The sequence below is a fragment of the Lynx rufus genome, unplaced genomic scaffold (genome assembly GCF_022079265.1).
Source record: "Lynx rufus isolate CCGP_SWC_20201006 ecotype Redwood Valley unplaced genomic scaffold, mLynRuf1.p SCAF_1, whole genome shotgun sequence".
Classification (NCBI taxonomy): domain Eukaryota; kingdom Metazoa; phylum Chordata; class Mammalia; order Carnivora; family Felidae; genus Lynx; species Lynx rufus.
In genome coordinates, this window is record NW_025814823.1 from 201,163,386 (window position 1) to 201,235,474 (window position 72,089).

A 72,089-nucleotide genomic window follows, 5' to 3' on the forward strand; every position below is an offset into this window, starting at 1 on the left:
CCTGCTCATGCTCTGTCTCTCTCTGTCTCAAAAATAAAAACATTGAAAAAATTTAAAAAAAAATAAAGTTACCTAACTTAAGTTGGAAAATATCAAAAAAAAGATAATACTAAATTCTTATGTCCTTAGCTTGCATTACTAAACACAAAGGAACCAAAATTGCCAATGCTACTTGTAAGACAAATAACGTCTGGAAATTCAAAAAGAGTAATTTAACTCTGTCCATGAGAAGCTGTGGATTTTTTAGGTGGAAGAGAAGACTTTACTAATAGAGTCCGAAATGGGATTTATTCCATTAAAGGGCTCCCGTCCTGGAGTTTTGTTGCAAGGTTGTTTATTTACTAATTGAGCAAAAGAAGTACTTCACGACTGAAAAGTCATTACAGGTCCCCTCGAAACAATCTCTCTGGTCTGCTGCTTAAAACAAGGTGACTTCTGTGAGTTACCTAGTAGTGTATTTAAAAAAAAATCATCCATACTTTAGTGACTTAAAACTTCTAACGTGTGTCGCTTGTGGATCTACAGGATGACTGGTTGGGTGATGGTGCTGATGTGGGTTGAACTAAGCTCGTCTCAGCTGGGCTTTGCCACATGTCTCCCGTCTGCTGGCGGCTCAGCTAGTACTCGGATAGACTAAGATGGGTTTGCTGACACATGTCTGGAAGCAGTCCAGCTGTTGGCTGGGGCGACGGGGGTAAATGGGCCATGTATCTCTCATGACCCAGCAGGCTAGCCAGAACTCGTGCAGCAGCAGGGTTTGAAGAGCAAAAGCAAAGGTCCCAAGGGACAAGTGCTTTTCAAACCTCTGTTTGCTTAGCTAATCCCTTTGGCCAGAACAAGTCTCACAGCTAATCCAGATTCAGGGAATAGGAGATAGATTTTGTTTCCTTATGGAAGTGGGGAGAATTATGGATATTTTCATAATCGACAATAACACCAAAGCGACACCTCTGTCAAATGGCTCCATCTACCTGCAGCTGCCTTTTATATTTTGAAGCAGGAAGGTTATGGAGTAATTGATTGCAATTCCATTTCTCATCAGCAGCTGCAATCCCTCTGTTTGGCCAGGACGCCGTTTTCGTAGGCTGTGTAGATGCAAGGTTAACCAAATAAGAATTTCAATTTTTATAATTGTTTTATGTTAACAGCAGATTATTTGCTTCACAAATATAAGTCTAAAATTACTTTGATTAAATGTAAAGCTCCTTTTTTTTTTTTCCAGAACAAAGAAGTCATTCTTCAATAGGGAGAAATTATTTAGGTTCACTTACTTGGCAGATATTTTTGCCTATATGGGAGAGACCCATTTTAAGACCTTACGACCCTATCATTAACATCATCGACATGACTGATGAGCTACAAGCTATTTTGGAAAAGCTTCTTCGCTTGGCCTTTTTTTGTAGAATAAGGTATTTCTGATATAAGTAAAGCACTATCCATTTATTGGCAAGCAGAAATGTCATATAAGTAGAAACACCACAAAATTTTGAAATTTACTTCTGCTCAACCTTAACATTGAATCTTGAATTCGAATTCTGTGTCCTATGATGTGTCAGTGTAGTAGAATGTATCCGTGATTTTTGTCACTAACCTGAGGCAAAGGAAGTATTTAATTCAGAGTTTTGAAGAAATACGATACTTGACGTGTGGTGTTGGATGGAAGCAGACATTCTTCATTTTGTAGATTCTATATCCCTTACTTATTGGAACTGCCCCAACCCTAGGAGGCTAAGATTAGATGATTTGCCTTTAGTAGCACAGAGGTAGGGACTTCTCGCACTTCCTAGTAAGGGTACTGCTTCCTCTTGGAGATACTCATCATCATATAATTCAAGGGGCGGGGGGAGGGAATAAAGCATAAAAGCTAGAAAAATATAGCATAACCTCCATTGCTTACAGGATGCAAAAATATTTGTTGAGCTTGAACGTTAAAACAAAAGAAAATATCATATTGGTCATTACCAATATAGGTACTTACACTTCCGGTCATCAAATAGAAGCATGACTAAAATTAATGGCGAACATAAAAATATAAAACATTCTTGAAACAAATTAGAGAATACCATAACAAGTCTTAAAATAAAAGTAACTACAAAAAATGCTAAGAAGTTACTGAAATTCCAGTAAATGCCAAAAAATTCACACACACAAAAGTAGCTAACGAACATATGAAAAATGTTTAGCTTGATATTAATGAACAAATGTTACTTGAAAATGAAATTCTTCCCTCTGTTTATCAAGCCAGAAAAAGCCAAATCAATTCTGTACAATATAAAGAAGATAAAATCAGATGGGCAAAAGATTGAAGGTATTAACACCACTTTTCTGTAAAGCAGAGAAGTGTTGGTACTGTTTGTACTCTTCAGTAATTTTATTTCAAAAATCTAAGCTAAGGTAAAAAAAAAAAAACTTAGGGGAAAGTTAGAGTTGGCATAATGATGTTTCTTATAGCAATACTTCTCTTGAAAAAAACATAATGGTCAACATTAGGTGACTGATAAGGTAAATTATAGTGTCTGTATGATAGGATATTATAAGCCTTAAATGTACATTTAAAGAAGTAAATATTGAACTGAAAAATTAATAAATATTTAATGTTTTCTGAGTCCTTAGTTCCAGCTCTAACAAAGTGTCATTCAGGGTGCAAGTGATAATCTGTCGATGTTAGTTGGTTGAGCTTCGACCATTGCCTCACCTTCTTCCATTTCTTGATAAGCTATCACTTGGAATAGCATCCAATTGGCTTTTGTTCCCTTGATCATGTTCTTAAAAACCAAACATTACAAAAGCACCCAACATAAACCCCTTCTCTGTTGCTCTTGATACTACCTTGAAAGGAAAGAAAAACCAGGAGTTGCAGACAGAGCTCAATCAGAATAAATAATTCACTCAAAAAGGATACTATGTTATGCACCGAATGTCACTCTAAATATAGGTAACTGGGCAAGCAGTATAGTCTATGACAGTAGAAAATATACTACATTGCTTCCAAATGGGTGGTAACCATGCTCTCTAGTAAAATAAATATCTGTGGCAAATGACACATACCTATTTAATGACACTTTGAGTTCACGTGAAGTTTGGCAGTGTAATAAAAGTCTTATCTCTTGCTTTCACTGTTATTGCACAGATTTAAACTGCTGTCTCAGAGGCAGTTTTACTATCTTTTTCAATCTACCCCATAAAAGTGAGACTTGATTTGCTTAGCATGAGAACAGATCAATAAAAGCTAAGTTATACAGCGGATTAGATCACTAACTTGGAGATCAAAGATGTTAAATACAACTTGTATAGAAAAAGTAGATCAAAAGTTGAGCTCAGACACACGGTACATATTTGTGGAACTCAAAATAGCCTTTGTACCAACAATTTCCCTCAAGTTTTGTCATGGTCATTTCATGTTGCAGTAGTTTGCACACAGCTGACATTTTAAATATACATAATATACGCGTGTTTGAAAGTATTATTTTACACTACATTTCTGAATTATTCCTCTAAAACAAAAGGTGGAAGAAAATGGTGTTCATCAAAAGCTCATTTTATAAATAACTTACTAATGCTATTAACTTTTTAAGATTTTATTATGGAAAACAAATAGCATGTTATAGAAATGTGAGTCATGACTATTATTCTTATCTTCTAATTTTTATTTTGTAGTAAGTCTATACCAAATTTTTTTTCTGAAAATTAAGAAGCGTGGCCTGTAGTTTGTAGTTGTGATTTTGTCGAATTGCTCTATCAAATACATATTTAAATAATTTAAGAAATTAAAAATTGTATTTCACCTTGCCATTCTTTCCCCATCACATTTGACCCCATTAAGAATATGTATAAATTCACGTGTGATACATTCCTGTACAGGCCTTTTACCACATGGGGGGAAACAGATAAATAATATCAATAAAACAGGACGAAAGAATCATATGACCACCACAACAAAATCCTCAAGTGATAGCCTTCTAATGTGAAAGTATAATGTTATTAAAAATTTCCACCATGGCATATTATTCGTAGTCCTTTAGACCAAGCCTGTTTCATAATGTCATTTGCATAAAACCTCATAGTTTATCTCAAGGGAACCTGTTCACGACTGCTGCTTTTGTACTAAATATGTTGCCCAGGTCTTTCTTCTCTTCAGCATCATCTGCAACTTACATCCTGCAGTTCATGGGCGAAAGAGGCCCGATTGCCCCAGAAAGTTCACTTCTCATCCACATGTTCTCAAATTCCCCATTGCCTTTGAGACACTCAGCCTTCTGATGTGCTGTGTTCAGTGTTCCTCCAAGATCTGTTCTCGAAATGCAAGAAACATTTTATAAAAAAAGGAAAGAAGAAAATAAGTATTTTCCATAATCACATGGCCCCCAAATAATGATTTTTAACATATTAGTAAATACCTATTTGTACTTTGTTTTTGTGCATATTTTATTTTCAAAATAACAGTGCAGCTTTTTTTTTCACATTTAACTGAAATGACAAGATATTTAACATGGATCGTATATACTACATACATCTATAAAAAGTTGTTTACACATGTTAAACATATGGGTATTTTAGCACTGCCAAATGTATACTGTTCTTTTAAAAAAATAATTATAAAGAAAAATAGCTGGTAAATCACCACAAATATTCATTACTCACCCAAACGCCTTTTTGTTTGCAAAAATTGCCAAATTATGTGCAAGAATATTTAGGACCATGATAATTTCTACCTAAATGATGATTAATAAAGAAAATTATTCTCCTTTTGAAATGTGCAAACTTTAATTATACAGTGGTTTCAGGAAAAATGTGGGAATGACAATATTTTAAAAATAAATTAAAAGTGAAACTTTTAATTGCAATGAGTCAATTGAGTTGTAACCCTTTAATCCTATGTGGCCTTTGGAGGTTGGAAATCTGATAGGGTTGATCATATTCATCTAGGAGACAATATAATAAAAAAAATCTGATACCAGTAGATTAGGATTTGATTATTTTCACTTCATGTATTAAGCCAACTATCAGTTGTTTGCACTAGCATTAACTTTTTAAAAAGTACTTTAGGTATTTATATATATATTGTGTAGGTGTTTTTATGTAAATCATAATCTAACTTGTGTTGTTGACTTTTGCACATAGATATCATAAAGTTCTTAGAAAAGGTCATCCAGAAATGTGAGGAAATTATTATTGTGATGATTATTAAAAATAAAAGAACTCTATATTTTTGTTTAGTTCTCTCTTGAAGAAATTTGATCTTAAAATTATCATCAGATGGTTTTAGTTGTTTGGAGTATATACATTTAGACTTTTAATGCTTGCATTAAAATCTGAGGTGCACCAAATACTCATTGTTTCAGTAAAGTCAATCTACTTTACTGAGGAGGAGATCCATCTTTAAGAAAAGGAAACACAACACCAGGAGGAAGAAACACCCAAGATTAATCTTTTTTTCCCTTATGTGAACCAGGTGTAAGTGGCTGCTCTTGGAATAGACTCTGACAAGCGGTGGTCATGATGCCAAGTTGTGGTTGTTTCACACAAAATGTTATAGTAAATGTTACTGTAGAGATGGCGTGTGAAATTCTAAGAATTGTTAGTTATTTTTACATTAAAAAAATCACAAACCACCTTCTCATGGAGCAAACACTGTTAACTTATGTGATCAAAATCCCTTTCCATCCTCAATTTCTTTTGTATTTTTTCCTCTTTATTACAACGTAATTTGGTTTGTTATTGTCCATAAAAGAGTCAATTTGATGATATAACTCATTTCCCTCCTTCTATGCTTATTAATAATCCCTGACTTTATTTATTTAGTATTTTGGGAGGAAAATCCCTATAACCAAATACATACATAGATGTATTATGTTATGAAAAAAAGCTTTATTTGTATGAGTCAGAGATGTTAGCCCTTTCTTTGTACTAATGATTGGCATGGACGTGACGAATATATTTCCTGGGCACAATCTATCATTCTGAATCTAAAGATGTTTCAGAGTGGTATAGAGGGTGGTCATCCTGATGTGATTGCAGAAGGGAGCCAGTTTGACAAAAGGACTGATTGTTAAGAATGAAGACCTCAGGAACAAAGGCAATATGCAGAGGTTGCCGAAGACATTGCATTATCAGAAAAATCAGAGTTAAATTCTGGTTTTGACTCTGCGAACTATGCATGCCAAGTAATTTTGAAAATTCCTTTCAGTTTGGAATTGGAGTAAGACAAATGACATAAATTTCCATCATATTAGGAATATTTTAATATTTACTTTAAGGACAAGTGAAAGATGGGAGTTAAACAGCTAAAGCTGTTCAGGAGGAAGAACATCTTTGCTTTAATTATCTGAGTGTTTCATTACATCATCTGGATTTTTATTATATTTTCTTTGTCTTTTGTCATATTTTGATCTAATTTTAGTTACATATTAATTTTAGTTATTATGGTGTTGTAGAGTGAGGAATGCAAGAGTGTATACGGTTTCTTCCTCTGGACACTTTCATTCTTAGCCCTGAAAGAAAACTTTCCTATGTTCTTTACACTTAAACAGATTGGATAAGGATACTATGCAATCTGAAGTTGAAGGACTCATATTTAAAATCCTTACATGGGGTGCCTGGGCGGCTCAGTCGATTAAGTGCCAGACTCTTGATTTCAGCTCAGGTCATGATCTCACAGTTTGTGGGTTTGAGCCTCGCGTCTGGCTCTGCACTGACAGTGTGGAGCCTGCTTGAGATTCACACGCTCTCTCTCTTTCTCTGTCCCTCTCCCATTCTCTCTGTCTCTCTTTCTCAAAATAAATAAACTTAAAATAAAAAAATTAAGTTAAATCCTTAAATAAAATTTACTATGTGATTTACAAGCTATGCATTACAATACATGTTGCAGATCTTATCCATTCTTAATTGTATCTCTACACGAAATGTAGGATAAGCATACCTTTGCTGTTTTAGATAGATAAATGACAGAGAATCAGAGATGGAAAACTTAATTACATTTTTAATTTTTAAAGTTCAGGATAAGTAGAAATAGTGTTTCCAGGTCACAAAGCAAGATCATAGCCACAAAGATTAATCTGGCTTTGCTTTGTTTTGTTTTTTGACACAGCTTGCTATTTCATACTTAGGATAAAGTCAGTTATTTCTATGTTATCTTTGTTCACAATTGGCCAATAGAACATTCTACCATATTTTATTCTGATAGCTTTGACTTCTGGATACAAACATAGTGTTAGGTAAAAATTTCCTGCTCTGATTTTAAAGGTATAGCCACATTTGGTGGGTGATTCCTAACATGAAAGACATAAAGAAAATGTCAAATGAATACTCATTAACATTTTATTAATTGTTCATAATTTTATAAGAAAAATCCCTAATGAGCATGTAATCTATCTTAAAATATGACAATTATTTTTTGACAAATAATTTTTGTAATAAAAAAACACCCATGAGGGGCAACTGGGTGGCTCAGTCAGTTGAGCCTCTGACTTCAGCTCAGGTCATGATCTCACGGGTCATGAGTTTGAGCCCCACATTGGGCTCACTACTATCAGCAAAGAGCCCTCTTTGGATCCTCTGTCACTCTCTCTCTCTCTCTGACTCTCCCCTGCTCATGCTCTCTCAAAAGTAAATAAACATTAAAAAAAACACCCATGAAATAATTAAAAAAAAGCATGAGCATATTAATTTAGCATGTCTGGATTTAGAATAAATATTTACTTAGTCTATAATCATTAACAAGCCAGACATCGTGTGCTCTGGCAGATACCAACACATTAGAACCCATCCCCATATATGTTTTTATTCTTTAATCATTTTCAGAATTATGAGGGTTAAGAATCTATAGCCTAAGTCTAGAGCTTAAGAAGACAAATCGTAGGTAAAGCAAGGATCCTTGGAATGCATAAAGAAGGATGGAGGAAAGAATGTCTGGACTTCCAATATGCACTCTGTAGGAAGTAACGGGGGCACAGAGTCCTAATAGGCAAAGTTAAAGCCATGAGTTTGATGAAATGGGCTTCAGAAATGAAGACTACCCATGATTGGGTCTTACCCTCCCACTCCATCTCAAACACTCAAGTTATCTGCATTCTAGGAACCTGGGGAGAACTGGGAATCAAGACAAGCAGGAAGAAACAGGTCAGATAAAATTAGAAAGACACTGCTCATTTTTACAGGGAACCATACAGAAAAAAGAGGAGGTGGGGGGGAAGTGAATAACCATCCTAACAGTATTAACTAAAATAAAACCAACACGTCCGTAGGGTCTTGTTGAAGCATGGAATTGAAGATCCTAAAGAGGAAACAGAGATGAAGATAGCACTGCACTGCTTAGTCCTAATATCAGATTCGCAAATATACTGGTCGCATGCTTCAAGTGTGACTTTATATATGTGAACATAAAAAATATGGCTTGGGGCGCCTGGGTGGCGCAGTCGGTTGGGCGTCCGACTTCAGCCAGGTCACGATCTCGCGGTCCGTGAGTTCGAGCCCCGCGTCGGGCTCTGGGCGGATGGCTCAGAGCCTGGAGCCTGTTTCCGATTCTGTGTCTCCCTCTCTCTCTGCTCCTCCCCCGTTCATGCTCTGTCTCTCTCTGTCGCAAAAATAAATAAACGTTGAAAAAAAAAAATTTAAAAAAAAAAATATGGCTTAAATTTTCTTCCTCCTCTACTTCCATAGCTCTATTTTTCTCATGATGTCATAAGTTTTTAACCACAACTTGTTTTACTACTAAGTGTATGTGGGAGACTAAGGAAGGAAAGGGATGACAGGACCCAGGTGGGTAACAATAAACGATGTTTTCACTGTAATCTAAACGTAAGTGTACCCAATTATGCCAGGCTCTGTAGTGTTTGTATACAGTTGTTAGGAAAAGTAAGAAAAGGAAGGTGCATGGAATTTGCATGTTTTCTTTTACGTGAGATCCTTAAATGTATAACGTTTACAGTGAATTTTAGCTTTTCGCATCATCTCCAAGGCACTATCTGCAAGAGTCTTCCAAGAGACTGCATACGTTACTTGGTTATGTCTTTATAGTTCCACATTCTGTGGTGGTTATTTTAGGTCTCTGTTTTGTTTTGTTTTTTGCTTTTCTGTGCAGTTGCTTCATTTAACCTTGGGGGTGCAACCCTCACTCTGTATGGTCTGTTACTGGTTGGTCTTTGCAAAATTTTTCCATCAGATTTGCTACTGTAACTCAGGACAGGCTGACTGCTATGATAAATAACCCAAATCTCACACTTAAATGAAGCTAGATTTCTCACTCCTGTCACAGTCAGTGCAGGTTAGTGGGAGAGGGGCAGGGAGTTCATTTTTCACATCAGGAAGTCCTGCAGAAACTCATGTCTTGCCATCTGGTGCCTCTGCCGTCTCCTGCACTGTCAAGGCTGTTCTCTGAATCTTCTGCATCAGGAAGAACTTGAGAACAAGGAGAATTGATTTTAACCATCTCAGGCAGGAAGTGATACAAATCATTGCCCTCCTAACCCATTCATGAGAACTAGTCACTTGGCTCCTCTTGGATGCCAGGGAGTCTGGGAAATGTAGTCTGGCCCCAGGCCCAGAGAAGTGGTCGATGCAGAATCTGCTGAAGTGATCACCTTGATGTTTTATTTTTTCTGTGGCCTTTGAATATTCCTTAATATATGCATCATATATTGTGAAACTGTCCAACTTATGTGCCTTTGGGAAACTATAAATAAATACAATTGCTGAAGTGTATTAAAGCTTTAATCTTCATATTCTATATAGATTCTCATGATACCCCTCTAGCCATAATCATTAAAATTAAGATTCCATTCAAGTTGTAATGTTTTCCCCCAAATCCATGGGGTTTTGTTTTTGTTTTTGTTTTGTTTTCTTTTTTTTTTTTTTTTTTTTTTTTTTTGCTACAAGCAATATTATCCAGAGACTTACTTTTTCAGTAACAATTTCATCCCTCAAATTTTGTATATGTATTACATGATGTTTTATTCTTTTTTGAAAAAGAGCATGAATCACAAAATTACTATATTTGGCTTTTGGTAGAGAGAATGTCCTTGGGACTCTTAATTATATCTTTAAAAAGAGTCAAGATGTTCTCCTTAATCTCGTTTGTCTTTTCATAAGGAAAACAAAATCACTTTGAAATTGGAAAGTGATTTCTTTTTTTCCCTATGCTGATGATAACATCCAAAGATCAAAAAAGAGGAGAAAGCTTTTCTGCATTTCCTAATATGGGTTGCTTTTAACCTAATGTAGCTCTTGCACATTTAGACCTAGAATGTGGGCTATAACCTCATGACACAAAAGGCCAAATTAAACTAGAGGAAAGAATGAATACCTAAGAGGAGTATGTGGGTCCAGATAAGAGGAGAAAGTAGGAGATCATGTTAAACAGAAATCAGAATAGGTAGACAGAAATGTGTGCTCTGTAATGATGTTGGGAAAATCTCACGAGGTTTCCTGGAAAAAAAAAAAGGAAGCGATTTTTATAAGATTTTTGATTACATGATAAAGATCAAAATGACAAACCTAATCAATTTTATTTATTTTTAAAACAGTCATATAGCAAAAGATTATTTTGAGTAAACCATAGATTGACCGAGAAGGGTAAAGAAAAGTAACATCATAGTGTGTGTGGAAAATAAAACGTGAGGGAAACAAATACAAAACCAAGTTTTCATGAGTGAATCCACAAATGTAGCCATGGGATACCAAACTAACGGCTGTCAGTGTTAAGTTCATACTAAATGTGATATTTTCCAAATGTAGGAAATTTAGTTATTTAATTAGGAATGACAGCTAGAGACTGAACTAATTAAGCAGCAACTCAGTACGCAATTTACTTCATTAAAGGTTTGCAGTTTTATATCTGCAACAAAATTATTCAGTACCTATTTTAAATAATAAAGGATGAAAATCAAGTCTAATTGGCATTTTAATAGAAAGCATATCAATTAAAATTATCTACAAAGAAAGACTCCTCCTAAAACAATTACTGTTTGAAGTCGAACAGATCTATTTGTTGTCAACTTGAAAGAACAAAATGGAACTGAGTTTGATAGCAACATAAGGTGTGGGAAATTCAACATAGGCACTCAATCTTTATCAGCTAATTACATAGCACATTTGTATTAATTAACTGGTAGTGTTATCAATGTTATGACTAATTTATTTCATTAATTTTATAAGCTAGTGCTTTTGCCATGTACCGTGTTATTCCCCAACCCTTTTCTGTTGGCTCATTCCATGAAATGAGAAAATGCATTATATATGGAATTAAATAATCTAGTTCAAAATCATGGTCCTCCTTATTAGTTGTGTGACTTTAAGAACTTGTTCATCTGATCCTCAGTTGTGCTGATATGTAAAGCAAGGCTATTAATAGCTTTTATAGTTTTATGAAAATTCAAAGGGATACTGTATTTGGAAGCTTTTACATAGCATTCGACCCACAGTAAGTTATGTGTAAAGGTAAGCTATTGCAGCTTTTTTCTTTTTATTGTTATTATTACTACTATTATTGCTCTGGTCTCAGGTCCCTCTAGACGTTTGAAAGTATAAAGTTAGTATTCGAGATTAGTATTCAATTTAGTGTGCAACAAAGCCAGACTGTGAATGCAAAATAAAAACGAAAATGCTAAAGTAACAGTAGTTGTAAGCTAGAGCTGAAGTATTAGTTTCTGATCCCACCTTTCTGATTGATGTCTTCTTTTTTTAAGATGTATTTATTTTGAGAGAGAGAGAGAGAGAGCGCGCAAGCGATGAGCACGAGCAGGGGAGGGGCACAGAGAGAGGGAGAGAGAATCCCAAGCAGGCTCTGTGCATGGAGTCTGATGCGAGGCATGATCTCATGAGCCATGAGATTGGGACCTGAGCCAAAAACAAGCATCAAATGCTTAACCGACCGAGCTACCCAGGTGTCCCTCTGATTATTTTCATAATAGAACAAAACTCAGTTTCAATGTGTGGGCTCTCACTTAGGGCATGTATAAAAGATGCATTACAGAATCTTTCCTATCTTTAAGTAAAACATCTTTGCTACACCCAAGATATTGTCTTACCTCCACTGTTTTCTATTTCCCATGCCTTGAGTTGCCAAGACCCTGGTGAAAATTCACCTTTTATGATGAGTCTTGCTAAATTTCAATCATATCATTAACAGTGATCAGTTTTCATATTATTTATTTCCCTGGCTTGTGAATTTTTCTTTTCTTACTTTTTCATTTTGGCATAATTTGACAACAATTTAAAGGATGCTGTATTGCTGTGTAATCCAGTGTTGTATACACAGTGGTTCCTCCCCATATGTCAGAGACTGACAACCAGCTCCATGGTTTAAGTTGAAAGATTCGTCTACAGACTTAGTATAATATTGAAATCCAACTTTAGAGCTTCCACTACCAGATAATTCTGGGAGACTCCTCTCATATTTGCAGCTGAGAGAGGAAAACATCAATTTCTCATTACCTACTTCTATCTTTGCTCCAATTAGTTTAGAAGAAACTTTTAAAATGATATCTGGAGTTAAAAATCGTGTCATAGAGAATTGGTTGTACATACTTCTTGTGATGGCAATATACAGAAATGATAAATTCAAAATAGTAACTAGGGGTGGAGGTAGAATCAAAAAGCTTAGTTAGGTCACCTCATACTGTAAAGGAGAAATCATTTTCATCAGGCCATGGGATCATGTTTTAGCAATCATTGAGATTGTATCCTGTACACTCTTTTGTTGTTGCTGTTGTTTATTTATTTATTTTGAGAGAGAGAGAGAGAGAGACAGAGAGAGAATGATGGTGAGTGGAGGAGTGGCAGAGAGAGAGGGAGAGAGAATCCCACGCAGGCTCCGGGCTGTTGGGCAGAGCCCGACACGGGGCAGAAACTCACAAACCGTGAGATTACGACCTGCTGAGCCCAAACTGAGAGTTGGATGCTCAACCACTTGAGCCACCCAGGCACCCCCGTGTATTGTTAAATGTATCTTCCATTTTGATTATTTGGGAGCTCCTTGATAGAGAAAATATTTATTTATTTGTTAATTCTTCAAAGAGCTATTGAATGCATACCACATACCAGTTACAGTCTTTCAGCCTCCAACAAAGAGATCAGTGCAGTCTCTCAGGAGGTGTAGGGACAGTCATTTCCTGAAATATGTTTCAGTCAATGGAGGAAGCAAGGAATCTAGGGGGGGAAGTATCAAACACGGAGGTCTCTGTTTTAACTAAATCCACACAAGATATTTGTACCTTTGGGGAGGTGCCTGGGTGGCTCAGTCGGTGGAGCGTCCCACTTCAGCTCAGGTCACGATCTCACTGTCCGCGAGTTCGAGCCCCGCGTCGGGCTCTGGGCTGATGGCTCAGAGCCTGGAGCCTGCTTCAGATTCTGTGTCTCCCTCTCTCTCTGCCCCTCCCCCGTTCATGCTGTGTCTCTCTCTGTCTCAAAAATAAATAAACGTTAAAAAAATTTAAAAAAAAAAATAGAAATAAAGCCTACCTCACACAATAAATCTAAATACGATTATTAGTGATAATGGTTCGAGTAAGTACTTTGTGAATCCATACCAAAGAAGCTGAGAGTTCAGGAAGTACTAAAAAGCAATGTGTGCAGCATTCAGTAGATACCAATTCCACCAAAAGGCTCATTCTCCTCCATAAACCTCAGCGGATAGTAGGAAATTTTTCCTCATCTACAGCCACCATTTTTATCACCTGGAATTGGAGACTGTATTAGTTTGTTAAGGCTGTCATAACAAATAACACAGGTTGAGAGAGAACATATTTTCTCACGAATCTGGAGACTAGAAATCGGAAAACGAGGTGTCGGCAGGGTTGATTTTTTCTGAGGCCTCTCTCCTTGGCTTGTGGATAGCTATCTTCTGCCTCTATCTTCAAATCATCTTCCTTCTCTGTGTGTCCTCATCTCTTCTTATAAGGATACAATCATATTGGATTAGGGCCCACCTATATGACCCCATTTTAACTTAACCACCTCTTTAAAGGCCTTATCTCCAAATACAGTCACATTCTGAGGTCCTGGGGTTAGGGCTTCACCATATGAATTTGGAAGGATACAATTCAGGCCACAATAGGAAGAAAAATCATTGGATTTTTCTCTTATATATTTTTCAAATGTCTGAATGAAACATTTCTCTTGTCTCGAATCTTTTTACCTTTGTCTGCAGTATAAAATAATAAAGCACTAAAAACCAACCTTTAAAAAAATCTATATGTCATGCCCCTCTTCCTCAGTCATTGGGGGTGATTATTAGGTAATGTGGTAAGAGAGGTGACATATTACCCAGAGTTAGAAAGAGAGTTATTCCTTTCCTCATCTGGAGCAACCTAATTCTGTCAACGGAGCCATATACATTGGCAAAATATGAGAGTGCATGTGAATCAAATAAGAAAATCAATGCAATTTTTTTTTATCCTGAGTATGGCTTCGACTATTAATGTTTCAGAAATATATTATTTGCCTTTTCATCAATTCACACTTGTCTTTGTCCCTGAATAATTTATACATATAAAAGGATAAGAGTGTAGCTATTTTCCTAAAGCTGTGTTGTCCAAGTGTGTACCACAGGTACAAAATGTTTCCTTTTTTCTCCTCCTGTTGTTTCAACGCTACTTAATGACTAAAAACTGAATACCAAGGACAATCATGAGCACTTAAGGCCCAATTCATAAAAAAATGATGCAAGCCATTTATGCACAAATGTTGCTACTTTCATATGGAAACAAGGTACATAAAGAATTCTCTTTTGTGATTCATAAACCCTCTTTAAGGTAATTTTGTTGCTCAGTTTTGTACCTCAGGAGAGCAAAACTCCAAAAGAGAGAAGTAGGAAAGAAAAGAAAATCTACAGATACACTTATGGTCCTATTTGCATAAAAAACCACAGCAAGCCTTTTATGCAATATTAATTAAACATATATTAGACAGTGGTGTGTGAATTGTATAGTCATTACCCACTTTAGTCAAGAATATAAAATATCCTTGAACGTATCCAAGAATATAAAATAGAAAACATTTTAAAACATACACAAATACCTCTCTCTCTCTTTCTCTCTCTCTCTCTCTCTTTCTCATTCACACAGGCCCAGAACCTTTATCATTCTGGGTCAATTTGCCTACATACATCCCAAGAGGATAAAGTGGCGGTATAAATACTCAGAGTCCATGTCCGGTCTTTTCATTGTCTGCCCTGGAAAGTTAGAAGCAGAAAAAATTCCCCACAATTTGCTTAGAATATGTCTAAGTACAAAGGTTATTGAGTCTTTTGTTTGCTTTCTGTGCATTTTAACACTTTAGACGCGTTCAAGGAGATTAGAAACTGAAGTGATCTGACTAACAGAAAGGATTTTCCGTGTCGGACGTGAATACATTATTACCACCATGACTAGATTCAATATTATTAGTCAAGGGCCTGAAAAACAAGGTCAACATAATTCTAATCTCTTCCAATTTGAAATAAATGAGAACTTTTTGTGAGTCCATTCATTGTGGCCAGTGACACCAGTTACTGACCTTTCGACTCAACGTTCTTCACGGCTCTAGAATCACAAAATACACACCATGTCCTGTGGCAATTGTATAAATAAAATTTATGAGGAAAACTTGAAAACCATAGAGGAAATACAATACATTTTAGGCATCATGTGGCTATTATGCTTCTCCACCCGTGCTCCAACTACCCGCATACATACTCCCAGATCCATTCTCTGCCTGCTACACTCTTGTTCTGCTACACTCTTGTGCCCATGGAGGCGAACCTTGATGGTTAGCTTCCAGTTAGGTTCAGCCAGTGGGAAATACTGGTAAACAAGGAGGCACCAGAGGAAAAGGGGGATGGGATCTTTCTTCCCTACTTCCTCCCTGCTTCAGTACTGTGACTGGTCACTCAGTGAGAACAACTTGTGTTGGATGGTACTCCTTAATGGCTTCACTCTCACTGGGCTCTGGGAATCCCCCTTGTCTCCTTAGCCCTAGAGAGAGAGAGGTCAGCTTCTTTCTGCTGCCGACCTGGGAGTGCCTCCTTGTTGGCACATTTGTAGGTGCTCCTTTCTTAAATTTTTTTTTTTGTGGGAGTAAATTCTGGAATTCTGTTTCGTGGGAATTTAACTGATAGACATCCAGGATGTTGTATTTCTAATTGATTTCTGTTTCTGTATGACTAGTATATGATTGGTGTGTGCCATCGCCCTATTATTTTAATTTCATATGGCTTATCCTATCAGTTTCAGCTTGAACCTGTCAGAGGCTCTCATTCTGCAGCACTTCAGCCACAATGACATAGTACTTAAGTTAGAGTCCATCCATCTCTGAGGAAGCAATGAATAGAATTTGATTATGATGTTATGTAATATACTGTACTTGACGATGGATTAACCATCAATTTATTCAGTTAACAAAATCTTACTGATTGACTAATTTGTAAAGCATTTTTTGGGAGAGTGGGTGAATAAGATACTTAGAGATCTACTATCAGTACTATTAATAATAGTAATGATAACATCAACCACCACTATGGTAAGAACCAGAATGAACACCTAAAGAATGTTTTCTTTGTGCTGGGCACTTTGCTTTTATCTTGATAAACATAGCATATCCATACCAAGTAAGTAGTACAGTATTATTTTCACCCCTTTACAAATGAAGTAATTGGAACTGAAGGAAGTTGTAAAAGTTTCCCAAGGTCACTTAGCAGGTAACGAGTAAAATTGGTACTTGTTCCCACAATAGTTTTGATTCTAAAATCAAGCTCTTAACCACCATACCATTATGGCTCCACTTAAAACAAAAACAAAAACAAAAACAAAACAAAACAAAAAAAACCCTTAATCGTTTTTGAGAAATTCTTTGAATGTTATGTGTCTTATTTTCAATGAGGGTTTTTTCCTTAATAACTTCTAAGAGTGATATATATATATATATATATTTTTTTTAATTTTTTTCTTCAACGTTTATTTATTTTTGGGACAGAGACAGAGCATGAACGGGGGAGGGGCAGAGAGAGAGGGAGACACAGAATCGGAAACAGGCTCCAGGCTCTGAGCCATCAGCCCAGAGCCCGACGCGGGGCTCGAACTCACGGACCGCGAGATCGTGACCTGGCTGAAGTCGGACGCTTAACCGACTGCACCACCCAGGCGCCCCTAAGAGTGATATATTTTAAGGCTAGTAAGTCATTGCTATATCTATGGTAAATGTCAGTTCCAGGTTTTTTTGGTAATTATGTTATGAATTTTTTTTCATATGGGTATTTCCTTCTTTTGTGCCAGAAAATTTTTTACCTATTCAAAAATTCCTTAAATATTAACCTGTATTTCTATAGTTTGTATTTTTTCATTCGATTATTTTATTTCTGTGGAAATGATTTGCCTGTGTAGTAAAAGTAGATATTTAACTAGATTTTTTTTCCAAATTGTCAAAATTTCTAAACTTGCAATTAAATAACCATTCAGTTTCTTTTATAAAAGACCATTTTACTCTAAAGTGAATGTGTTATCCCCTGAAGACACTGTTCTCCTGAAGTGTGTTAAGTGATGAATGTTTTCTTCTCAAACATCTCAGGTGGTATACATATCCTTGATCCTTATTACTGCTTTCAGACATTCTCTTCTCCCCATAAAGTCTTCCAACCTGAATCTTATGTCATCAGTCTACTTCACCCATAATCCTTTCTTTTGCAAACACCTACAGAATTCTGATTTTCCAGAATTAACTGCTTGAAGGTTTAACACTGGCCTCGCTGTCGTTCTCTCCAGTACTACTCCTGTCATAATTCTTGCTGATTCTAGTAACCATATCATCTAACACTATAGCCCTCAGTTCCCTAATCTCTACTTGGCCATCAATTTTGCGCTCAATCCTGCTTCAGCTACCTATTCCCATGAAGTTTTCTAAAACTAATTGCCAATAATTGCAATTCCTGTATAATCTCAATTTTAAGGATCCTACTGTGCCATTATCAGCAACTATCTTGATAGCTCCTATCTTTAATTATTCTGCCTCCAAAACCACTATGACTCTAACAAAACCTACAGTCCATGGAACCCACTGCCCCACACCTCTCCCATGTCTCAACTCCATTCTAACGCAGTTCAAATAGCAAGGTTAATCTTTAAAATTATTTCCTTGCCCTCACCCTCAACTCTTGCCTGTTTTTTCCTTTTGTCCTTCCACTCAGCTAACCCACAGTTTTGTACTTGTTCCATTCACACTTGAATTCTCACACTCGAATATGGCTGGAGATAAAAAACACACAAACATGCTATTGGTTAGCTTAAACTCATGGTAACGAAACTGAAAGTAGCCATCATGCTGTGTGGAAATCAATCAATATTTCCCAGTCCATGCACACTCTCATGTGCCTAGCCAGTAATTTCTACCTGATCTTCCTTCTTTAAATCTCCAAAAACTTCTCCTCCATTCTCCTGCTCAGCTCTTTACCTTGCTTCTCAACTCATGTAACAAATGGAATTAATTAGAAGTTAATTTTTACCTGCTTCCATTACTATTTATCTGCTCACTTGTGTCTGTGCCTTCTTTTCTATTATCAAGGATGAATTTTCCATGAGCCTAGCAAAAGCCAAGCCGACCATTAAATCTTATCCTTTCTTGCTTCTTAAGGACCTTGCTCTAGAAATTTTCCCCTCTTTCTTGCATAATCATTTTCCTCTTTGTACTGAAAATTCGCACTCACACCTACAAAGTTGCTGTTGTTTATCTCATAATAAAAACAAAAAATAAAAAGTATCTTCTCATGACTCTATTTTCTTTCTCTAGTTACAGCCTATTCTTGCCTTTCCTCTATTTATTTTTTAAATATAATTTATGGTCAAGTTAGCTAACATACATTGTGTACAGTGTGCTCTTGGCTTTAAGAGTATATTCCCAGGATCCATCACTTACATACAACATCCAGTGCTCATCCCAACAAGTGCCCTTCTCAATGTCCATCACCCATTTTTCCCTCTCCCCCGTTCCCCCATCAACCCTCAATCGTTCTCTGTATTTAAGAGTTTCTTACAGTCTGCCTCCCTCTCTGTTTGAAACTATTTTTTCCCTTCCCTTCCCCTGTAGCCTTCTGTTAAGCTTCTCAAATTCCACATATGAGTGAAAACATAGGATATCTTTCTCTGACTGACTTGTTTCACTTAGCATAATAACCTCCAGTTCCATCCACATTGTTGCAAATGGCAAGATTTTGTTCTTTCTCATTGGCAAGTAGTATTCCATTGTATATATAAAGCACATCTTCTTTATCCATTCATCGGTTGATGGACATTTGGGTTCTTTGCACAATTTGTCTTGCCTTTTCTTTCAAACAAAATTTCTTTAAAAGAACATCTGTATTCATTCTTTTCAACTTATCTACCCCTATTCTTTTTTGAGCCTACTCCACTCATACTTTTCCCCCACCACAGTATTCCAGCAGCTTTTATCAATAACACTAATGATTGCTGCATTGCTAAAACCATGGAGATTTTTCTGTCCTTCCCTTCCTTGAATATCAAAGCACTTAATTCAGCAGACCACTCAGGGTGCTTCACACTCCTAGACATTCTCTTTTATGCCTTCATGTGCTCCTTTGCCGTTTCTTTCTCAACTTTTAGTCCTCTAAATATTAAGAGACCCTCAGATCTCAGTCTATTGATGCATTTTTTTCTTTCTCTAAATTTAGCTTTAAATGCCATCTCTACACTGATGTATTACAAATAAAATTTTGAGTCTGAGTATTTCTCTTAGACCCCAAGTCTGGATAGTTGCATCTCTAACTGCCTTCAAGACATCTCTATGTACATATCCAGTAATAACTCATCTTAAATACAGAATTTACATTCTTATCATTCCCCAATATAATTCCTCCAGAGGCTTCCCCGGTTGCTATTGTGTGCTAGTCCCTGACCAAAGTATTTTGGAAGTATTGACCAATTCAAATCTCATAACAGCTCTATGATATAAGTATGATTATGCCCCAGTTTTACAGATGAAGAAACTGAGGCATTAAGAAATAAATAATTTACCCAAGGCCATACTAGTGATTGAGCTAGAAATACAATTGCTGATAGTCTGCAGCTTAACCACTGGATGGTGAGCTTAACCACTGCCGGAGTTTCTGGCCTTTAAGCCTGGGAATCCTCTTTCACTCACTCTATCCCTTCATGTGAAACCTTTTCGCAAATATTGCTAGCTCTACTTTGAAATTTCTGCATATACCCAGAATCTGACCATTTTGTCAACACTTTCCCCCTTACTGACAAGGTAACATAATTACAGCCCTGCCTAAGCTTCATGTTGGACATGCTCCCCTCCCTCACTCTGGTCCACCTTCACCGGTCTTATTTTCTTTTTCAACACTCCAGACGTGTTTACATCTCAGGACTTTTGTTACATTCACCATTCTCAGATACCCTCGTGGCAAATTCTCTCAATACTTTTAGATGTTTCTCAAAATTCACCTTTTCCAAAGCTTTCTCTGGCAATGTATTCAACATCTCTGCCCCACACAATACTCGTCTTTCATTCCTGCTTTATTTTTCTCCATAGCTTACTAAATGGTGTCCTTTACTAAAAATCTTGTTTATAGGCTGTCTTCTTCCGCTAAAATGTAAACTACAAGAGAGCATTTTCAGCTTGGTTCAGTAGTGTATTCTGAGCTCTTATAAGGGTGCCTAGTACATAGTAGGTTCAACATCAGTATTTCTTGAAAATATGACACCTAGACTTTCCTATTGGTATTTTTTTCTTCTAGTATATTTTAAATTCTTTCGTGCAAGAGGGCATGTTTCAAGAAAAATTAGCGTCTTGGATAGTGACACAGAGTTTTAATTTGTAAATTTATAATGTAGTTCAATATATTGTAAGTCCTCTTCATGGTACTGAACATAACTAAGGCTTTCTCTTCTGAGACCCCAGATGCTACTGCTTTTATTGTGGTCGTAAATGCTCCATGACCTCCTGTCTTCAAAAATCTAGTCTCACAACATCTTTTAAATTCTACTATTTTAATTAATTCCCCATTAATTCTCCCAAGAATTCTCTACCCATTTTCACATGATTTGTTTACCCCAAACCATTTAAACTTGGTATTTATTCCTAGCATTCTACCAAGACTTCCCTTTTTAATAACTCTGAATGACTTCCAGGCTACCATTTGTAATGGACTGTTTTAATTTCTAATCTAACTTGATAATTCAGCAATATTCCTCAGAACTTGTCCCTGTCTTCGTTCTGAAACATTCTCAACTCTTAGCTTCTGGGAGGCCATTCATGTGTTTCTGGTTTTCCTCCTATCTCATTGGTTCTCCATTCTTGGGCTGTTTTTCTGGCTTTCTTTCTCTCTTCCCCATAGCACTGCTCAGGATTGGATAATTGGTGCTCTTTTCTTCTTAACTGCATTATACATGTAGGAGAAAAAGACTACTCCTGTGAATTCAAATATTAACTATTCTTATTAATTCTGAAGTTTATATTTCAGACTGAATTGCCAAAATTTATCTAATTGCTTACTCTACTCTCCAATTACATATTTCCGAATATCCCAAGAACAGCGCATCCAAAACTGAATTGATTTTTTTCACCTCTCAAAAATTTTCCTCCAATGCTCCTCATTTCATCCAGTGGAGCCACTCTCTCATAGTCAAGGCACAATAATGGGAGTCATTCTTATTAATTCCTTCTCTTTCACTAAGCAACTACGATTCCCAATTCCTATAGATTCTATTATCTAAATGTTTTTTAAATATCCACTTTTTTCAGTTTCCACTGCCAATCTCTAGTCGAAATCCCTGTCATTTTTCTCTTTAACAAATGGAAGAACATCCTAATTGATCTCTGCCTCCGGCTGTGTGCCTCTCAATGAATTCTTCATACAGCATTCAGAGTAGTCATTTTAAAAATTAAAAATCTGTCCATGCCATTTCTGTTTCAAATTCTTCAATGCGCCCCATTGCTTTATATTTGCTCTTTATGCTCTCTAGAATACTTGTGCTGCTACTGTAAGTATACATTTATAACTAACGTTTTAATTTTGTGATTTTCACACATGACTTCCATGTATTTCTTTTTAGAACCATATCTGTTTTGTTGCTTTCAAAATATAAGATTTTTCTCAAGAAATTTAAAAACAATATTACTGTTACAAAGGAAACCAATAAGATTATATTCATTTAATATTCAATCATTTTTCCAAATTTTAAAGGTATTTTTATTGATTTTATAGATTTCTTTATATATAATAATCTTATTTGGGGGCACAATTTAAAAAATTAATTAGTGACAAGTTTTGAATGCTTTGGTCTTTGAATACTTGTTTTTCAATGCAACATTCAAGTCAATATCACCTTTACAAAGCAAAAATGAGGAAAAGAGCAGAAAAGCAATTAATGTCAATTTAATAAATTCTTTTTTTTAATGTTTATTTCTTTTTGAAAGAGAAAAAGACAGCATGAGCGGGGGAGGGGAAGAGAGAGAGACACACGCAGCATCCAAAGCAGGTTCCATTTAAGTTGTCAGCACAGAGCCTGGCCCCGGGGTTCGAACACATGAGCCTTAAGATCATTACCTAGCTGAAGTCAGATGCTGAACCGACTGAGTCACCCAGGTGCTCCTCAATTTAACAAATTCTTAATCACAATTTAAAACTTTATTTTAATTAATTTTTTTTCTTTTAGAGAGAGAGAGAGAGAAAGAGAGAGAGAGAGAGCATGAATGGGAGAGAGGTGTAGAGGAGAGAGAGAGAGAGAGAGAGAGAGAGAGAGAATTTTTAGCACACACAGGGTTTGATCCCACCATAGTGAAATCATGACCTGAGCTGAAATCAAGAGTCTGACACTCAACCGACTGGGCCACCTAGCCCTTCCACCCCCACAATTTAAAACTTTAGGTAGTAGAATAGGAGTACACACAGACCAAACAAATACGTTTTGGTCTTTTAAATCTCACAGTTAATATTAATATGTGACTTTATATTTTGTCCACTGCTTGAGGCAGATACAGATACTAGAAACATTGAAAGGGATATATAGCCATCTAGCTAAGTCCTGAGTCCCCTGCATTCTTTCGTTTTTAATCCTCCTCCTTGTTTGCATCTTTTGGTTCAGATTATGGCATTGATTTTACCTTCCTGACAATATTAAATAATAATAATGATAAGTACTATTGTGGACCAATTATTTATCTCACTGTGACAGTTGAAGTGGATCAAAATAAAAACGACCTTCATTGTTTGTTTACAAAGATATTTTAAATATATACATGATTGTAGGGATTTTGCTTTGTTTTATTTTGTGTTTTAAAATCAGAGATGTCAATAAATTTATCAAATGCCTTCAGGCAGCTTGAGGTGATACTGCTTTTCTACTCTCTGCTTCAAATACTGTATTCTGGTAGTATGTTTCCTAGTATCACACTAGTTTTGAATTCCAGGGAAAGCACTGTTCGTCCTTGGTTTGTTGATTACATACTTTAGGTTTTGTATCTATTTACAAGTAAAATAGATCTTTAATTTTCTTTTTTTGGTATTTCTTGTACGTTTTAGCCCACGGATTTTAGTAACTTTATAAAGTGGATCATTATTTCTTTCCATATGTATTTGTGTTCTGAAATATAATACTAATTCAACAAATAAAGTCTGAGAACTCGCTATGTTTCTAACATATTCCGACATGTAGGCACTGATGAATATAGTGCGTGACTTAACAGAAGTAAGTATTTCTTTAAAAATTTTTTAAAATGCTCCAAAAAAACCTATCTGGGTGCAGAAACTGTTTTAAGTGTTTCCTTTTTCTTAGTACTGTATATATTTTTCAATGACTGTCATAGTTTCAGAGACTCCTAAAGCTTTCTGCAATTTCTAATTCAATGGTACAAACTTCAAGATTTCTTAAATACTTTTAAGGTAATTCAAATTTGTTCTATATAATATTGTTTAATAAATTTAATCACTTTCAAATATATTGTTACATCCTTTTGTGCTTTTATAATATTTTAAATTTATGTGTTCTCTCTAAATTAATTACTTTAATCTATTTAATTTAAAATGTAATTTGGTTTTTAATTAAATTTGCTGAAGTTTTGTCAATTTAAACTTCTTTAAATTACAAAATAAGTTTTGAATCAGCTCTTGAAAGTACGTAACAGTTCCACTGTTTTTCTGCGTTATGATCATTATTTGCTGTTTTCATTTGTACCATTTTCTTCCTTTTATTTTATCTAACTTTGATTCGTTTGTACAGAGAGAGATTGTAATAAAGGAATGAAGATTGATTCTCTGGATTATTTTTACAAAATTCACATCTTATAACTAAAGCATGACTGAATTAAAGATTTTTTTTTAAAAGCGTAAATACTTAGGAAAGTTAAAAAGCTAACTCAAACTATTAACTGCATTGTAATACGATTATAGTGTTATTTTGCCCCTAACGAAAGATTACCTAACATAGAACCTATGGACATAATGTAGAACATTTAGGTTAAAAAAATACAAATTTCTCAATGTGTAAAGTTCAAATTGTAGGTCCAATTGATATACTATCTGCTATATTTTCCAGCTCTGATATTTTCCATTCACACATTGAAGCCACACATGACAAATTAGAGGGGCAGCATTTAGTTCTGCGGTGCCAAAGCTTTGTGTATCTGAATTCTCTCCAACTGACGCTGAAGACTCAAAAGTAGAATTTTGTGCTAGTCACTGATATTGTGATGAATAGCCTGCATATTAGTTTTATTAACTATGAAAACTTTGACACTAGCAAATGGTAATGAATATAGCACATGTCTAATTGCTTCTCCACCAACCGTAGGAATCTTTTATTTAAAGCAATTAAGAAATTGTGCTTTGACAGGTTTCGGATTTCATCCATCTGCTTACATATGATTTTCTGGATGGATATATGAATATTAATAGCAACTCTGTAAACAGGTGCTACGACTCTTCTCTTTGTGAAACAATTTTGTCACAGGTGCATAGCCCTGGTCAGTAATGACCTAATTTTGTCGCTGTTTACAACCTAGTAGCTCAAATGGCAATGACATCATTTATCCTATGGGTGGCATCTGCTCCCCATGTCATTAATATGCACATCGATGTGTATGTATGTGTGTATATAAGAATATATATATATTCTTAGCAACCATTTTTGTGACAAACAGCAACTGGAGTCCAGGGTGGGGAAGTCAGAATCTGAGAAATGGTAATTATCTTTCTATTTGTGACACAGATATGATAAAACATATTTATATTTATATACATGTTACACATTGGTTTAATTATCACTATTTAATGAATTGTTTATTATAAACAGGCTTAGTGCTATTCTCCTTGACATATTAAAGGCACTTAGTCACAGATGAGACAGATTTCATAAACTTCATGCCTTCTAGTCTCAATAACAATTGGTAAAAATAAACTCTAATTGCTTAAATGGATAAATTTGACATTCCTGACCTACATTCTTTTTTCCTACGTTTATGTTTAACACAAAATATTTTTAAATGTTCGTTCAATCTTCATATCATTGTGAATTTAATCTATTTCATTTTCTATACCATTTGGAACTGTGTTCTAGCTATTTGCATGTGGTTTCTTAGGTCATTGTATATCATTTTGATTGGGCATAAGAGAGAATCTAAGAAGAAAACTGTTTTGTAACACACCTATAATACACTGACAGATTGCTGGACTACAAATAATATAGAAGAGTTTATTAGATGGAAGCTGAAATATGAATGAAGTCATAACTCACTTACACTGGCAGTAGAGCAGAGAAGTACTTGAATGATTCTGTTTCTACGTTAGGAACAGAATTCTTTAATGTGGAAAGTATTAATTTGCTCCAACCGGTATCCCTGACATCGTTTGACATTTAAGGAACTAAGTGACGCCACTAAACTGTGAGAAATTAAATACAAACATCATGAATAATAAACTCAAATGTCTTCAGAAGTAAGTGGAAATAAAGGAGATGCTTCATTGAACATGAAAGACTTATTCTTCCACTAGGTAGGATAATGACAAAATAGCCGGCATATTTAGGATTATGTTACAAAGAACATAAAATTCAGGTCCTTGCCTCTAGGAGGCTTGCACTCTATTCATTTGAAAACCCTAAGGAATTTATAGTAGGTAAATATAGATTTGTCATGAATAAATTCTTACAGAAATTACATCCTTAATTGTTTTAGCTCTGTATCCATATACATATAAAAATTTAATAGAAATAAAGTTGAGATTCAAGACGTCTTCATGAGTCACAAAATTTTAGGAGGTAGCATAAGCTTTATGTAGTACTTTGAAAAAGGTAGATAAAATATATCAGATTAAACTAAAACTAGTTTTCAGTGAAAAGTAAATAGTATTTGTCAAAGTATTAAGTGCCAAGTAGAAAAAAAAAAAGATTTTGAAGCAGTCTTAAAAAATTAAATTTGGAAATCATTTGAAAAACCTATGATTTCAACAATTACTTTCTAAAACTTGGAATATATATGACAATATCCATGGGAATCTATAAATTCTGAGCAAAGAGAAAGAAGGAAGTACAGATGTAGGATGATTGACAACTTTGGATCAATGTGATGATTGTATCAATTTCAGATTCTCTGCTAACAATAGGTGTCTGATTGGACACCACTGACTTTATTGGGAAAGGGATGGAATATAATATACCTTGCAGTGCATTAGTTGTTTGCGTTGATTGGATGAAAGACAAATTTCACATGGAGGAAAGTCTGAATCCCATCACTGCTGCAATTATATTGAACACCAGTGGAAAAATGCCGTTGCTCCTGCAGTCTGCTGCAAATTAGAATTTTTTTTCAAGCCACTGGCTTCCAGAATTCCACATGATTTCTTTTTCAATAAACTGAAACTTGCTTAGATATGTATACTTAATAGTAAGTTAAGTAATTGAGTCTGTAAAGCACTGCCTGTTTCCTAGTAGACATCTCTTTTTTTTCCCCTGCACTCTAAGTATTCAGCAGTGTGTATCCACTGACGGGCCTGCTGGCACTGAATACATGAATGGTACATTATTTTATGGCTTTTTTTCCTTGTATGTTAAGGGATAACATCAATGAAAATACGGCATGAAAACAAGGCATTAGTATTTCTTGTAGGGAGTAAAATGAAAACTTTGAAGCTGATGAGAGTTGTAGCCCATACCTTCTTTGTGACCAATTTATAGCATCTCTGCCCTAGTGTTCCCGGTAAGTGCTCTGAGAGTAAACTAAGTATACCATTTATTGGATTAATTTAGCAGAGTATGCAGCAAAAACACCTTGTAAACAAAACAAGACACGGATTTTTTTTAAGCTTTTATTTTGCTTATCAAGTTGGTGCCATCAAATGTTTACGTACTGGATGCTATTGGGATTCTGAAATAAAAGTTGGGGGTGGGGGAGAAATAATCTGATTGAAGCAGCTTTCTAAGTAACATATTTTTAACTATTTCTCAAACCTCTTTGCTCTGTTAGCCTTCACAAAATGACAAGGCTATTTTAGAGCCATAAACCTCAATGCCCCGTGCAGTTATGGCATGCAACCAAAGACGACTGGAGAGAAAATGAAGCCGTAATTGACTACAGCTGCTCAAGACTAACATTTCCCAACAGCATCCCAAGATTCTTAGATTGATGTTTCTTTCTACCTAAACACAGATCAATGTGAGCCTCCTGTGATTTATCCACCGGGTAAACTGAGGGAGCCCCAGGGTGGTCTCTGGGGTCTCTACACTGCCCAAGGTATGGATGGTTCTGACTCCAGAAGCCAATGATTGGTATGTGCTTGATTGCTACTCACTTGTTATGTTCAGTGCTCCGAATGAAAGTAAAATGACAGCAATTTTCTTTGTTCGTGTCTTGTTTTTAACTTGGTACAAGGCTTTGCCTTCAAATCTCAGGAAAGGATTCTGTGCTTTGGAGGTTGCTATTAAAATATAGACTGGAACCATTACATTTTATTGGCTTAGCCTTTCCCTGCACTGCCTATAAAAACAGACACTGCTTTAAAACCTCCCACTAATGTCCACTTTCTTGAGGGTGGAGCTGACCTCAAGCAGTTTACTACTTGTCTATTAGTTAAGACTAATTAACTTTGACTTTGTTGTTAGGGCTGCCTAATCTGGGGTTTCATCTTAAATAAATTGGAGAAATACTGAGTTCAACCCAGCACTGGACAGTGACTGTTTATGACTATATATTGAGACTTCTTTTATTTTTCTTTACTTCTCAAATCTTACTTAAAAGAACATTTTGTAAATGTACAATCAGCTCATCATCCTTTAATAATTAAATACTCTTTACTGCCAGATATTTTTTATGATGAGACTATGGTTGTGTCACTTGCTCCTTTTCAAATAAGATATGTAATTCAAATTAAAGAAACCATGAAATATAGGAAATAATGTCTTCATTGATTAATGTGTTGTCTTATAATTAAATCATTTGCACTGCCCTTTGGCTGAAATGATTTGTACACTTTGATTTTTTTAAAGTTTGTTTATTTATTTTTGAAAGAGAGAGAGAGAGCAAGCATAAGCAAAGGAGGGGCAGGGAGGGAGGAAGAGAGAGAATCCCAAGCAGACTCTGCATTGCCAGCACAGTGCCCTACATGGAACTCAATCTTAAGAAATCATGAGATCATGACCTGAGCCAAAATCAAGAGTCAGACGCTTAATCGACTGAGCCACCCAAGTGCTGCTACACATTGATTTCTAACTGTAATATCAGTCTATAGTCAGTGGTGGGAACTTCTGAAGAAATAGGTCACATAGTTTTTCAACTATGGAGAGAGAACTTGGGCTATATCTTATTTTTGTTTAACGTAATAATTCATATGCAAAATAAATACAAAGTAAATATTTTGTATAGTTTTATTAAAATTACCATAATGAGCAAAACATTTTCATATAAATCCAGCCTTCTTGAAATTTGAATAATAGCAGTGAAAGTGGTGTTTATGCAATATCTTACTTTAATATATCAAGTAGATCAAAAAGCTGGCTAGCATTTTAACTTAGGTTATGGTCAAGATAAAAGTTGTTATAAAGCCATGGTTTCTAAAATCTTATTTTTTCATTGTTTTTATTTAGATCTACTTGTATAAAGTATTTAACGTAGAATTTGTTTATAGTTTTCTTCCGCCTCCCAGAAATACATCTTTGATAAGAGAAACTGTTTTCTTCCCAACACGATAGATCACGAACCTGGCCTCTATTGATCGATGGCCAAATCAAAGTGTAGTGTTTGTAAAAACAGGGTCAGTGGTCTGAAAATAAAATAGCTTACATTTTTTAACAGAATCTTTGAGGCCAAGCATTGGGTGATTTTCGCAGATGCTGGCAGATGCTATAAAATCAACCCATCTGCCTTGGCCATGTCCTCTAAGTGTGCTATTATTGATGAATATTAATGACATCATAGCTTAGCAGGGTTGAAATAAACACTTGTATCACTCAAGGTTCTCTAGAGAAAGAATATATATGACTTATTTTATGAATTATAAAACAGATCTGTTACATGATTTATTTTAAGGAGTTGGCTCACCCACGTGTGGAGGCTGGCAAGTACAAATTGAGTTGGGCATCCGTCAGACTAGAAACACAGATAGAAGTTGATACTGCAGTCTTGAAACCAAATTTCTTTTCCAGGGGCCTGGAGTTTGTTCTCCTCAGGCCTCCAACTGGGTGGATACTGTGCAATCATATTATAGAGCATAATCTCCTTTACTTAAAGTTAACTACCTCTACAAAATATCTTCACAGCACCCTTTAGGAGAGTGTTTGATTAAATAACTGGGTACTGCATCATAGCCAAATTGATACATAAAACGAACCATCAGAACACTTTTTGCTTTGCTGCCGGGGGTGCTGGCTGCAGAGGTTTTGGGTGCCTGCACTTCGTATTATTTATCTTTGCTTCTCTACTTCCCCTGGTATTTAAGAATTAGCACACTGAAGAATCTGTGTTAAAAATCTTTTCAGGATCTTGCCCTCTCCCCTACTTCTTGTTCCAGGAGTTCAGGGTATTTTTTAAAGTAAAATCTTTACAGTAGCACTTAAGCAAAAACAGAACACCATCATTTGGGTCAAAAGATTGTTTCTGACTCGAGTTCTGCATAATTTTATTGATCGTAAAGGAACAACAAGATTCCAGTAGAGATTACACTGTTTTTTGTTACTCTCTGGACAGCGGAAGTGTAGTGGAATATTGAAGCAGCCACCTAATGTAACTGGTACGCTTACTAATGTAAAAAAAAAAATACAATTTACAAAACAACTGTTCAGACCTTCTTTCTCGTGGGTTCATGCCCGGAGTCTTGACTTCACTTACAACATCCTGTGGGCTCTAGCTTCTGTCTGTGTTGGATCTAATCACAACTATAGCACTTCCTAACCATGTGAGATTAGGGCAAGTGACCTAACGACTTTGTGCCTCAGCATTTTTTTTTAAATTTTTTTAATGTTTATTTATTTTTGAGAGAGACAGAGACAGAATGCAAGTGGGTTAGGAGCAGAGACAGAGGGAGACACAGAATCCGAAGCAGGATCCAGGCTCTGAGCTCTCAGCACAGAGCCTGACACGGGGCTCCAACTCACGAGCTGTGATATCATGACCTGAGCCGAAGTCGGTCGCTCAACCGACTGAGCCAACCAGGCGCCCAGCATTTTTTTTTTAATGGTGAAAATGATATTGGGATGTTGAGAGTATCAAACAATACATTAGAAAAATATTTTTGTTACATCTCTCACACATAATACCCAGTAAGTGTCGGCTATTACAATAACAAGAATTCCTTTCTATTATTGTTGCGTGTTTACCTTGACATTGAGTTAATTTCAGTGTGAGACAGTGGAATAAATAAAGATTTGGAAACCAAACATTTTTGTTAGTTATATGACCTTGGACAGTTTATGTAACCTGTCTTGTCCTCAAGTTCACCATGTGTAACTTGAGAAAAATAAATCATTTAAGGTGGTTGGTGGGATTCAGTAAAACAATGTAAAACTACCAGTACTTGCTGACACATAGTAGGTATGTAAAGGTTGCGTGACTTACTTTTTCATTAAGAACTAAGTTACTGAATAAACAAAAGAGACAATTTGGATTTCATATTATACATTCATGGCATTCATGTTTATTACATTTATATGCACTCACATTTAAAAAAATTTTTTTTTCAACGTTTATTTATTTTTGGGACAGAGAGAGACAGAGCATGAACGGGGGAGGGCCAGAGATAGAGGGAGACACAGAATCGGAAACAGGCTCCAGGCTCTGAGCCATCAGCCCAGAGCCTGACGCGGGGCTCGAACTCACGGACCGCGAGATCGTGACCTGAGCTGAAGTCGGACGCTTAACCGACTGCGCCACCCAGGCGCCCCTATGCACTCACATTTTATAAACACATCACATTAAGAATAGTGGCTTACATGAATTTTTGTCTCAGTATTGAAAGGCAACTCAACCATCCTAGAAAAAACTCTTGTTACTTGTTCTCATTAAGGCAATGCCCTTGTCGTAAGTTTGTTCAGCTCCTAAGAGGGATAGATAAGAACTATTGTAGGTAGAGACACTTATCCTCTTGGGACATCATTTTTCTCCTACCCTAAATGCCATACCTGATTACGGCTTGTGTTTCCACTGGTGGCTTCAGGAAAACTTTTTCTTCCTGAAATGGGAGTTTCGACATCCAGGTGATGGTTTAAAACAAAATCTTGGCAGTTGAAAGAATTATTCTTTAAGCCTGCTTCTTTCATTCGTTGGGAGAGTACGGAACTTTACTGCTAAGGAAATATTTTTGGAGAGACTTGATAAAGTGCTTTGAGCACTATTAAAGTTGTTGCTTTGGTTGTAGTTTTCTGTATGAAATATTTTATAAGAATGGTGAAAACATCTTATTTGAATCTTTCTTCTTTTTCACTTTTGGTTTCTCTCCCTGTGCAGGAATGGGGGCTTAAAGCTTTAGCTTGAATTAATGCATATTATTCTGACCCAGAAGTTTTCCCTCCATTGATCAAAAATAAAAATCCAAATAGGTGGCCTTCCCGGGCTCACCTGCCTTCAGGAATTAAGCAGTGTTCATAGGTGGGAACCAAAATGTGGAAAGATATACACCAAACTAATTATAGGAGGCCTAGAAATTGGAGGTAAGGTTATGCATGAGGTAGGTTAAATTATACCAAGACAACAAGTAATTTCAAATCTCAGGGTTTTAAACCTCAAAGATTTGTTTCTCACTCCTGTTACTCTCTCATTCAGGGTTTGCAAGGAAGTTCTGCTCATTACGAGGCTCCCTACTATAGGGAGCAATTGCTAATTTGTTTTTCATTATTGATATTGATTATAGTTTCCATTAAAAATGTAGAAGGTGCCCAGAAAATTTATAAAAAAAAGAGACAATTCCACTGCCATCATTCCTTCCTCTTCATCATTGTTCTTTGATTATATAGTAAGAGATGCAGAAGTGTGTAAAGAAAATCCGGGCTTCCTGTAGCACCTTCTCTATTTTCACGCTCTCGTAGGAATGTGCTGTGATGCAAAATATATGACATAGTTCCCCTCGCAAGCGGCTTTCATTCCAAGAGTGAAAAAAGGTGATGTAAGAACATAACTTTTGCATGCCACAAACATAAAGCAGGCTGGTAAACCTTGCTAAAAGAGGAATATTGAAGTTAAGTGTAGGATTTAATTAACACTCCAGATCCTGGCCCGTTTTTCTCCCCCTGCCCCCCTTCCCCGAGGGTATTTTTAGTAAAAATTAGAAGTGATGTGTCTTGTTCTAATGGAAAGAGATGGTGTAAGGAGCTCAGTTTAAGTAAGTGGAGGCCTCAGAAAAACCTGTTAATGACAAATGAATTTAGAAAGATTGAGAGGCAACCAAAATGTCAAAACGAAACTAAGGAATGTGGACTTCATAGATCTAGAGAGTACAAAGCAAAGGAATTCACAGGCATACGGAATTAAAACTAAGGTACGTTGTTGATATGAGGCTACATTCCCTAAATATGAAATGGGTAATAAGAGGTGGGCGTTACATCAACGTTCCTCCCTAAACTGCAATTCCAAGCAGGGATTTCACGGTCTCAGTGATTCAGGAGATCAGGACTAAGACACCATGGGAAGAAAGGTTTCCTTTTACCTCCCAAATCACCATGATGCTGTATGTAAAAGAGGTGAATTCACTTCATTGCTAGGCAGGCTCCATTTTTATATCACTACTTGTTTTCTGCCATGATTTGTAAATTCATTGTCCTGTCACTATTGCAGAGTGCAATTGTGAGCTTTTTCACTAGTTGAAGCCTAAGTCAGGGATACAAACATCTTCTACATTCTTTGTTCAATCTATGTTTTAAAAACATGATCATTTTAAAACCATAATGTCTTCTCGGAGCGCCTGGGTGGCTCAGTCGGTTAAGTGTCCAACTTCAGCTCAGGTCATGATCTCACAGTCTGTGAGTTCGAGCCCGCATCGGGCTCTGTGCTGACAGCTCGGAGCCTGGAGCCTGCTTCAGATTCTGTGTCTCCCTATCGCTCTGCCCCTCCCCTGCTCATGCTCTGTCTCTCTCTGTCTCAAAAATAAATAAAAACATTAAAAAAAAACATAATATCTTCTCAATTGGTGAATTGGTTCTTAAACAAGCTTTGAAAAAAAAATATCTTACTGTGGGAAAATTAATTGCTATTCAACATTCTGAAATAGTATTAAAATATTTCAAAAAATATTTCAAGTATACATTCTTTGTAACTGTAATGTTAATGAGACTGTTAAATTCATAACATATGATTAACCTTTTTTTGGATAGGAACTTTTGTTTATCCGAAAGTTTTTTAAATGTACTTAAAATCAATTTATATGTTCTTGACTCTTTCAGAATACTCCAATCAAACAACTTATTTTATTCTTATTTTATGGAAGTTTTGTTTTATTGCTTATTTGTTTTTGCCAGTTTGGGAAGGAATTATTTAACATAAAAGGGGCTTATATATTTTATAGATGTATTTTGATCATAGTTTATGTAATACCCATGATTTAAATTGACATGCTCACTATATTGTAGTCCCACATTATGAGGGATTTGCATATACTCCAATTTCCACCATGAATAATTGTTATTAAAGTATTTCATAAAAGGCCTAACCCTTCAAATTCACCTGATTTACAGTATTTAAATATAAATCGAAATAGAAAAATTTACTTGGTTAGTTTTAACTTTCTTCAGCTATGAGATGTCATGAAGGCAAGTTTATCCTTGAAGCAGAAATCAAAAACTCATCCAAACCAGTAAGTAGGTAACTTTGAAATCTGAGTTAAGACCCCCTTTGGATAGCTATGGATTCTTCTTCATGAATCTGTGATCCCATAAGAAGCTTCTTGGGTGCAGCAGTGATTTGAAAATTTTAAGAAAAAAGAAATTCTCAACTTCTGACTATGGTAGAGTTTGAAGTCTCTTTCTCTGTCAGATATTGGAAGTAGGTAGTGAAAAGTTAAGACACTACAAGTTAAAACAACACAGAGAAGTATTAGGCTGCTGTCTCTTCTTATGAAATTAACTTTCAACTGTTATTACCAACTTTTGCGCTTAAAATCTCTAACTTTCTTCTGATTTGATTGTTTTGTAACATGTTAAGATCACATTGTAAGACATTCATTGGCTTTTAGCCAAAAATAATAAAATTCTGACCTGACCTGCCTCTCTTTTGAAAAGTAGAAAAGACCCCAGGAGATTGCAATTTTAGATCTCACACATAATTTCCCATTCCCCTCCTATAAATCAAGCTTCTGTAAAATAGTGAGTTATACCATTCACATTTCTGCAGATACTAAAATTCCCCATTCATTTTCCAGTCTGCATTCTTCAAGAAAAGGGATGTGAGCAGAGATGGTTAAGAGTTGTGGTAGTCAAAAAGAATTGGCAGGATTTCAATTTGTAGAACTTGTTGACATTTTGCCAATTCTTTTATTAATACATGTTGCTAAGCAGAGCTGAAATTCAGCCAGTACGTTCTAGCACAGCCATAGTGGTTAAGATTTTAATATCCTCCTCCCCAACTCGATTGGTTTGCCGGTTGGCTTCCTCCCCCAGAAGCCGCTCCAGCCCAACTGACTATTCTGCATCTACAAAATAATGTTTAGCACTGTAAGAGGCCTTTAGGACCTTGCTCTAGCTAGTGTGTGGATGGCTTCTAGTTTGATTAATCACTCCCTAGCAGTTGTTGGATACTTTGCATATAACTCTTGCTCCTGAGTATGTTTCTAGGCATGTGTAACAGAAATAGAAATGTGGGAAAGATGGCTGTAATGATTCAATTTAGAAGCAGCTGAGAGATCTCACAATCAGAGTTGGAATATTGCCTGAAGCTTATTTGTCAGCATCAAAAATTCTCCTCCCTGCAATTATCAGGTCCACTGCTCTGTTACTCACAGAACACTTCCTGATGGTACTCTCTCCCAGACACTATGGGTGAAAGAATGATGTGATGCATTTTTTTGTTGTTGTTCAAAAAGATGAATCAAGAAAAATAAAGCTGACATTAAAAAACACCTACAGTGGAAAGCAGGTGTATATTAAGCTCAGTAGGGTGAGGATAAGGGATAAAGTAGGAATGGGTTGCCAGGGAATCTCTGGGACAAACTCTTAGGTGGCCTGTTCAGTTAATTTATTTATCCCCCAAAATATAATCAGACAACATGTATGCATACAGGACTCAAGATATAGAATACATAACAGAGGTATTTTCCTCCCCTCGTATTACATTCAAACCAACAAGAAAGACTCTAAAATGAATTATGCAGGGGCGCCTGGGTGGCGCAGTCGGTTGAGCGTCCGACTTCAGCCAGGTCACGATCTCGCGGTCCGTGGGTTCGAGCCCCGCGTCGGGCTCTGGGCTGATGGCTCGGAGCCTGGAGCCTGTTTCCGATTCTGTGTCTCCCTCTCTCTCTGCCCCTCCCCCGTTCATGCTCTGTCTCTCTCTGTCCCAAAAATAAATAAACGTTGAAAAAAAAAATAAATAAATAAAATGAATTATGCAATCATAAAATGTAATTTTGTAGAACTAACTCACTTAAAAATTTAATGTGCTTATTTATTTTTTTCTATAAAAACAAGGACCTTGGTCACTAAAACTCATTATTATTTGGAAGAAATAAAGTCTTCTATAGACAACTATTTTCTATTTATTGTCATTGTCTTTCTGTTAGTTACATGCAAATAATACACTTGGGCATTTTTTAATGAAATGTAAAATTTACTGAGTAAAAGCATCAGCATAGTTGTACCATTCATATTTATCTGTGTTTGTTCTTCTAATTGGTTAAGAGCATCTTCATAATTTGCCCTGTATGGATTGGTAAGAGTTTAATGAGTTGTTCAAGGTGATAGAATCAATGATACACTTGCATCAAATCCTTATTGCCCGATTCTTTGCCCCAGTCATTTTTGTTTTTTTGTTTTTTGTTTTTTTATAGCCCACTTATGAACTGATTACTCTTAGTTTTAAATGACTACGGGCATTTTGTCAAATCTCATTTTGCTACTATATCAGTACTGCATTCTGTTCTCCATTTTAAAAAAGAGAAGACAAGTGATCATAATTGTTATATCTCTGGGGAGTAGCAAGGGAAGTATGATTCTTCACCGAGTGACTACAGTGTGCTAGATTATATACAAAATGCAGGATAATCATTCTCAATGACTGTGAGAAGATATCACCTCCAATTTACTCTTACTGAAGTTAAGATAAAGAGTCACAGCTAGGATTCAAGCCTGTCCTGTCCCTGAAGACCTTTACTGATACATGAAAGTTGACTTTCTCCTATATTCAATAATATCTATATGCACAATAATAGTATTTATTTGGAAACATTTACTTCTTTCTGGGTTTTTTTTTTCCCGTATTACATGTTCCTAGAATAGCCTTCATTGTAGTGATAGAGACTAGAGTAGGTATGACAATCATGGAATTGAAAGGAGTGTTACAAAATTGATAATGGGTAGCCACGTAGTCATTGAAGCTCTTCCAGTGATAATGAACTCACTGAGAAGGAAGTTGATTCCATGCTTGAACAACTTGTTTTGAGTTTTGTTATAATTCCATCAGTACTACTTTCTCCTTTGGAAGCCAAGCAGTATAGTTGTCTTCTATAGAAAGCCTGGTTTGTGACACGGGCTTAGCCAATGGTGTTTTCAACCATCACATCAACCATATAATGTAAGTTTCACTATTTTTATTTTTGATACCGGGAAACTGAGGGTGCATCAACCAAAATAACATAGGTAGTTCATGTCTGTGCTGGAACTGAAATCAGCCCCATTTGACTATTATGCCATACCACTACTCAATTATTAGAACAAAGGTAAACTCTTAGGGAAAATGGTCCATCAAACATGTGAAAGCAGCAATCCTATTTTTTCCTAAATCTTTTCTTTTTCAGGCCAAACACCACGCAGTATGCTCAGTATTTATATGACCTGGACTCCAGAACATTCAGAGCTATTGTCAACTTTTGATATCAGAAGTCAGCACAGTTCTTCAATTGTTGACTCACGTTCCATACTAGAGTGGGAATGTTAAATCCTAGTTCTTTACTAAGAGGATTGAAAGCATACTTTTTTCTTAGCTTAGTTTGGCAAGCCCCTTGCTCATTTTATCTTTGCAATAAGCTAAATATCTCACCCCTTGTTTTCAAATAATTGCTATTAAGTAAAGTCTCCCTGGTCCCGTATATGTCTAGTTTGGCCATGAGTGGAAGAATTTAAACTTACTTCCTTTAAATTCCATCTTATTAGACCCAGCTTGTGGTTTCCCACTCAGTGATAGAGCCATTTCTCCTCAGATTTATGATTTGAAAAACTGATATAGATATGTACTGTGTTTCTTCATCTGAAACTTATAAAAGAGTGTTTTAAACTGAGAAGTTGCATGTGAAGTGCTATCTTCTAGGACAATAAAAGAGCTTAGAGAAGAAAACTCTTCGGTTGTTCAATGAGAATGGTATGAAATTGGGGAGCACTGATAAGTCGTCCCCTCATCAACGATTTATTGTGAACTTACAATGTGCCAAGTAGTGTTTTAGGTATCCTCGTGGCAGTGGTAAACTAAATGACAGAAATCTCTTTCCTCATTGGGCTTATATCCTACAAATAGACACCAAACAAATCGGTGAGAAAAATATGGAACATGGTAATAATGACATTTGAAAAGAAATAATTGAGGAAACTGGGTAGGGAGTGTCAGGTGTATGTGTGGAGGTAGTATGGAGAAGTTTCTCCTTAAATTCTTTTCCTAAACCTCTATCATAGTTATTATTCTGCACTGTAATTATTTGTGCTTCATCAGACTCCTCCTTTAGGCAAGTTATTTTCCTAGGAAATGCTCTATGTCTTGCTCATCTCGATATTTCAGGCACCAAGCACCATGCCTCGCAAGCAGCAAGTTTCAATAGAGGTTAATGGATTAATAAAAGTCCTTAAAATCTGAACGGTAATAACCAAATAATAGCATAAATGGAGTGCTCACTGTGTGCTATGTATTGTGCTATTGTTTCATTTACTTCTCATGGCTGCATGAAGACATTTTGCATTTTTAAAATGATTATTATCATTTCCATTTGCCAATGAGGAAATTGAGCTTCAGAAAGGTTAAATAATTTGAATAAAATCACATAGCAAACAGTCAGTGAAAAAGAAACTGGAACGCTAGGCTCTCTGTTTTCAATTCCCATGTCTTACAAATTTCTGCCACACAGCACAGAAACAGACACCTTGTCAACTTCCAAATCGCTAGAAATTTTATAAGGTACTAGCAAAAATTATGATCTCTATTATACCAGGGAAGGAATTTAGTGCAGGTAGAAGTTGAAATAAGGCAAGCCAAAGTCTAATCAAGCCAAGAAATTCAATTCATTCGTTCAAAATAACATAATATCCAAATAATTGTTTTTAAATAATATATTCTACTATGGTGGATTTGAGAGCAGGAAAAAAAGAAACAAAGAAAGAAAGAAGAGGGACAGAACGACAGAGCATTTCTATCCTATACTGGAACTTGAAGTACTTGTTTGTCCTTTTCTAAGGATGTGCAATGGTGGGGGATGGGGAACTTCAGGCAGAGGCCACATTAACAATTGATAAAATGTACAAATCCAAACAGGGATCAAGGAATCATCAGGCTCTTATTCATTGGTCAAGCAGCAATGGGGCTGATTTCAGTGATAATTCTACTACCCCGGCCAAGCTGCATGCATGTTCCTAAGGGAAATAAAATGAAGTGAGGGCAGTAATAAGCAAAAGCAGCGGGAGACAGATTACACTATAGAAATGAATAGCACCTTGTCCCAGGGTTATCTTTGCTCATTACTCAATTCTTTTGCCCCTGAATGAAGCAAAATGGTGGATTATGAGGCCCATTGCCTCAACTGTGTCACTGAGAAAATGGTTGAATGGTAAGGATCTCTGCCTCTTAGCTTTAAAATTAGAAACATTAGGAAGTCTACTTGGGTATATGGGTATTTGTAGAAACATTCCATAATCACACACTTTGTGTATCATTTTGCTTTTCAGATTAATGCTACTTTTCATGAGGGCATGTACACTCACACTACTTTACAGCTACATTTGCAACTCATCCCTGTATATTTAATTAAAACCTTAGTGCTTCCAGAATAAAGACATTTTAAGTTGTGATGGGAGCATTGCAATTCACGTGACTGATGAAGTTACAAATCAGAATTTTTATTGTGAATATTATTAGCATCAGCACACTGAAAAATATTTACATTTCCACATTTAAAGGGGAAAAAAAAGTAAAATCTACCAAACTTTACGAATCATTCTTGGCTACATTTTATGCATACTTTTCCATGAGAGTGTATGAGATTCAAAGATAGGCCTGTAGCAAGGTTTTGGGTTGTTTTTATTTTTTAAGTAACATGATATGGCATGTTTGAAAACATAGAGAAAAATCGTTTTAGAACATTAGATGAAGCTCACTGCAATTTACTTATTGTGTTAGTTTACAAGGACCGTCATAACAAAGCACCACAGACTGGGTGGCTTAAACAACACAAATGTATTTTCTTGCAGTTCTAGAGGCTAGCGGTCTGCGAACAAGGTATCAGCAAGGACTGTCTCCTTGGACCCTGGATAGTTGTCTTTATATGGTCCTCTTTCTGTGTGCCTGTGTCCTAATCTCTTTTTTTTTATTTATTTTTTATTTTTTTTTAATTTTTTTTTTCAACATTTATTTATTTTTGGGACAGAGAGAGACAGAGCATGAACGGGGGAGGGGCAGAGAGAGAGGGAGACACAGAATCGGAAACAGGCTCCAGGCTCCGAGCCATCAGCCCAGAGCCCGACGCGGGGCTCGAACTCACGGACCGCGAGATCGTGACCTGGCCGAAGTCGGACGCCCAACCGACTGCGCCACCCAGGCGCCCCAATCTCTTTTTTATAAGGACGCCAGCTATATTGGATCAGGGCCCACCCCAATGACCTCATTTAAACTTAAATACCTCTTTAAAGACCGTATCTTCAAATACAGTCACCTTTTGAGGTACCTTTTGAGGACTTCAACATGTATATTTGGGGGAGATACAATTCAGCCTGTAATAGTTATTAATGAAGTGTTCCTAAGAGAAACTTGTTGAGGATGTGGTGAAAGGAAAGTTCTCATGAACTTGGGAGAGTAATTTGACAGTGAAGAAGAGGTTACTCATACCTGTCAAACAATCATTTGCATTTCAGGGCATAGCTTTTAAAGATTTCTCACAGCTATTTTAACGCTGTGATGTCCTCAAATACATTAAATGTTGCCTTATCTGTAATGACAAAAATTTGGAGCAACTCAAATGCCCTTAATCGTGGAAATGAGTTCTTTCACTTACCACACAAATTTTTATGAAATGCCTTTAATTTGGCAAACTCTGTTACAGACATTCATATATCATTAAACAAAATACAAAAATTCTGGACCTCAGTAAATAAATGGCCCAACTTTCATACAGTATCATAATATTAAATATTACACATGAACTAGACTCATATATAATAACATGACTAGGGGCGCCTGGGTGTTGCAGTCGGTTAAGCGTCCGACTTCAGCCAGGTCACGATCTCGCGGTCCGTGAGTTCGAGCCCTGCGTCAGGCTCTGGGCTGATGGCTCAGAGCCTGGAGCCTGTTTCCGATTCTGTGTCTCCCTCTCTCTCTGCCCCTCCCCCGTTCATGCTCTGTCTCGCTCTGTCCCAAAAATAAATAAAAAACGTTAAAAAAAAATAAAATAAAAAAAATAACATGACTAGAATTTTAAAAACATAACAAGTGAAAAAGTAAGTTGTAGAATGTTGCATACTGTCTGAAACAGTAAAGGAACATTTAGAAATGAACACATGACATTGTACATAGTTCAAGGTTATTAATATTTAATAAAGATCTAAATTATGTTCTTGATAAAAATATATTTTTATGGCAAGGATAACCTCCTGAGAGGAGGAGGTGAATGAGATTGGTGAAGGATGTATGGGACACATCAATTTTATCTTTAACCTTTTATTTATTTAAAAAGGAAAACAATATGTTGAAACAATGACAAAATAATGCCAATATTTGCATAATTTATTTGATGTGTTAGCTCCTGATGTATTATTGATGTATTAGTATATTATATACATCTGGCTGCTATCACAGACACATCAGAATCAGAGGGTCTTAATACCTGAGTTGGTAGACTAGCTCTACTCTACAAAGAATTCAGAGGTCAAAAGGTTTTGCTACATCATTTCTCTGACATTCTTGGTTCTTCTCTTGTGCCAAGACAAGTACTTCTGATTCTACCATCAATTCAACCAGCAGGAGGAGGGAAGAAAAGGGAGGGCTTGTTTCTTCCCATTAAAAGCACAATCCAAACACCGCACATACCACTTCTCGTTGTATCTTGTTCATTAGAACCTAGATGTCAGAGACATTGGAGATGTTGTCTTTACTTGGGTGATTGTGTGCCCAAGATAATAATTTTATTATCATGTAAGAGGTGGAGAGCAGTTACTGGAACACAGATTTCAGTTTCTACTATAAGTATTTATATGGAAGACTGTTGTTTTTTCATTAGTCTACGTGATTTTTCTATGTAGAAAATCATATTGTTTGAAAATAAGTACAAGTGACATCTTCCAAGCTTTATGCATATGTTCCCTTTTCTAGTTTTATTGCATTGCTAATGACTGAGTTACAATGCTGAAATAGGAGCAATGGTGGTGGACAATTTGGTCATTCAATTTCCTTTTATGGAAACACAAAATTTTATTATTAACTTTTTTAGTATGAGTCTTAAAGATTGCTGTATCTCTGTGGAGAATAGATCTCAGAACAATGGGATAGGGGTTATAAGCAGGAGACCAGTTAAGAGGTTGCTGTAAAATTTAGACAAGAGACAGTGTTGGTTTAGACCAGAAAATGGTTTGCAGTGGATGAGGATGGAGAGAATTTCTTGGACTCCAAATGATTTTTGATGAAGGTGGAGAGAAATGCTTGGATTCAAGATATATTTTGAAGATAAAACCAACAGTATTTGTTGGTGAGTTACATATATGTGTGTGTGTATGTATACATATATATATATATATATATATACATACATATATATAATTTCTTATATAATTTATAAGAAATTATAAGGAGAGAGTAAGAATAAGTAATGATTTGTTAATTTGTGGTTGGAGCCACTGAGTAAATTTTGATACTATTATTTGAGATTAGAAGGACATGGGAAGAATCAGAAAGTGGGGAGAGAGGCTAAGTTAAGAATTATGTTTTAGCCGATGTTTTAAGATGACTATTAAAAATTCAAATAGAGATGTCAAATCAGCATGTGGAAATGAGAGTCTGGCATTTAGGAGCAAGGGTTTGGCTAGATACGTTAATTTTGAGTTTTCAGTATATAGATGATATTTAAAGTTACAAACTTGGATATAAGCATTACTGAAGTGAGTATAGAGAAAGAAAGAGAGAACTGGAAACACTGAGGACCCCAGAGTATAGAGATCCAGATAAGAGAGAAAATATGTAGCTACAGGGAAGGAGGGAAAAACCAGGAAAGTCAGTGTCCTGAAAACTTGACCAACCTTGTCAAGTGCTGCTTAGAGGTTGAACAAAATAAAACTTGGAAGTAGACCTTTGGATTTTTCCCCATGGGGGTTACTCACTGGTTTGGAAAGTTCATTTTTAGTGGAATACAGAAAATGGTGGTTTGTTTGGATTCAGGGGAGGAACAAGCAGAGGGAGTTTTAAAGTGGAAATAGTGAGAATAAGGTCCCTCTCTCAATAATTTTGCCAATAGATGGAAATGGAATAAAAGTTATTGGATGGAGGCAGATACTGGGCCAAGGGAGTTTTCTTTCTTCTTTTTAACAAATGGGAAACAGACAAGTACCAAAGTAATGAACTTAAGAAGATAAGAAGGAATGAATGCTTAAGGTAGGTTTGGCTTAGAGAGGAACAGGACAGTTCCTTTTGTAGCACAAGGAAGACAGAAAATATAGGTGACAATATGGATTGATCAACTCAGAGGTGAGAAAATGAGAACGTTCTCTTCTGCTTGCATTGGTTTTCCCAGGGAAATGAGGTCCTAACCTATGAGTGAAGAGAGGAAAGGATGTGGATATGTGAGGGGAAAGGGGATAGTATAAAATTTTCATCTTAAGGAAAGTGTGGGGTGAATTTGATGTGGAAATATGGAGAGATTACTGGACAACACTGGAGAATCACATGGATTTGTAGTCGTAAACATAGAAGGAGACTACACATGGTAACTGTTTTTCCCCGGGATAGTTTCTGCTAATCCCATACAGGTACAGAGCAGACTAATTATTAATGGGGCATGAAATTTGCTGTTAATCAGAGGGAGAGACTGTCAAAGGAGTAGAAGATGTGTGCAGGGAGTGATCAGGACAAAAGGCACATATCATGTGCCCTACCTGGCATTAACCATCTCTCATGTCTCCATACAATTATACTAGTCAATTCCTTGCTTTTCTTAATAGTTTTATTACCTACCTATGTATTTCTAAATGGTGTAATTTGCTTAGATTGTTTGTGAACTTTATATCTTTTTATATTCTTTTCTTAACCTACCACTGTTTTAGTTTTTAAAATATCATTCATATTTTGTATAGGGGTAAGTTATTATCACTGCTGTGTAGTACTTAATTAAGTGAAAATACTACAATCTCTTATGTTTATAGGTTTTTCAAAAAAACATCTTGTTTTAAAGAGTATGAAAAAATTTATTAAACTAATGAGTTAGTTTTCAACAATAGTAAGATCAAGTCTACGTAGAAAAACTTCATACCCCTCCAATAAAAGTGGAAAGAATATTCAGAGTCCATAAAAATATAGATATGAGTAGGGTATTCTGTGTATCAGAAGTATAGAATACATATTTACTTAGGTGTAATTAATTCTGTACCACAACTGACTCTAAGTGACAAAAGTATTTTTTTCAAACATATTTAAAATACCTTGAAAGAATTTCTGAATACAGTAAGCTGTTACTGAGTTAAGGCTCACATCAAAGACTCCATATTATTTATAAGAATCAGGTCAATAATTTCAATAATTCATGATTGGAAACAACTGACCCACAGTTCCAACCTGTGTTAATAAGATGATGATGTAGGTAGTTGAAGGCAGAACAACCCTGTGCATTACTTGCAGCGCTTTATTTGTGTGATATTCAAATATAGGATCCACCTGTTTTTTCAAAATAACTGCCTTTAGTTTTTATGCGATAGTAAAACTGATGCGCCAAGCACATTGCTGGGAATTACTTGTCTACTCAGCCATAACCTTTCTTCCTGAAGCTTCCCTGATTGGAGAGAGAGAATTTGCAAGTAAAAGACAAGTTAGAACCCGGAAAGCAAAAGAACCCTACTCTCTAGGAAATGTAACATCCCTTTTTCCAACACCCCTTTTCTTTTTTAATTCCTGGAAAAAAAAAAACATATGGTCGTAGTAGCTCTCTGAAAATTCAGTAGACTTCCTAGGTTACTTTTTAAAATTAGTTTGTTTCCTAGTGTAGCAGCTGAATTGTGAAGAGAGAAGGAAGTCAAAATCAAATATATCAAGTTCATGGTGAATTACAGGGGTCTTCATGTCTGAACTAGAGTGCCTAAATTTACTACTCTCCAAGATGATAATAGTAATAGCAATAAGAATGTAATAAATATATAATATATAGTGAGATGCTGGGTACTTCACTAAATGCTTTGTGAATAGTATAAAATTTAATCTTCAAACAAAGTTGGGAATTTATTTTGTCATCCTTGTTAATACAGATATGGAAATAGAGGTTTGTCTAATATAGCAAAGGCCCAGTGATGTTCCAGCCTAGCATGTGCCCTTGACCACACTACTCGTCTGCACTCTGTCATCTAGTCAGATTACTCGGTCTCCAGGGACCTCAAGCCCCTCACTCTTCCTGGACATACTTTCATTCTGGACCCCCTTCTTTGCACATTCTCCAGACAGACTTCTTCCTGCCCAGCTTTCAGTGCCCACCAGTACCCACTTCTTCCGTGATTTCCCCTGACTAATCTAGCAACTATTTTTTTAATGTTTATTTATTTTTGAAAGAGAAAGAGAGAGAGAGCAAGCGAGGGAAGGGCAGAGAGAGAGGGAGACAGGATCCGAAGCAGGCTCTATGCTGAGAGTGCAGAGCCCATGCAGGGCTTGAAATCACAGTAAGATCATGCCCTAAACTGAAGTTAGACTTTTAACCAACTGAGTCACCCAGGTGCCCCTAATCTAGTAACTATTGATTCGCTCTTCTCTTCTTCAACAATTAACCAGTAGCCAACCACACAGATTAGCCAATTATTTTATGTGCGCTAATTCTTTTCTACCAACTGGATAATATTTCACTTGAACAGGGATGGTCTTTATTGATTGTCACTCTTTACAGTCCTGACTATAACATTGGCTATTTCAAATACATTTTCCAAACATTCACTATGTTTCAATTTATAGGCTCCAAACTATGAATTTCTAATGAAACCAAATTACCTCCTACAGGAGTAGACTCTACTGTAGGAAATATGCATAAAAATAAGTGGCAAGTGAGACACTTTGCATTACAGGTCCCTTCATATGGGTGCATCATGGCATTTGACCTCATGGTTGTCTGGTGAGGAAAGTTGCTTCTCAAAGGAGCAAGCTGAAGTCCAGAGCCCAAAGCCACACAAACAGTGAGGGCTAGAGTCTAGGTCCTCTGGCCCTAGGTTCAAGACCCAACTAAAACTGGGTGCATAATCAAGGGACTTCAACACAGTCAGAATATTGAGCACACACTCATTGAACTGTTAGGTGCCAGGCACTAAGTTGCTGGAGATAAAGTGGTTGATTCATTTGGACTCTCCCAAAAGGAGATAAGACAAGGAATTGGTTGCATGTAGTTTATTAAGCAGATGACCAAAGTGGCAAAAGAAAGAAAAGTGAGGCAGGGAATGTGAAAAAACCTATAAGGAGGCAACTGGGGCTCAATTCTACTGAAGACACTTAGAGAAACCCTACCAAATTTTGAGGCAGGGAGGAAGGTACATCTGAATATCACCTCTTATCTGCCATGAGCTGAGGATTTCAGGGAAGAGGGAATATTCCTGCTACCTGTTCTTAGTTGCCTTCGGGCAGAGAACTAAAGAGAGGCAGGTGCATGAGGTGGGAAGATGTCAGCCTGCCAAGGAAACTTTCTACCACCTCAGCAGATGAACTCAAAGGCAGGCAGAGAGGATGGGGCAGGCCATGAACAGTGTTTGCTACCGAATGCTCAGATTTTGCTTTCCTAGAACTGAGGATTCCCAGAGAAGGAGTTTACTTAGGACAAGTGTAATGGGAGCAGAGGGAAAGGAGAGAATAATTCAGGTATTCTGTAGTATTGATGCTGGGCACGAGGTTTGCCACCCCCCCCATCCTTACTGTCAGACACGGGACATATAGATACACTGCGTTACAACACCTCTGTGAATAATTCGAATGCATCACATTCATATATCAGGCACATTTGCTGTAGCATGAACATCTAGCATGCTTCTAGATTCCAGGAGAAGTAAATGTCCTGGCAACACTTTATGTTCTCTCCACCCACATTCTTGGCCCCGAACTCTATCAACTTAAAAAAATCACTCTTACAAGCATCAGTACCAGAGAGACTTTGCAAAAAAAGTAATATATGAATGTTGGGCTGGATATAAGATGATGTTGACACTGAAATTAAATTTCTTCTATCCCCTTTATTCCATAGGTGTTGGTTCTTAGTAAATATCTCATACTCCGAACTCCATCTCAGCATTTGCTTCTGGAGATTCCAAACTATATAAAGAAATGTGGGGCAAATAGTGTACAATCTAATATGAAAAACCAGAATCAAGTTACTAATGGAGTGTCATAGCTGGAAGGAATTTAAGAAATTATGCTAGTCCAGTGTTTTCATTTAATGCAAAATAAAAAAGACCAGAAGAGGGCAAGTGAACTGCCCCAAGTGGCAGAGACTTTAAGTAGGAGAATCAGTATTCTATGTAAGTAGGTCAATACGTTTAAATTATTGTGATTCTGAAATGTGAGTTTCAGGTTTTGGTGTGAGAAGTGAACCACATGAAAGGATAATCAATTTTTAAAATTTAATCAATGTTGGAAACAACTGAAGAATTTCTACATAACACACTTGTAATAGATTATCTCAATGTGACGAAATTAGGGCTCAGAGAGGCTAAGTGTTATAGTGTAATTCACACAGCTATAAGTGATATTATCAGGGGTTTAATCCAGTCTACATCAGAGTCCTTCCATTGTGGCATTCTGTAACCTCAAAAGAACATGGGCTTACAAGCCATGAGTTAGAAAAATGACCGAGTAAGAAATCTACATTGTAGTGGTGTTCTTTAGACTTTAGGAGTGGGGAGCCCTGCAGAACTATTTTATCAGCGTATGATCCATATGGGCCAACTGCATCAAGATTGCTGGAGATGGGGCATGGTAAAACACATTTGATCGAGTGCCCCGGGGTGATTCTAATGCACACACTGAAGTTGGACAGCCACTGTTGTAGAAATCAATTTGTTAGCGTTGTTGAAAGGAGAGTTAAATCAATTCAAGTGATAGATTATACATAGACATACTAATGTACCCATTACAGAAGGGCTTTAGTGGGTGTGAATGTCTTAATGGAGTTTCTAAAATGTTTGCATAGAATAGAAAAATTAGTGTATTCATAGTTATAGCAGCCCATTCAAGCTCTCTCTTCCTCTCTGTTTTAGTGCTTGCTGACTTGACTTCCAGCTGTCAATGATTACTGGGTATATAACTCAGGTTATAGGTTGAATAACTTTGAGATATGCTTTCTACACTGACTTTCCTTGTTTTGTTGTTTATGTGTTTATTTTGAGAGAGCAAGAGAGCCACAGCATGAGTAGGGGAGAGGCAGAGAGAGGGAGAGAGAGACTCTCAAGCAGTATCCACACGCTGTCAGCACAGAGCCTGAGGTGGCTCTTGATCTCCCACATCGTGAGATCACGATCTGAGCCAAAGTCAAGAGTCAGATGCTTAACCGACTGAGCCATCTAGGCTCCCCTCTACACGGACCTTCAGACTCTCTCCAGTTGACCAAAGTGGTGGCTGGCTTGATAAACCAACTCGTATTTTCTTTTTTTTCTTTCTCAGTTTTATGATTTCTTTAAGTCCCAAGTAAATCACCTGAAGGATGTCTCTTAAAATGTCTAAGACTTAAAAAAAAAAAAAAGGAGCCCATTTTTAATACTCATATAAAGGAAATCTATAAACAAGGCCAAAGTTTAGTATAATTTGGAAAAATTCTACTTAAATTTGGCATATATGGTATCAAATTTTGATTCATTTCTTTTAATTAGTAATCCAGAGACATCATAATGAGTCCTTTTCTTTCTGTGAAAACCAATCTCCTTAAAATAGTCAACATTTTGACTAAATTCTTAATATTGAAAAATTCTAATTCCTTTTATATATATATATATACACATATCTATCTATATCTATCTATATATATATATATATTCTAATTCCATACATATGTATAAACTCCTATGTGGTGGTTTTAATTCTAATTCCATATATATTATATATGTAAATTCTAATTTCATACATATATGAATAAATATATATGTATATATCAATTACATATTTATATATATGGACTCCAATGTGTGGTTCTTTCATGAAGAGTCATATCATGGATGTCTGTGCTTCTGGTCCACTTTGAAATCTTAGAAAAAATTCAGTCAACCTGACTATAGATCTGCCAAAACAAAACATAGAAGTGAAATGGTGACATTTTAAATCCTATTATCTAGATGATTTGATACTAAAATAATTAGATTCCTGAAAGATTAGACAAGATAAAATATGACTGTATGAGATTTATATCATATTTCCAAAATGTTCCTTGTGTATGTGTCAAAAATACAAACATATTAAACAGACTCTCACATGGTCACAGACACACATGTGTACAGAGGGACAAAGGGCCATATAATCCTGGAAATACAAATAGCACATTATCGCTAATTAAGTCTAAGTTTAGGTGTTTTGTCTGGGCTTTGAATTTGAACTATATAACAACAATGTAGCCCAAAATACATTTTGGATTCAATTTTGTAATTCATTGTCTTGCTAATTGGCAGTAAGATTTTGAACTCCTATTTAAAAATCAGGCTTTGTAAATGCCTAAGCCTCAATTGTGTATGCAAATTTCACACATTTTCATACTGTGTGGAATAACTGCATATGCAAACAGGTAATTTGACAGTTAATGATTCATTTGCACGTGCAAACCCACAATTTTAACATACAGATGCCAATTGGTACATGTAAATAATATCCATGTGGACTCTTTTTGCCTCCTCTCTGTTCTCTTTTTAAAGAAACCAACACTTTAAGTAGTTTATGATTCTATTATTGTTACAGAAAATCTGTTAATATTCCTGGAATACTCAGGTAGGGAAATATTTTAAGATTTTAATGTGTTTGAAAGAAATACTCCTATTTGCCCATTTGATCTTAGAGAAAATAAGTTTTGGTCATTTTAGTTCTAAACTTCTCAGATCCACTATATATTCATGTGATAGCGGTGTATGTTTGATTAGAAATATAAAATCATGACACAGCTGATTCCGTATTTATCATCTTAACGCTTTTCAACCTGAAATAACATAAAAGCTTTTTTCTTCAAAAGACCAATATTTAAAGGGTGTTGATTTATGTAAATCAATAATTTATCAACTTGCTGTCTTTCGTTGCTGCCAGCCAGATGCTTCTCGCTTTGCTCGGCCAGACAATGTCAGCTGCAACACATAATGGCCTCTGCTTCATGTAGAAATAAGAGCATAAATATTTTAAAAATCCTGCTACAGGAAGTAAGGAGGGTTTGGGTGGGGGTGAGAGATTTTACTGGTTTATTGTGAGAGGAGAACAAGTCTACATATTTTATGGGTTGGTTTTATCAGAAGTGGAGGCAGGGACGTCTCTCAGCCTGATTTTTATCTCCTAACAAGGCTGACAGACCAAAGTCTTTTCATAGCAATTTGTTGAAGACATCTGGTGAAGCTTTCTAGGGGATGAACACACTGCAGAGTGTTCCTCGGGTATCAGTTGGCATGGCAACCAGTAAAAGACTATTCAACATCAGTAGGTTTCAAAAAGGTTGAGGCCTAGTTGAAAATCCATTTGGGCTCCTACCTGCAAAATTCTTTTGAAAATGCACTAAATCTTTCCTTAGGGCTCTAGAGACTGAACCAATATGTACAACCGTGGCACCTTCAATCTTAAATAATTTTCAAAACATGGGATTAATGATTCCAGTCACCAGAGGTATTACAGAAGATCTGGAATTACTGGCACTGTGCTGGAGAGGATATTTGTAGAAATATGGTTGTTGTTTCCTTTTATGTCTTATCACACAGGAAACAAAAGTGTGACTTTGAAATATCTATAAATTCTCAGTTAATAGAGTCAAATAAATGAAAGAAAATCTTTTAGGTTATTTGTAAAATCAAATACACTTATCCGAAGGAACTTAATGTGATTTTTAAATGCTGAAAGTAAAAAATTTACTTAAAAATATTTGTGCCCTCAGGATGTTTTAATATAGAGATTTATTTTTAAAGTTACTATTTTATGTTAGAGTATTCTTCTCATGATATTGTCATAAACCAGTTTAAGAAATATGTTTTGCTGTCAATTAAGTTTTAACTATTTGAAAGTCAAACACTAACGAGGTCTTTGCTGGTATACATACAATTTTTATGAAGTGTTAACTCAGCTGATGTAACATCAAAATATTAAAATAAAAAGTTCCCATGTTATTTTATCCAAAATACTTGTATTGTATTGTAGATTTACAGCTAGGATTCTAGAATTAAATGAGGGGGAAAAAAGGAAGAAATTTCTACAGACATGCCCTAAACTACATAGCATGAAAAAAAAATGTATCACAATGTGCTTCATCATTGTCCTGCCATAAATTAGAATTTAAGTATTTCATTTAAATTATCCATTCAACAGAAGGTAGTCATCAAGTTTATTTTAAAATAAATGAATGCTAACTAAAACTCAATTAATAATGTTGTTCTTGAATGATTGGATTTCCAATGGCCCATAAAAATTGTGCACTGGAGCCCAACAACGACCACCACTATCATCACCACAATATTTAAAACAGATCTATATCAATGTCAAGTAACACTAGTGCTATTCTCTTCCCAACTTTAGAGATAGTGTGAGAATTAATGACATGACCCAAGAAGCTTTGGTAGTTGTTTGAAATCATGCCATGAGGCATATTCGAGGAAGGATTTCTTTGTATAATATATGAATAATTGTGGCTATGCTATATTACATTTGATTGCTTTAGAGGTAATGGAAATATTTGCAAGTGATGATCCAGTCTGCTATCAGAGACAAGAATCCAAAGGATCTGGATATTTGTTCCAGTTCCAACCCTGATCTTCGGATCAGGACCTCTTCCTCTTTCCACTCTTTCCAATTCCCTCTCAAGAAAATGGGAGAAAGAAAGCTAGCCTTGCTTTTTCTACTGAATAGTGGTAAAGATGGTAATTTCTATGTGACAGGGTTTGAAAAGTATAGAATTCTAAGTATAATTGTCATTGTTACTAATAAAGTAAGGCATGTATAAGATTTAAAATTTGGGGGGGAAAAGGTAATATAATCACATAATATCATCTGAGACATTTAGGAATTAAGTACTTTTATAGCTTCCCCAGTGAGGATTGAAGAACAACTCTTTTTTCCCCCTGGGTCTAGAAGCAAAATGTGTTTCCTCAGCATGTTTTCTCTTACTTGCTCACTCTCTCCTTCTCTCATTCTCATCTCTAACGTCTTGAAAATTGCCCAGGTAACTACTGGCTACTGTGCCATGACTACATGGGAGCTAGACCAGGAGTCTTGCTCAGTCTCTGAAGTCCATTGATGGGGGGCCCCTTTCTTTACAGTTGGGCAGTGCAAGGTGCCAAAATACTGTCCAGTACCAATGAGGAAACTGAGGCTGAATGAAGTTAACTAATTCAAAATTATAATGGTTATGAAGGAATTTAAATCTGCTTCTGTCTCCAATCTTATATATATTTAGGCAAATCAGAAGAGCCAGAGAAGAGGCTTTTTCTTTCATATGTGTTCAAATAAACAATGAATGTTATCTATGAGTCAATGAATAATTTATGGGTAAACAGAAGAAATCTGTTCTGACTTTAGGCTCTTAGTCCCCCAAACAGATACTACAAAGCAAGTCTTAACTGTTCCATGAATTCTAGTCTTTAGAAATTTAAGAGGTAACAGGTCATTGATGCTAGAAAGACCACAAAACTCTCAAGTTAATCTTACATGGCTGTGTGAAGGTTGGTCTGTGCCTACGCCTTCTGCTATGAATACTTAAACCAATGAACACTGGCAATAAATGGCACACAAAGCTTTAGTTCTTCCGCTTTATCCCACTCCTCATGTGCCAGCCTTCAGTAATTGTGCTACCCCTGCCCTCCAGCAGATGGATTCTTCTGGAACCTTTTGACACAAGACCTTCAGATTGGCGGACTGAGGGACAAAAGGTGGAAAGAAACAGGCAATCAGCATGACATATGAATGGAATTTAAATGGATTAGAATAAATTTTTAATTAGAACATATGTTGAATACATGGCCCCAGGGAACTGACTTTTGTGTTTCATGTCTTGCTAAACTTGTTTTAGATATTACTGAAAGACTGAGTTTATCACCAAGATGGAGAAGTTCCAAAAGTTGAAAAGTTAAGCTGAACTTCCTTCTAATCATTTTTCAGGATGCCAGGAATATCCAGTTGCAAACCACAAGTGTAGCTCCCCACTAAAAATTTGGGTGGAAGAGAAATTTGTACCCCAGACTGATATGTATTCCATTACAGGCTGAGCCTTCACATGTATTTATTGTTCCAGCATGGCTTCAGCCACCATATGCATAGGACTACCTAAATGCTCCAAGCCTAGACCTGAAGATTTAGTTTGCACCCCAGTCTGCCCACCTCTCCCTCCATAATCTTTAGTCTAGAAAATAGCAACATCATCTACTCAGAATTTAGCAGTTTAGACCACCCATAAAATGCTTTTAGTACAGATAACTAAAAAATGGAAGGGGGAGGACATAAGTCAGCATGGTCAAAAGCACACCAAGGTCAACAAATTATAAAAAGGAGAGATACTGTGTTATGATGGTCTCAGGATGAGTCAGGAACCAGACCCTCGAAAACTCAATGATGACAAGGATTGTATAAGAAAATAATAATCCCTTAGGTAGCCATGTGAACTGAAAGTAAAAAATTTACTTAAAAATATTTGTGCCTTCAGGATGTTTTAATATAGAGACTTATTTTTAAAGTTACTATTTTATGTTAGAGTATTCTTCTCATGATATTGTCATAAACCAGTTTAAGAAATATGTTTTGCTGTCAATTAAGTTTTAACTATTTGAAAGTCAAACACTAATGAGGTCTTTGCTGGTATACATACAATGTCATTTAGGAGAGGATTTGGGGGAAGCTGGGGCTGGCACATAAGCATATGGGTGCCCAGCAGATATGTGGAAATGTGGAGATAGCATGTTTACCGCCTACGGTGTGCATCATGACAAACAAAATCAGCAACTTTTGGAAGTTTTCACAGAACATAAAGATTCAAGAATGGACAGGTTTACCCAGAGAAATAGGAAGGACAATCCGAATAGAGGGACCAGGGTTTCACAAGCCTGAAGATGACATGGTGTTTGGATAGTTTGCTCTTACTGGGGTAAAATTATTATAACATAAATCAGATTAGTTTTTTACTCCTGAGATGTGGAAAGGCATGCACTAAAGAGCATATTTAATGAAATATTCTTGGGTGATTTTTTTATATTTGACTTGAAAAGTGCCCCTCACTATGAAACTGTAACAGTTAACTCAAATGATTTTTATGCAGGGAAAATAAAGCTGTAAAATTCTTGATGAAGAGAAGTGGCATGGGATGGTGGAGAGAGTAATCCCCAAGTTGACCTCCAACTCCTCTCTGCAGAGAACTCATTCGGATAGTTCATGGCCCTAAGGCTTAGGTTCACTGTTTACAAAAGTAGCTCAAAGATCCTGCTAAAATTTCTACACCATAGATGTTTTAATTGGGCTGAGTTTTTGGTAACGATTTGGGACCATATCCATATTTCTTCTTAATCATTTATTAACTAAGTAATTAGTCATCACTCTAAGTGAGAGTATTCTATATATTTCAACTTGAGAAAAACATATTCCAACGAAGTAATTAACTTTAATGCTGATATTTGCTTTAGGGTTGCACATTTTTCTACATTTACAGGAGAATCTCTGCACTAGAAAATAACTCATTTCCTAATTCTTTTTTGAGTTCAAAATTTGATTAACTTGATTTACTTTTTGTGGAATGTACATGGGTTAATGTACTCTTCCAGCCAAATCAGACACACACACACACACACACACACACATCACACATATATGCACCATACACACATGAATATATTGATTAGAAGCCTCAACACTCCTGTCACAAAAGTGAAAGAAGATCATAGGCCTGAAATTGAAATTAAATCCTGGATGGTCATTAGAATCTAACAATAAAGAATATGACCCCATCACACTTTTATAAACTAGGACAGTGTTAATTGGCTTAGTGTCTCGTCAGAACTAGAGATTCAGAGTTTTACCACAGTATTGACTGCCTTAAATTCCAATGAGCAGTACCAAGATTGGGTTTAACAGTATAGCTCTCTTGTTTGGCTTGTCGCTAATTTAAAAATTTGAAACGGGTTCTTTATACAGTCATACTCTTCAAATGCAGAGAACACATGAGAAAAAAAAAATGAACAGGCTTTTACCTATTTACCTGTTGATTACCTTTAATCAACAAACTTTTATTAGGTACCAAGTATGTTATCGTTGTACCAAGAGCTGGGAATATAGGAATAAATAAAACCATGAAGGCCTCTCCTCTCAGAGACATTCATTGCTCAGGGCTGTGTGGAGGAGGGGCACACACTGACTGCAGCACAATGTCCCAAGTGCTAAGGGAGCATGAAATAGGAAGTTATCTGTTCTGTCTGAGAGGTCAGGGAAAGGTTACACAGAGGAAGTGATATTTGAGCTGCAATTTAAAGGATGGATGGGTCTTAGTTGGATGGAAAAGGGGCAGGGGGAAGGGAATTCCAGGAAAAGGAAAAGACAATTGACCAGAGAGCATATAAACCTTTTTGGGGGGAAAGAATATGAAATAATCTGAAGATGTATTCTAGAATGTAAATTTAGAAAAACAGTCTGTGACTTTGTTCAGAACATTGAATGCCATGTATGGACTCTAAAATTTATTCTGTAGAAAATGAGGAGAGTGGGTGAAAATAGCTAGCCAGTCAACAAGCCCATTAAGCGGCTCAAAGGAAGAAGACTTGAACCAAGAGTTTCTCTCTGCACTTTAATTTGAAGTCATCATCTGAAGAACAGGGACATTGGAGAAGGCATTGGGAAGAACATTAAATCCTCCAGGATGAGGCTGGCTTACATTCCTTAGTCTTTCATTTATTAAATGCTTACTGAACAATGCACTAGAGAGTGGGGGAAAGTTGGATTAAAAAAAAAAAAGTCAGTAGCTCTTTTCATCTTAAAGAGATGTCCTTAAAGGGATGTCCCAGAAGTGAGGAAGGGGATGGAATAGAGACATGATGTGCCATGACAGTGATGTACAGAATATTATGGGAAATATACGTACCCTTGATCCATTGGAGAAGTTTCTCTGGAAAAGATAATCCTAGAGCTAAATCAGAATTGATGAATGAGAATTAACCACTTAAAATCTGTGGCCCTGAGCCAGATTTAATTTCTCTAGGTCTCAATTTTCTCATTTATAAGGAGAGGGCATGAAACTGGAGTGGTGAATCGCAACCCTGACTGCACATTAGAATCACCTGGGGAGATTTTAAAACCACCAATGCCTAGGACCCACTGCAGGCTAATAGTAAATCAGTGTCTTTGGGAGTGGGGCTCAAGCCTTGGTGATTATTTAAAGCTCCCCAGGTGATTCTAATGTGCAGCCAGGGTTGAGGATGACCAAATGAGATGATCTCTGAGGCCACCCTCATTTGTGGCCAGCACAGGTAGAGATTGCAAAAAGCAGATAATTTGTTCAACAATGTCTTCCAGCCTGTTAGCACTTCCGTTCCTGCACCTCAAACCCAGTGTCCTCGTGCTATCCAGGAAGCACCAGTAAGACACTTACTCTTACCTTGAAAGTACCCTGTACCAAAGATTTTACTCCATTTCAAATATATATGTGTGTGTGTGTGTGTGTGTGTGTGTGTCTCACATACAATTTTATCAGAGTGGTCTTCTTTTTGGATTGTTTCTTAACAAAGATCTTTCTCAGTTTACTTATTACCATTTCCTCCCTTCATAATCCTCAATCTTAAGCAAAAAGTTCTCTTGGCTGACCCCTAACTGCTCTTCTCTAGAACTGAGTTTTTGTTTGTAAAATTTTACACGTGCTCAGTCCCCTTCCTACATGTTATCTCCTACCCACATTTTATCTATTTTCCCTAACCTAGTTCACTCACCTTTTACTATTTTTATGAAGTCTGTTTTCCTGAATTCATATCACTCTTGTCCAGTAATATTTGCATAACTCATTTATTTGATAATCAACATCATAATTAATTATTCTTTTCATAAAATCAATTTCATAATTAATTATTCTTTTCCCCATGATATATCTTATTCTTCTCCAAACTACTATTCAAAATTTCCATCAATATTTATCTTGTTTGGGAAGGATTAAATGGGAAATAAAATTAAGAAATTATGTAGAAAATTATATAGAAAATTTAGTTTAGTTTGATTACATAAAAGGGTGAAAGAACTTTTAAGATGTCAGAAGCTACAAAACTATAATTTATTTATTTACCCTTTCATTCATTTACTTGATATCTATTTATCAAGGACCTACAATGTGCTGGTCTTCTTTGAAGTGTTGGAGATTTTGAGAAAAATCATATGGATTTGTGAATTTTATTGGGAAGAACAGGTGATACATAACATTTTCCATTTTCTCATTCTTGGAAATTTAAGACCGTATTATTCTTTTTCAAAGAAAAACTAAATTGACTTATGATTATAGCAGTACCAAGAAACCAGGACAACTCTGCTGGGGCTTCTGATTGATCATTCCTATTCCTTATCATACATCTGGAACTTTCCTCAATTTGTGCATAGAAGGAGTTCTGTCACATTTGATCAATATTTTGTAATAGCATTATGTTTATTTTTGTAAGAGAAGTAACTTTAATATCTTAAAATTTATGGTATATATATGTGTGTGTGTATATATATGTATATATAAGTATATATATATGTATATATATATGATATAATGTCTTAAAATTTATTATATATATACACACACGCACATACACACACACACACACATATGTGTGTGTGTGTGTGTGTGTGTATTGCTTGAGTTTACTAAGATTTTTGAACTTCCCTTAGTTTGTGTCAATCCTCACAAAACTTCACAGGGATCACTGATGGCTAAACATCAATTTGAGTGAAACACCAAAAAAATTAAACTGAAACATCATTTTGAAGGTGTTACAAGGATAAAAATCATGAGTAAAAGAAGATAATAAATGATTTTTTTCTTATACTTAGAAAATCTCCAAAGGATACAGCAGACAGTATCATAGAGTCAAAAGCATAAAATAATAAGTTCTATTAAGTTCCTTCCACACTCATGAACATAGTGTGGTTTAAATTTGATGGAAAGCCACAAGCCAATTCTCATAAAATCAGACCCAGCGCGCCATTTCTGCTGCTGACAGCAAATGTCATTGCTGGGAAATAAGGCGGCAAGCTGCCATCTCCAAGGCATCAGCACCTCAGAGACAGATGAGAAAAAGGGGCCCGTGTGTAAACAGAAATGACCTGTGCTCCAGAAGAAAATGTGTGACTTCCTGGAGCCTGTTTGTGTCTTTTTTGGTAGACGGGCATCAGAACAATCTTGGGGGAGAGCATTCTGCTCCTTAAGACAATGTGACACATTATCAGAAAAGAAGCAATACTAAGGGGAAAAGAAATGGGTCAGAGTTCATACTATTTGTGTTCTGGGAATCATTTTCCAGACTCATGGGCAGGTAATAAGTAAACCTGAGCCATTTTTGTACAATGTGTGCTACTCATTTGAAAAAATCTGAGTGTTTGTATGTATACGATTTACATTTACATAGAATATATAAAATACCTAGAGCCTTCCGGCCACAAACAGACGGGGGTATATTAAGAGGAAATATTGTGGGGCACCTGGGTGGCCCAGTCGGTTAAGCATCCCACTCTTGGTTTCACCTCAGATCATGATCTCACAGTTTGTGAGTTCAAGCCCCGAGTTGAGCTCTGCACTGACAGCATGGAGGCTGATTATAATTCTCTCTCCCTGTCTCGCTGCATCCAACCCCTCAAAATAAATAAATAGACTTTAAAAAAGAAGAAATATTGTCATTTTCTTGTGTGTATATGTGTATGTGTGTATATGTATATGTATATATATATGTATATAAGACGAATACATGTACTAAGTGCGTTTATATAATTCACAGAGTATATATATATATATATATATACTGTAAAAGTATTAGAATATAAACTGTAAAAGTATTAGAATATATACACTGGAAATTTTCACAAATGTGTGTACACATCCAATCTATATGAGAGCATATCTGTGATCAATTTGTATTTCATGTTTTACCTAGGGATTTGTACTTGGGCAAAAAGGGTTACAGAGTCCATTAGCTGATCTGAATTTATGACAATGAATCCCTTGATGTTCAGATATGACAGGAATTACTCTCCTCTAATGAGTAATAAATGTGGATAAGTCATGTGTCCCATTGGATTACTTGGCTAAAATCACATTTAGAAGATGGCTAATTGTCTAAAATTTATCCAAATTCAATACAAATTTTATTGCCACTAATTGCCTTTGCAGGTTTTGGAGCATTAAGCATATTTAAATGTATTTATCATAGCACTCCTGTGCACATGTAATGCATGAATAGAATAGTCACTACTATCCATATAAGCTTTTCAGCTATTTTGGCAATTTAACATTAAATTATTATGACTTAAAATATAACTTTCCATTTTTAAAACTGCAACAAATTGTATTTTTAAATTAAATGTTTTTGCCATGGGTGGTCTATTCTTATTGTTTTGCAGTTTTGACATTACTTAAATGCAATATCAGTGTTACCAACAACCAAGAACATTGTAACACCTGTTAGTATCATTGTAGAGGAATTCAAATTGCCATTCTAAACTGAACTAATGTACCCAGGGCCAGCACACTAAATACCTGTTTCTAGAACTTTTATGTATCTTAAAAATAATCCTTTATTTGAAATTGCAAATGTAAAATTGGTGTTTGATGTTGAGAAAAAAATTTAAAAATCATATTTTTTTGGCAAAATAAATGAGCTACCTCATAGCTAAATATATAAGCAAGCCATATACTTTAAAAAGAGCTCTACAGACATTTTAAAGTTTTTCTTTTATTAAGTATGCTTATAAAATAATTTAAAAATTCAAAGTATTTTTAGATGATATGTTTACATTGAAATATTCTTTACACTGAAAAAGCCCAATGGAAAAATGCTTAGTTTGAGAAAAATATTAAAAAAGACAGAGAGGGACGCCTGGGTGGCTCAGTTGGTTAAGCATCTGACTCTTGATTTGGGCTCAGATCATGATCTCATGGTTTGGTTTGTGAGTTTGAGCCCTGCACCCAGCTCCATGCTGACAGTGTGGAGCCTGCTTGGGATTCTCTGTCTCCCTCTCTCTCTGCCCCTCCCTGCTCACTGTTTCTCTCTCTTTCTCAAAAATACAAATAAAAAACACTTTAAAAGAGAGAGAAAATGAAACGAGATAAGTAAATATATTTTCTTAACAAAAAATTCAATGTGATAGCAATTCTAGGTCAAACAGCAGTTTGATCACATCTTCCTACTCCAAACACATAGAAAATAATGGATAGAATACAACAATAATATATAAATGCATAGCTGATTTAGCTACAGAGAAATCTCTGCAGACCAGAAACAGAGAGGGAACCCATGGTGTAAATAAGGACCATACAGCTACACTACTCATTGGAAACCAGAGCTGAAAATAAGTCTCTCGGTGAGGTCTCAAAGCCCCTGCGAGGGTGGGGCCGAGAACACATCCTACATGCTGGGTAGTTAGAACTGCAGGTGCCCATACGAAAGTCTATTTACAGATAGAACCTAGAATACCATCTACCAGCCTGGGGGAGAGGTAGAATCGCCCCTCTGTACCCTTGGTATACCTGTGCTGTCGAAGACTCTAAAACCTAGTATGGGGGGAGCACACTGGAGGAAACTCCTTGAGAAGATGAAATCACTAAAATGAATTAAAGCCACATGAGGAATTAAAGCCACCTGAAATGGGCCCAACAATTTTAATAAATTCATATCCAAGGAAATGATGATAATGAAACAATTTGGAAAGGACTTTCCAATAGACTACTTAAAATTTCTTAGTTATGAAAGAGGGAATAGTCCTATGAAATAAGAAAAACAAACAAGTAAAAAGTAAGAAATTATTATTTTAAAAAGTATAGGTTTCTATGAAAAATAATTTATTAGAAATATTAGAAATAAAAAGCATATTAGAAATAAAAATAAAATATTTTTAAAAATAATAAATGAGCTTTAAGGTCACCTAGAAGCAACTAAAGAAATGGTGATTAGGTTAGAAAACAGAAGCTGGAATCCTTGCAATAATGTACCACAAAGAGATGGGAAATCTGAAAGAAAAATTCAGATATATGTAAGGTTAGTTAGGAAGTTCCATTTCATGTCTAACATTTCAGAAGAAGAGAATGGGGATACATCTTGAGTGGGCAATATCCAAGGGTTTAGGCTAAGAATTGTCCCTACTGAGATATTATTCATATTGAAAAAGCCTAAAGGTAGAATAATCATGTTCATTCCACATCTGGCTACATCATAACAAAATTGCAGAATATCAGAAATAAAACAAAACAAAACAAAACAAAACAAAACAACTAACCAACCAAACAAACAAAAATCCTCTAAAAGCCACAGGAAAGGAAGATGTTACACAGAATGGCAATAACCCAACAGCAGATTTCTCACCAGCAACCAAGATGCCAAAATACAGTAGAATGATAGTGTTAAAAACATAATGGGGGAAAAAACAAAAACAACAAAAAAATCATTTTGGGGAAAGAAAACAAATAAACTTTTTTTCTTTTTCTTTTCTTTTTTTTTTTTTTTTTACCCAGCCAAATAATGATTTCAGAGGGATGATGTAATGAGCATTTATCTTTTTGACTGCCTCTCTCAGTTTGAACAGGAAGCAAGAAAAAAAGTGAAAGTAGAACGAATTGGAGTAACAAGTAACCATGAGAAAAAAAATATTAGTAAAGTCAAATAGTAAATCTAAATGAACATAGACCAAAATGAATTAAGTATAATTTGTATAATTAATAAAATATACAAATCTGGTATATTTTAGCTAAAGGAATCTTCTTTATTTTTTAGTTTTCTACTCTTTTTGTAACTTCTTAAAACATTCTATAAGTGGATTTGAAATAATATTAGAAACATTAATAATAGAAACAAGGCTAAAGAAAACCAAAACATAATAGAAAAACTGCAGATAATCAAAGAATATAGTAAAAATAAAAGTAAGCACTTGTAAATAGTAATAAAAATATTTAAGTAATGATAAAAAAAAAACTACAGGAATAAAGGAAGATAGTGTAAGCACTTATAAAGTTGGTGTTCCTAAACAAAAGGCTAGAAAAAATAAAATAGGGGTGCCTGGGTAGCTCAGTTAAGCGTTCGACTTCAGCTAAGGTCAAGATCTCTCAGTTCGTCAGTTCGAGCCATGTGTCGGGCTCTGTGCCGACAGCTCAGAGCCTGGAGCCGACTTCAGATCCTGTGTCTCCCTCTCTCTCTCTCTGTCCCTCCCCCACTCATGTTCTGTGTCTCTCAAAAATAAATAAATATTTTTAAATTTAAAAATTTTAAATTTTAAAGAAAAAATAGAAGTAATAAAGTCATGAGACAAAAATTTACTAAGCTTAATAAATACTCGTCTTCAATTTATGCAGAGAATGAAAATATACATATACCAGTTACAGCATCTGAAATTCAAGAATTAAAAAAAAAACTATAAAGAAGTGAAAAAGCTACCCTTAAAAGAATAAAAATTAAGCTTGTTTGAGACTTATCTTTTACAACATTAGATGTCAGAAGACAATGAATTCACCAAAGGAGAAAATGATGACTCAGTTTTCAAGGTTCTATGAAGTTGTTGTTAGCAGGATAATTAATCAAAATTGTTTGATTTACATAAGGATTCAGAAAGTATTTCACCTGAATACTTTTCCTGAATAAAGTCTCAAAGATTCAGTGTAACTTATTGGGAAAGAAACCTAAATAAGATGAAAAGTGGAAAAGCTGTACTGGAAAAGGACTAGTAATAATCACTGAAAACAACCATATATTTAGTTAAGTTCAGTTTTATATATATAGCTTCAGAACAGAATTTAGATGTGAAAATAAAAGGTGAATAATATAAAAATAAAAAAATAATGTATTCCTCTGCATCTGAAAAATCTAAGTGTAACAAACAATACCAGGAAATGGATGAGGACAGTGGGAAGCTCACATAAACAGAAATTTAGTTAGTATTTCATTCAGGACCTAGTAAGTAGAGAACCATTGTTTTAAGATTTTAACAAAAGGGTAATCACTAAGTAATAATATTCAGGATCAATTTTAATCATATCATAAAGAATAAAGAAACCAATATTTGACCCAAATTTGATTCCTGAAAATGAACATGGAAATTATACAAAATAGAAGACATGAATATGTAGCATACATTATATGTTACACATATCGTTATGAAAATTAATATGGTGTTAACTCTTCTGTTGTTAAGTTTCAAATTTTAGCTTCATTCAAAATTCAGAAATTCACCTATATACCATCTACAAGAGGTAAATCTAAAACAAAATTACATAAAAGAAAGAGAATGAACAATGATATATCACACAGTGTTAAATGGGCATGTGGGAGGCTCACTCAGTTAAGCATCCAACTGTACGTTTCAGCTCAGGTCATGATTCATGGGTTTGAGCCTGGCATTGAGCTCTGTGCTGGCAGCATGGAGCCTGCTTGGGATTCTCTCTCTCTCCCTCTCTCTCTGCCCCTTTCCTGTTTTCTCTCTCTGAAAATAAATAAATAAACATTGAAACAACAAATACAGCTGGGGTCCCATTTCAATACAGCCAAGACCTCATTTTGCTTATGCTATCTGGTTCCAGGGCAGTCAGAGGGAACGAGGTGTTATTTCTTGCAAATGAAGAATAATATAACCACTAAAAGGAAAAGAATAGGTAGTAAAGGCAGATTGTCTATCCAGAAAACTCCGAATAATTAATTACCAAAAAGTTAAAAATGAGCTTAGTAAACTACATGTTTAAGAACACTAGAAGCATTTTTAAATATTGGTAATGATACCATGCAATGAGATAAGTAATAGCATAGTAGCATCACAAATCATTCTTTAATTTTCCAGTTATGTGGAGATGCCCAAAATCTAGTTAGGTATAAACAATGGTACCCACAAGGCCAATGTGTCTAGGAAATTTTAACAAGAATGTGCTGTTACCTGACTTTGCTGTTCCATTGGTGAGTAGGTTTTTGTGCAGACAGCACGGCCAACAGATAAGAAGTTGAATGGGCGTGTACACATTTTTTCCTAGGTTCTTTTTCTAAGTGGCAATTTTCAAATTATAATTTTTATATTTCTTTGATAACTAAGAATTTTAATTTATATGTCCTATTGACTGTCGGCAAATTAAAATTATACAACACAGAGGTAACAGGGCGGAAGCCCAGTTGAAGTTGATCAGTTAAGAAAAGCATATTGCATTCACACACACGCACGCACGCACACACGGCAACAGTATAGTAAACTATGAACAAGAAAGAACAGATTTAAATGGTGAGTCTCAAAAGAAAAGAGCTAACAAGAGACTTTAGCCAGTATCTCAATATATTCTGTTTTCTGTTATTTATAATTTATTTATTAGTTGGATGGTAATTCTATGTGTAGTATGATCATGTGAATTGCTTATTTTCTTTCCCTCTTCAATTAATACATACCATTAAAACATAACAGTGATTGACATGGATGGAGCTAAGAGAGCATTATGCTAAGTAAAAGAAGTCAGTCAGAGAAAGACAAATACCATATGATTTCATGCATATGTGGAATTTAAAAAACAGAACAAACGAGCAAAGGGGGTGGGGGGAAGAGGGAGAGAGGCAAACAAGAAACAGACTCAACTGTAGAGGACAAACTGATGGTTACCAGAGGGGAGATGGGCGGGGGTGGGTTAAATAGGTGATGGGGATTAAGGACTGATCTGTTGTGATGAGCACATGTTGTTGTATGGAAGTGTTGAATTACTGCATTGTATGCCTGAAACTAATATTGCAGTGTATGCTAACTAACTGAAATTTAAATATAAACTTAAAAATAAAATGAAAAACCGTAACAGTGATCAAAAAGGTCACTGGGATTTCTACTCTTTGAAGTGAATTTGGGGGAGTCTAACAAAGGGTTAAAAAAAGAGGAAGAATATAAAGAATTCTAAATTCTCAACAACTCACTCTAATTTAATACATAATTTAGTATGACAATAGTTTGGAATATCAAGGTTAGAGGATAAAAGGGAGAAAAACAGTAGCTTTAAAAGGCAGCTTTTTTTGTGCAATCAATTGAAACAGGTTGAGTTGCTTAAAGGAGTTGTGAGTGGTTATTATAGAAGTGAAAGGTCAGGTACAATGTGATAAAAGCTTTTTGAAATACACACATGTATTTCCCATAGCACAGACCAAAATGCCATATATTGACCAACATAAATAATGCGAGTAGCTTAAAGAAATTTTGGTCAACAACCTGGTTATCAATCCCAAATGGTGGACAAACTTGAAAAGCATGTGTTTCAAGTATAAAATGATGAAGAGGACCAATCAGACATTGAAAAATGTGGCTTTTTCAAGTAGGAAGAAATAAAACTTAGGCATATGCAAAAAGCAATGCAATGTTGAGTGCCAAATATCAACACAGAGGACAAATTGTCTTCTCGAGAAGAGAAATGCACTAGGTTTTAGTTAGTAGAACTAACTCACACCACACAAGATAATCAGCAGTTAGTTGATGCAGTTAAATGTAAAAAATGTAAACATAAATGTTTTAAAAGTATATAGACCCATGATATTTTCTGAAAAAATGAAAGACATTTTAAGAAATATAACTATTAAGATTAAAAGTGATAGGTTAAAAAGTCAAAATATTAAACATTAATATAAAAGACATGATACAATGAGAAAATATGCATTACGTGTGCCAAAGTGACCTTTCCTCCATACAGAGCAGCTACAACCACTGCAACACATGCACACATACACATTGACACACAAGTGCAAGCACACACATAGAAAAATGTTATATTTTGTCAAAGAAAATATTCAGAGACAGTAAACATGCAGGCTATAGTTAACATTACTTGTAAGTAAAGAAACAAAGAGCAAAAATCAACCAAATGAGGCTATTATTTTTATGTATCAATATGGCAATTCGAAAAAAATCAACACTTAATGTTGGTCAAAATGTGGGGCAGAAAACAACCACACATCTCCACTGATGCAACATCCTGGCAAAAAAATATTGGAAAGTCTATGTCAAAAGGAATTTGGTAACAGGAATATATCACAAGGAAACCATAAAAGCCGTATAAAAGTATTGCCTACAAGATCATTTACAACAATGTGAGGTGATTAATAATAAAAACAGGGAGGTAATCTACATACCCACCAGTTAAACAATTGATTGAATTGACCAAAGTGTGTGTGTGTGTATATATATATATATATATATACATATATATATTGGAAAATTCATAACAACCATATTTAGAAAAATAATCAATTGAATGAATATTTATGACACAGCCTTAAGTAAAGAACAGTAGATTATAAATATTTTGCATTGAAAGTTCCAAACATATTAAATGTATTTTCTATGTGGGTATAAGGAAATATTAGCCTATCAGTAATAATCCCTGGATGGTGGAATTTTGAAGATCTACTAATTTTTGCATAATAAATAAGTAATCACTGATGACTGGATAAATGTTATATGGTTTTTAAAAGTTAAAATAACTTTGAAACGCATCCAAATAAAATAGGATGATTAAGAGACAAAAAGCTGGATAGCTGTGTAGACATACGACACAGCAAATACAGTAAAATGCTAGTGGTAGAATCTAGGTGATAGTATATGGGTATTCACTGTACAATTCTTTCAACTGTGGCATGTTTGAAAATGTTCATAATAAAATGTCAGAAAAAATAATTTAAGAAATTATAGCAATAAAAATGTGATGTCCACTATATTTATGTTTTAAAATATATTTATGTTTCAAAATATATTTATGTTTCTTTCATTGATCATGATGCTGATCTTTTTAACCTGAACATAATATTATTTTTATTAGTTTTAAAACTATGCTGGTTAGAAGTCAGGGGGAAAAGAAGGGAAATCTTTACAGCAGCAAATTTATAAACAGGTTGTATAGCTACAATGTTGACCAGCCGATAGTTAAAATATTAAGTTCTTATACAGGCTCTACTTCTATCTTTAATTAGTAGGAAAGCTACTTGGAAGATGAGGCCTTCAAATGTAGTTCCCTGCCTTATTGGAGTGCACTGAGTCCCTTATCTCCGACATGGAAGAACTTCACTCTACAGCTCCTAGTGCCCCACTGAGGGCCAAGAGTGGTTTCCCTGATGGCTTAGAAAGTTATGTAGGAAACAGAGGTCAGAACACTCTTCTATCTGGTAAGAGTTTAGAGGACCAGGCCCTCTTCATTTTTGTACCCAACACAATGCTTTTGACACTGTCCTGAAATATAAGCCTAACCAAGGTATAGGCCAAAAGACTGAAGAGTCTGCTTTCGACTAAGCTGGTGGATGGAAGACTCATAGCTTAAGGGGCACGATCTTGCTAGCACCTGTATACTTTGTCCAGTTAGAGAGCCAAGAGTACTCATTACTAATGAAATCAGAGTAAAAACTGTAGACCTTAAGTCAAATAAAGTAGAGTTAAAAACAAGAATCCATCCCAGGTTTCAGCACTAAAACAAAAATGAAAACAGAAACAAAATCAATAAAAAGGAATCCAAGAAATATTTTTAAAAGCAATTTTCTTTGGATATTGAAGAAGTTGCTGAGCATTCGGGGTGAAAGTTGTGTGAGTATCGCCAATTTTGGGATCCAGTCAGTATCTAATCATGTCTGAAAGTTGCAGTAATAGTACTGATAACTCATCAGTTAGGGAAAAATGGAAGTTTTGATGTGAAATTAGATATAATAAGGTAATATTGGCATCAGCTTCAAAGCCTTTCAAAGCGCTAAGAAGACTTTACAGAAACTCAAGAGTAACTACTTCCTCCTAATCTAACAACAGTTTTTTTCCCTTCAAATAACAATATGAAAAATAAATTAAAAATAAGTGTTCAACTTATTTGATTATTCTTTTCAAAAATGTATGTGTATTCAATTCAACAACATTTTTGAGAAATTAGTCTAAGAAATTGTGATGGGTTCTGTTGGAAGTTTAACAGACTAAAAAACTCCCTAGGAAGAAATATATTAGAGAATGGTTACCCATGGGGGAGCACTATAGATGAGTTGAAAGAGTTTTTACATTTAAATATGTTGAACAGCCTTTTTAAAAAAATATGTTGAGCAGATTTTGGTGAGCTATATCAAATATTTAGCCAACATTAATATCTTTGCTTCTATATGAAATTCTGGGCTCTAAATAATTAATTGGGTAACTGCCATTTGTTTATGGTATAGAATTTACAAAGCAAATGTATATTTATGTAACACTCATACACATAGTCTGTAATTTAAGAATCATCTTTATTTTATGAGGGAGGAACTAAGAATTAAAGACATTTACCCAAAGCCATGAATGTACTGTGTAACCAACTAGACTTCATCCGGGTCTTCTTCTTTTGACCTGGGACTTCTCCCCATTGTTCTAAAAAGACGTTTATAACACAACTGGTTCATAAGATGACACATGTTTGATGAAAGGAAAACTGAAAGGAAAAGCGTTATGAACCTTTTATTTTCTTCTTTTCAGAGTACATATTAAGATTTTACATGCTCTAGAAGAGTTATTCAGAGAACTTGTTAGAAATGCAAGTTCTTGGGGCGCCTGGGTGGTTCAGTCGGTTGAGCGTCTGACTTTGGCTCAGGTCATGATCTCATAGTCTGTGAGTTCAAGCCCTGCATCGGGCTCTGTGCTGATGGCTCAGAGCCTGGAACCTGCTTCCAATTCTGTGTCTCCCTCTCTCTCTGCCCCTTCCCTGCTCATGCTCTGTCTCTCTGTCTCAAAAATAAATAAAAACATTAAAAAAAAAAAGAAAAGAAATGCAAGTTCTTGAGCCCCATCCCAGATCTATTGAATCAGAAACTGGAGGTGGAGCTCTGAAATGTGTATTTTGACAAGCCCTCTAGATAATTCTGACGCATGCTAAATTGATGCTTGCCAATTCTCTAATTAAATAGATAATTCTCTCATTAGCTTGCTAGGAATATCCCAGATGATCTGTACCCAAATCTTTTAAGTTATTTGCATTTTATGTTAAACACTTTTATATTCTAAAATTATGTTTCTACATCTAAAAATTGTAATGAAACAATTAGCACATTTTCTTGGTAAGCAAAAATAATTTACACAAATACACTTTCGGTAGATGTTAAATTGTTAATATATATTTTAAATGATAGTTTAATAATTATACAGTAAAACCTTGGTTTATAAGCATAATTCATTCAGGAAACATGCATGTAATTCAAAGCATTTTGTATATCAAAGCGAATTTCCCCATAAGAAATAATGGAAACACAGATGATTTGTTCCATAGCTCAAAAATATTCATATAAAAATGATTACAAAACTGTAATATAATGCAAAATAATAAAGCAAATACAAAATATAAAGAAAAATAAACAAATTAACCCACACTTACCTTTGAAAGCCTTCGTGGCTGGTGTTCTGGAGACAAGAGAGAGGAGGGTTATTGTGTAGGACAACTTTCACTATCACTAACAGAATCACTGCTAATCATTGACTGAATGGAATCTTTTTTCTTTTCATGCAACTTTAACAAGGAAGCTATCTAATGAATGACACTTGCTTTTGCCTCCTTTTGAGGATTTCACGGAAATGTGACATTGCATCGTGAAACAGGGTCATCACTCGCACTGCTATGGCCTTATTCAGGTGGTGCTGTTGCCCTCAATGTAGATCCATCAGTTCATCCAGTGATCAACTCTAGACTTTTGGCATCGCTCATTTATCAAGTTAAAATTTATTAGAAATGTTTGCTCCTCTTGCGAAACACTCACTAGAACAAGTTACTCACTATCGAAGGTTTTACTGTACTTTAAAAATAAGTTGGAATTACTGAGGCAAGGTCTCTGTTCATTATTCTTAATGTAACCAGAGTAGATTATGCCAAAACAAGTTTTCTGAGTCAGACAAACATTTTCATAGGCATTAAAACACATACTTTAAATTCTTACAGCCACATACATGTGGCTATACTACTTAGCAATTTGTGTTATTTGTAGGACTTCAAAATAATACTTGATTTTTACTTTTTCCATTAAGACAAGTACTATCTACTGTCAAAAATATTGAATTCAGTGTTATTTACCATGTATACATTATGGGTTTTTAAAAAACATAATCCAATGAACACTGGATTTAAAAACTGGTCAAGGCACCCAGAGTGGAGAACATTACCATTCACGCTAAAAAAAACAATTGCTATGATTTTCACTATACTCAATCAAGTTGAAACTTCCACTGTCTGATTCTGCTTATTTTAAAAGCCCATTTGGCTCATATTAATTTTTCCTTACCCATGTGCATGCTATCTGATTTGGCCAGTGGCTCTTGCTAATTCACAGTGACAGTTTTGAATGATGTCATTTTCTATCATTTCTGAGTTCATTGCATTTAATGTTCAAAAATATGGTGAAACTATCATAATAAAGAAGCATAATCTCAGGAAGACATTAACAAATATCATTTATAAGGTATTTCTGCTGAACAACTGTAAAAATTTAGCTCCATCTTCTTTTATAGATTATATTTCAATCAAAACCAAATAGCACTGCCAGACCAAGGCCATGACTCATTATATATCTTCTGTTTATTAACCATTTGATTCTCACTGCATCTGTTGTCGAAAGCAAGAAAGCAGGAAAGCAAGAAAGCAAGCAAGCAAGCAAGCAAGAAAGAAAGAAAGAGGAAAGACCTCTAGTTGGAATTTAAAATTTTCTATGTGACCTCATTTTTTCTAAATACACTTTGATAGGGACACTGGGTTGCTCAGTAAGTTAAAAATCCTACTCTTGATCTCAGCTCAGGTCTTGATCTGAAAGTCATGAGTTCAAGCCCTGAGTTGAATTCCACTCTGGGCATCACACACACACACACACACACAACACACACACACACACACACACACACACACACACACACAGTTTTATAATGCCTGACTCTTTTATAGGTCATTTCCTTACTCAGAATGCTCTCCTCTTTTACCATTATATACCATTTACCAACTCAAACCCTTTCCATTTTCAAGGTCCAACTTAAGCCCCTTGTAGAATGTCTTTTCTGTTTAGTGTCACTCATGTAGCATTCTTTTTTCTCAGAACCTTTGTACAGATATCACAAACATTAGTCTTATAAGGCATCACTTTGAATTATTTTTTTCATTTTATGTGTTAATGTCCTAATTCTTCAAATAAGCTTTAAGGAAATTAGTCAGGTGTGAAGTGTAAGTCCATAGGCTCTGGCATGTCACTGTCTGGCCTCGAATTCTTCTTCAGTCAACCTTTAGGACTAATCCTCCTAATCAAGTTGTGTGATTTTAGGTCACTTAGATCATTTGTGCTTTAGTGTCCTCATCTGTAAAATGATGATACATAAAGTACCAACCTTTTGAGAATTGATATGTGTAAAGAGTTGACTGATTTGGGACACCTGGGTGGCTCAGTCAGTTAAGCATCTGACTCCTGATTTTGGCTCAGGTCATGATCTCACCATTCATGAATTCCAGCCCCCCTGCATTGGGCTCTGTGCTGACAGAGTGGAGCCTGCTTGGGATTCTCTGCCTCCCTTGCTCTCTGCACCTCCTCTGCTCATGCTCTCTCCCTCTCCCTCTCTCAAAAATGAATAAACATTTTTAAAAAATTAGTTGATTGATATAGCAATTATTATAAAGGCATATAGGAAAGAACAATAGAATGGCACTTTTGAATATGAAACTTTTTTTCCCCATTTAACTAGCCTGGAAAGCTCAT